The 62,022-nt window shown below is 42.2% G+C and overlaps 2 protein-coding genes across 3 annotated transcripts in view; both read right to left on the bottom strand.

Annotated features, from left to right (window-relative positions):
- Positions 1-4,322: 4,322 nt before the first annotated feature.
- On the bottom strand, positions 4,323-50,244 carry nalf1a (NALCN channel auxiliary factor 1a). Of its 2 annotated transcripts, XM_015952486.3 has the most exons (3): positions 48,774-50,215; positions 10,708-10,879; positions 4,323-7,983 (listed from the first exon to the last, which is right to left on the bottom strand). In XM_015952486.3, exons 1-3 carry the CDS (start codon positions 49,458-49,460, stop codon positions 7,685-7,687), a joined length of 1,158 nt encoding a protein of 385 aa, XP_015807972.1. In that variant the 5' UTR covers positions 49,461-50,215; the 3' UTR covers positions 4,323-7,684. The 2 variants fall into 2 exon arrangements, with proteins under 2 accessions (XP_015807972.1, XP_054599153.2); XM_054743178.2 differs by lacking the exons at positions 4,323-7,983; positions 10,708-10,879 and adding an exon at positions 47,375-48,255 and having other exon boundaries at positions 48,774-50,244.
- Positions 50,245-57,662: 7,418 nt separating this feature from the next.
- lig4 (ligase IV, DNA, ATP-dependent) overlaps positions 57,663-62,022 on the bottom strand; it is a 7,522-nt gene continuing 3,162 nt past the window's right edge. Inside the window, exons 2-3 of the mRNA XM_015952488.3 lie at positions 61,772-62,022; positions 57,663-59,127 (exon numbers count right to left, since the gene is read on the bottom strand). The exon at positions 61,772-62,022 is cut by the window's right edge and continues 1,820 nt beyond it. Of these exons, the coding sequence (XP_015807974.3) occupies positions 58,461-59,127; positions 61,772-62,022 (918 nt within the window). The 3' untranslated portion in view covers positions 57,663-58,460. The remainder of the gene's footprint in view (positions 59,128-61,771) is intronic.

Below are 62,022 nucleotides of genomic sequence, written 5' to 3'. Positions count from 1 at the left end.
ACACGCAGCTAATTAATTAAATAATTTGGTTCTGTACCTTTCTCTTCAGCACAGCCGACAAAGGTTTATGATGGGCCAGTCCTCCTGCATGCTCAGATCATTCCCTTCCCTTGCTTGAAAAATTGTTCCAAAATGAAAGTTGAACCCACATCTTTTTTATCTGTGAATTCAATGCCGTTCGGCGAGTCTCAAATAAAAATTTGGGCATCTTACTGTAAAAAAAATATACCATTAATGTAAAAAAGAACCTCTAAATGAACTATTTTCACATCCAGAATCAAACCCAGGTCTTCTGCATGAGAGTCAGACATCTTACAAGGTGAGCTACACTCTAGTAACATTCACAGTATCTGTAACTTTTATATCCTTGATGACAGCTGAAACAACGTCCAAAGAATGGTTCGAAGCGAAAATGGCTATTTTGTTGCTAATTTGCAGGAAATATCTAGAAGAAAGTTCTACATATGGGTCCTCAGAAATGTAGCTAGCTTTGTCACTAGGGGTTAGGAAGAGCGACAAAGTGGCACTGCCTCTCTCTCTGCTGCTAAAGCTACGGATAGCAAATGCTACGGGCGATGCCTGAGCGTGAACGTGCATGAAGCAGCCTGCTCGACCCGAGCATCTCTCTTTTTCTGTGATTTTACAGAAAAACAGGCAATCACAGTAAAAATGCCAGGGCTCATTCTACAGGACCAGGGCATTGCAGGAGAATGTATGAAGAAGACATTTATTATTTCTATACATGTTTTGGCTGTCAAACTTCCATAATGCCCCTTTAAATAAAGTTATTTTTTAGTTCTAAACTTCTAATATTATTACTAGTATGTTTTGCTAATAAATATTTTTCTATTTGCTCAGTGACACATGATCAACCATTCCTAAAACCCACTAAAATAACCACACCAGTTTGTTTTAAAATACGGTCATAATGTAAGTTTTAAAACATTACCAATGACTTTAGTTGTTTTACAACAGCAAACTAGCGACACCCAGTGTTAAAGATGGAGGATGAATTGATATTAAAATCAATTTTTAAAGCAAAAAGTCAAAACATTGTTTAAAAACTAAATATTATTTCAAGAGAAAAAAGCTTCATCATTTCAACATAAAAGTCAAAAATCCATCCATTCATCCATTTTCTATAACCCGCCTGTCCATGCAGGGTCATGAGGGGCTGGTGCCTGTCTCGTGCAGTCTCTGGGCAAACAGGCGGGGTACACCCTGCAGGGCAACACAGAAACACACAGGACTAACAATCAAGCACGCACACACACCTAAGGACAATTTAGAGGGACCAGTCAACCAGACAGTCATGTTTTTGGACTGTGGGAGGAAGCCGGGGTACCCGGTGGGAACCCACGCATGCACAGGGAGAACATGCAAACTCTATCCAGAAAGATCCCAGGCTGGGAGTTGAACCCAGGACCATCTTGCTGCAAGGCAACAGCTCTAACCACTGCGAAGCCCTCAGAAGTCTATTTCCAGGGAAAAGTCTAAAGCAGGGCTATTCACGTCCGGGCCTCGAGGGCCGGTATCAAGCACGTTTTGGTGGTTTCTGTGGTCCAGCACACTAGATTCAGTGGGCGTGGTCTGAGAAAGGTCTGTTCTGAGTGATGGTTCAGTTCAGGGCAGCAGTGGTTTGGGACCATATTCGGCGACATCGTTGGATGGGTTCATCAGAGGGGAACAGAGATGGTTGGTAGCCCAGAGAGATTTCAAACGGGGAAAGAGTTGTAGTTGAGGAGATGTGTGACTTGTGAACATCTACACATGGAGGGAACTGGCTCCAGTCAGAAGGAGAGGTGGATGTAAGACAATAAATGGAGGACTCCTGGTTCATGCGTTCCATCTGTTCATTAGTTTGTGGCTAGTTACCAGAAGTGAGGCTGCCCATGGTTGTAAAGGTGAGACAGAGCTGCTTCAATACTTGCAAGATCAAATGACGGCCATGGTCAAGCAGAATGTTCTGAGGGATGCCATGGAGATGGAACACATTTCACCAAGAGGCGGGAGGTCTGGAAGGCTGATGCTAGTTTTCTGAGGTGGTCTTTAGAGAAATGGTCAATGATGGTAAGTATTGTGGTCATTCCTTTGGTTGCGGGTAAGCTGGTGACGATGTGGGACCAGGGGACAGGGACAGGCAGGAGCAGACCATAAGAGGGTTTGTTCCTGGTTTTATTTTGAGCACAAACGTTAAACGCAAACATGTAACCTTTGCGAGTGGACGCCATCAGTATTATCTGGCAACTGGATGAGAATTCGGAGGCTGGAATTTTTTCACAGTCCTCAGGGAAGAAGTGGTGAGAGAGGGCGTTGGGTTTGGTATTCTTTGATCCTGGAGATAGAAAGCTCGACAGATTGAAATGGGAGAAAGACAGAGACCAGCTCGACTGCTGTAGGTTTAACCTTTTATCTGCTTGGATGTAGGCAAGATTTTTGTGACTAGTATAATCCAGTCTTAACAGCTCTGCACCCTCCAACTAGTGACACCACTCCTCTAGGGCGCATTCGATGGCAAGTAGCCATGGACGTAATTTTCACTTTAGAAGTGGGGGGGGGGGGGGGTATCTTTACAGTATGCTCTAATGTTAAACAGGCTTCAACACAAACGGTTGTTTTCCGCTTGGTCCTAGAGCTCAACCAGTGTCAATTTAATATAGCGTAATATTGTTTTGGATGGTAAAAAGTGCAGGGGTCAAAACTTGACTTTGGAAAAAGTGGGGGGGGACATGTCTCCCCTGTCCCCCCTCCAAAATAACGTCCATACAATTAGCTTCCATTGCCTCCTTTTTGTGAACATGCACCCCTATCTAGTCAACAGAGCTAAAATACCTTTTATAAAATCTCTCTCTCTCTCTCTCTCTCTCTCTCTCTCTCTCTCTCTCTCTCTCTCTGTGTGTGTGTGTATAAAGATCACAAAGAACTCAGAGTAAGCTAATTTTTTGAACAGGAAACATCTCATTTCTATTTCTACGTTTCTATTTAGGAGAACGGGGATGGGGGAGGGTTTGTTTAAATGATGCAGGATAGCTTATGAGGGGTTGTGGTGGTGTGCATCCCACGTGTTTTTAAGCCACTGTAGCTCCTACTATGAAACTAGGAATGATAACTCATTTAGTTTAAGAACACCACCATGTGGATGTTTATCAGATTGCACATGTGCACGCATTAGAGGTCAACAGAATAAGAGCAGTAGGATGCAGATTTAAACTTATTCTACAAGCTTCTCTCTAGAAAACAATTTGTCCCGTTTTTAAATTTAATAAACATCTAAGGAGTAATGAAAATAAAATATATATTTTACTCCATATGATGACCCTACAAAACTCTACAAAACAAAAATAAGCTAAAAATAATGAAATTATATTAAGAAGTTGTAACAGAATGAAATGACTGTTTTCCCTCTCCTCTGCATCAGGACTAGTCTGCATGAGATATGGTCTCAAGGTCTCATGCATTCCTTCTAACCTGCTTATTTTCAGCTCAACAGAAGAATGAAGAATGAACTCTTTTCTTTTAATTAATCAAAGAACTCTATTTCAATAAAGCTAATCCATCAAAGTGTTAGTCAATAAATAAGATGTGACCGATCTGTGAAATCAGAATATTAATTACTTTAATATAATCCTACAGAATATAAAGGTACTATGACTTTAAATGTTCCAACAGGACTCATTTCACGTAGCGTTAAAAGACGACACATTACTTTCACTGATCCAATCAGAATCTGACAGATCTGACGGAGGCGTGGTTCTGATGGTGTTTGGTAATTTTTCATTCGACAATAAACCATAACATCTGAAGTATAAAAGTATGCCACGTCATCTCTAACGCCAGTTCAAAGCGTTCTAGAGAAGTGTCGGAGTGGCCAATCCGTAACTTTCCTCTTTAACCAAAAGAACAACGACAAGCTGGAAAATTCATTGTTGTTCCAACTGCTGCAACAGTTCCTTTCAGAATAAAAGCTGAACCATCAAGACCCAGGCTCGAGTCTCACCAGACGCCAACAAATCGTCGTGACCTGGAAGTAACTCACAGACTGGTCTGGTCGGCACCGCTGCTTTTCCTACCGGCTCGGTTCCAGAGAAGGTCAAGCTGGACCTCGACATTTCTGATCTAAAGGGGACTTCCTGAAGGGTAGGTAGACCGGCAAATGGCGTCAAATGTGTTTATGAATCAGTTAGGATCATATTAGTAGTCCACTAATATGCGTATTAATTGGCAACTAATTAATGGTTAATTTGTGTTCCCTAAACTAAAGTGTTACCGAAAACTTTTGTCACATGTTCATAGATAGGGTGTTAAAAAAAAAACACAAGTAATGTTTAACATAATTTATATTTATTTTCTTTTGAACAAAATGTTAATAAATGTATTTGTTTCACGTCCAAAAAAGATCATGACTTGTGGGACGCATTTTATAAATAATTTCATCCAAGTCTTTTGTAGAAAAAAAAAAGAAAGTAAAATAGCAAACTAAAGCATCTCTAGAATGACAATATGACAACTTTATCATTGTTTTTTTCTCTATATTTGTACCCTTTTCTCAGTTCAAGCTTTGTATTTTATATATAGATATAGATATAAATATATTTTAAGACCTCTTTGTCATCTCTTTGAACATCCAACTTAGTCCTACTCATCAACTCACACCACGGCTTTAGACAACATAAAATGTGGCCGAAATTTCAAAAAGGACAGAAAACAAAGAAGGCAAACAAACAAAAAAAAAAAAACACAGTGAGATTGAAACAGGGGTTGGATTGGGGCAGAACAGGTTGATTGGGGGAAGGTTTAGGGGATCCCACACCCTCAGGACATATTTACAGCAGAAAGGACAAAAAGGGGGTAAAGGGTCGTGGTGGCGGCAACAGTGTCTTAGGAAATGTGACAGTTTGAGGCGGGGTTCATCTGCATAGATCCACAGGACTCAATCAGCGAAGAATCGAGGGAACGGAGCCAAAAGTGTGGGCCGAGCACATTTGATGCTGTCTGCAGGGGAACGTTGTTCTCATCATATTATTTTAGTTTAGAAACAAATGTGAGAAAGAAGCACTTGGTGCAGGATTATGGAAAACAAACGGGCAAAAAAATTGGGTTGGGAGCTAAAACTCTTCTTTTTATGTGACTTCAATGTAGGGAAAAAGCAAATTACCAGTTGTTATGGGAGTCGAGGCAAGGTCAACTGGGGAGTGGAAGGGCACTGGTACGATGTCATTTTTTTTTTTTACCACCACACACATCAGTCTGTTTTTAGCTCATCGTTAGAAAAAATAAAAAAAGGAAAGATTGAACTTAATCCTTTAACTCACTTTCAAGCTTCAGTCTAATATCTTTTTTGTCCTATCTCTTGAATAAAAAAGTAGCAATGACCCAACAGCAGGAACCATGAAAGAAAGTAAAAAAAAAAAAGAAAAGACGAAACTAATCTGATGGATAAGCCCTTAAAACTCCACACACTCCTCGCATGCTGACTCTTTGCTAGTCCTTTTAAGACAGCAATCGATCAGCTTGTTGGTGATTTAAGAGTTAGTGGTTTGATTGATTGATTGGTCACTTGCACCAACTCTGAGATACGAAAGAGCCAAGCCATTTAAGTGAACATGACGAAAAGCAGGAAACAACCCAGGATTGCCTTACTGGCCTCACTATTTTTACACAGTCAAGAGGCACTCAAAGACCCCAGGAATCTCATTCATCAAACAAAAAACTTTTTCATGACTAGCAACATTTGAGGTTCTTGTACTCAACAATAGCAAATGGTTCCAAACTAAATTCCAAGTTGATCTTAGTCTTACAGGGTATTTGAAGGAGTTTTGTGACCTTTTAGTACTGAAGCTTTCTGATTGGTTAAGTTACTTAACAAGCAAAAGGCAGTAGAGCTAAAGCCACCCAAAGATATTGGATTCTATAAATCAATGTCATCAAATTCAACAGGGAGTTTCACGAAGCTTTCACGGCCACTTTCCTTTCACTGGTTTGCTTCCCTTGGTAAGTTCACACATTTAGTCAATTTCCCTGAGATTTGGTTTGGTGTTAAGAGGCTAAAGACTTGTTAAGAACTTGTCCTCAAGGTTTTACCAAAGACAGTTGTGTCTTTTTAACAACCTTCATCACTAGGAAGAGTTGCAAGACCGGAGTAGATCAGCCTTTATGGGTAAATGTAACCGGCCACAGAAAATGGCATCTTGAATCCAGTACTTGTAAGAGACATTAAAATGTTCCTATGTTCTGCAACCACCGTTGAGACTTGTTGGTTCATTCAATTGTGGCCTACAAACCCTCTAAAGGAAAGGCTAAACAAGGCTTAAAACTAGTCCAACAAGGTTGCAGGCTCAGTTAGGATGTCTAGGAATGTCTAGGACATCTAGGAACTTGGATTTCTTTAGAAATACGTAAGGACTCCAAGGTGCACTCTACTAAAATGATTCACAGTTATTTCCATGGCATTAACAAAGACCAGTTAAAGACATTAACGTTTTGGCATACGAGACAAAATGGGTTTCCTCTTCTATTCTAGTTTGACTTCTACAAGTAAGATTGTACCCTGGAGCCTATTTGACCTTCTAGTTTACCTCTATTCTATCCAAGGAGCACCTCAACTAGACCCACGAAGCATCCAATAATTTACATAAACTTGGTAATCTGAATTCTTTGTGTGGAGACCAGATTACACACAGGTAATGAATGAGATCCCCAGTGATCTGTCTTTTTGCAACTCTGGCATTCCCGGGTTGTTCCTTCGGTCTTACATCCAAGTCCTTATATCTGCAGTGCTGTTAAGACGAGCCAAACCACCGTACGAGGTAAACCAAACGTTTTATAAACACCAGAAATTGCCTTTTCCCATCAAAGAGCACTGCACTGTGACTAAGCTTGGTATTGACTCCTGCAACACCCTGAAAGTGTTGATAGCTGAACTGTCACCACCTTTTCCACCTCACTCCCAACTTGCTCAATGGATGAACAAGGTGGAGTAGAGCACTTAAGGTCCTAAAATGCTTAGGCATGTACCGTCGTTAAGGGGTTCAGAAAAGGTCCAGTAGGAAAAAAAATCAAGCTGAACGTCAGGACACGGAAGAATCACACACATTTTGTTTTCAGAAAAGCAAGACCCACAACCAAGTGAAAGATGAGCTGATACTGTCAGGCCCTCAAGCAACATCACATACAACGTACTAAAGAAGACGCCTCTAAGGTGATGAAGAGTAGGATGTGGAACACAGTCGATATGTCAAAATATTCTGGCACCTGGAAAAAAGAAATTGCAGCAAAAATCTAAAGGTAATGACAAGTTGGCATGCACACGTCATCAATGTCCACTCTCTCTCTCTGACATGCCACCCATCCAGACTCTAAAAACAGGGAGGGGAAGGCTGGAGGAAGGGAAGGAAGGACGGGATGGAAAAGAAGGACGATATGCTAGAAAACATTGGATGGGGTGGAAACAATGAGCAGTTTTCAAGTGGCAAGAGGTCAGTTCTTTAATGAGGATGGTCCTAAAACATTGGTCGCGTAGTCCCAGCACCCTTAGCTCCCGCTCAAAACCTCCCACTTCCTGTGATGGGTGGTTAATTGGCAGCAGATTGTAGTGACATCTCCAGCGGATTATCCCAGCCAGCCATAACCATGCTTTGGTGCCGCCACTCTTGGTAAGCTCCAGCCTCAAATTCAACCCCGAGGTTCACTCTTCGTTTGACGTGCCCTCCTCTGGCGAGAAGATCGCAGCCACGTTCAGCAACGTAGAATTATGGGAGGCTGAAATGATGATGACAGTGTGTAAGAGGACAAGGGCGAGCAGGCAGATCTTCAGTCGCCCGCTGCACAGTCTCTGGGTGGCAGCGGAAGTAGCCGAAGCCCCCTCGGGCTGGCAGGAAGAAACAGTCTTTTTAAGTGTGCTGCCTGAAGGACTGTCCATTTTGGTGTCCCATCGGACGTCGCAGCACTCCGCCTCACTGTCTGATGGATGATCTCCCAAGAGCCCTAGGAAAGAGAGCACACTAGATAAAAATGTTGTTTTTCCCCAGCTGCGTCAACAACAAAACAAAGGGTTGTGTGTGCACTTTGATAAGAAACACCAAGGAAAGTACCTTCTTCAAGTCTAAAAATGTTTGGTCTTTTTAAGATTTGACCCCATTTTGACCAACTTTTTGTGGGTCTTTTGCATTAGGGCTAGTAATGGAAGAGCTCCCCCAAACCAGTAAAACCCAAAGAAATTTATTCCTTAATCAGTTGGTGACTGGCTTGTCAACTGGGCTGTCACCTCATCTATACAAGCGGGATCTGAACCCATCAATTAAGTTCTGTCCTTAAAAAGACAACACAACTTCTTTCATCTTTTTTAGCAACTGCTAAAGTGTAACAGTTCAGAAAGTATTAATAGTTCACGCTATATCTGCTAAGAGTTCCTGAATACTGGCATACTGCTAACTAGGCTTGAGCGGAATTACTGTATACAGCCGGTGTTATAGCAATGGTGCCAGTTCCAATGAGGATAGAAAAAATAAAAGCCAAAATAAATAAAAGAAATAAATACAAGTAATATCAAGTAAAAAAAACAGAAGCATGGTTGAATTTGAATGCTCACTCCGTCGGAACCGCAGAGGAGCGAGCCTTACCTAAAACAGCACTTTTCTGTCTGGAGCCTGTTTTAACGAAACAACGCGCTTTTCTGGTAAAAAATAAGCAGCCAGCCTTCCCCAGACGCTGCGACTAGCCCAAAAGTCCCCATGTGTTGGTGCCACAAGCTCATCGAAGCAGATTTTCAGCAGTCGGAATTTGGTTAACGTTCTGGTTTTTCTGGCGGAAAATGTTTTTAAACAGCAATTTTTAACAGTTGTTAATATTATAGGAGTTACGCTGTTATTGTTTTAGTTATAGTGTTTGTTATTCCGTTTCTGAAGGGTGAAAGTCCAAACCAACAGGTTGGTAGTCCCACTTGAGGCATACATCATCATTTTTAAATTAGTCCCGGTAATACCGTACACCGTGGTAAAACGTGGAGGAAGCTAGGCGGCATTAAAAATTGGATACAGCTCAAGCTAACCTGACATACAATGCTGAGAATATGTATCTTCTTTTGTTTTTGGTCACTTAAACCTTTCAGATCTGCATTTCAATATTAGACAAAACAGCCTAAGAAAATATAAAATGCAGATTTCTAATTATTGAATTTATTAAGAAAAAAAGCTATGCCAACAAACCTGGCCGTAAACAAAATGGTAATTGTCCCTTTGGTTGAGTCATCTCCACACAAGTTTGATCACTACTAAGCTAGAAGATCTACTAAGATTAGAAGATCATGCCTTGTTCTAAAGAGGAAACTGCAGAACACGGACGTAATTTTCACTTTAGAAGTGTGTGTGTGTGTGTGTGTGTGGGGGGGGGGGGGGGCACGGGGGGTATCTTTACAGTATGCTCTAATGGGAAACAGGCTTCATCACAAACGGTTGTTTTCTGCTTGGTCCTAGAGCTCAACCAGTGTCAATTTAATATAGCATATTATTGTTTTCGGATGGTTAAAAAGTGCAGGGGTCAAAACTTAACTTTGGAAAAAGTGGTGGTGGTGGGGGGGGGGGGGCATGCCCCCCTGTCCCCCCCCCAAAAATTACATTCATGCTGCAGAACATTCTGGAAGGTGTGTGTTCCGTCCCATTTGGAGTCAAACTAACACTAAAACATCGTGCAAATAATTAACCATGGTGGTGGTAGTTTGATGGTCTGGGGCTGCTACTATTTTGCTTCAGGACCTGGTCCTGTAGCTGTAAGTGATGGAACCATGAATTCTGCTCTTCAGCAGAAAATCATTGAGAAGAAACTCTGACCTTTGAACATTAAAATGGTTTTGTAAAGAATGGAACAAATTTCCCCCACAGAGAAAGACTCATCACCAGCCACCACAAACACCAAGAGTGTTACGGTCCATTATTAAGCTCAAGGAGGCAAGATTGTACCAATCTCTATTCTTAAGCGGGACTAGATAATAGATAATTAACCATAAATAAATACATGTATAATTCAACAACATCTAAATGTCACCTCAGAATGAAAGTTGTTGCTTGTGTCTGAAGTGAACTATCTATTCACAAATGAACCATAATGTGAGAAACAAAACAAAATGAGGTTAAATAAAAGTAAAATGTCACATGAATGAAACAACCAGTAACAAAGATAAAAATTAAAAAACAACAAAAGTGGGATATTCTCTGGAATACAAATTCCAAATTTTGTTCAAAGAAAAATTCTAATCTGTAATCTGAGACTTGTGCTGTGAAGATTAATGCCTACAAAAATAAATGATGCCATAAAGAAACAAACATCATCTAATATCTGAGGTTTATTCCCTGCTGTTTACAGCTGACTAAAAGTGCAGTTAATATTAAAGAAACACGACAAATCCAGTTTGATGTTTAGCACATCCTTGTGTTTTTGTGTGTTGTAGTGCACACATCAACCACTAGATGTCATCGGACAGCCTTCAGAAACACAAGCTTGTTTTTCTGGAGGGATACCATCCATTAGATGGATGAATTAATTTTATGCATCCTTTCATGAAGTGTTATTCACTATTAGAAAATTAAATTAGTTTTTTTTTTCATGAAGGGAACACAAGGCCACCAAAACGCCCACACGTGCAAACATGCAGCCCGCCTTCATCTGCCGGAGAGCGGAAGCAGCAGCAGCGCCAGGCGGCGGGCCGGTATTAACCTGTGCAGATGAAGCTGGGGTTCCCGCCGTGGATCAGGTCATCGTTGTCGGGCAGGATGAACGGGCAGCTCTGCTGGACCTCCAGGCAGTACTGGTGGCATGGTCTCTTTCTCTGACACGACTGCTGAATGCTGGGAAAATACTGAGCACAGAGCCAGGGCTTGTAGGCCATCTAAGGAGGAGGATGAGGAGAGAGAGAGAGAGAAATGACATAAATAGATGCAGATTCATGATCCACTTGAGGACTGGTGGAAGTTCTATGGCTCTGCTGGGTCTTAGGCATACTCCATTCATACAAATGCCAATCTGTTTTTACATAATAAATTATGATCAACTGTTTATTTACAAAAGCAAGAATTCAAATAAATCACTAAAATGAACACCCACTGTTTGATACACTGAAAGGTAAAGAGATATAGCATGGCTAGCCGCCAACTAATGGTTGGCTGAATTACATTTGAACCATTCAAGTCCAGGAGGCTAATGAGATTATAAATATGGGATTATTTACTGAATTGGGTGAAAAGTCCCGTGGACATTGCTTGTGGTGTCCCCCAGGGCTCATTATTAGTTTCAAAATTATTCATCCTGAACATTTAGGTAATGTTTAAAACATAATGATGGATTAGGCACTTAATTCAAAGATGATGGATTATTTGTTATAAACTACATGGTAATTTAGGGTAGTCTGACAGAGGTGAAGCTGCCATTTTCAGCCACCTGACATCCACTAACACAGACAAGTTGGACGAGGAGCATGGCCCAAGACACAACAGCACAATAACACAACACCATAGCAACTAAGGCCTAGTCCACACGTAGCCGGGTTTTTAAAAAAACGAATGTCCGCCCCTCCAAAAACTTGCATACACACCACCTCGTTTTAAAAAAAAAAACTCTGTCCACACGTACCCGGATAAATACGTTGTTAAGGACATGCCAGACCTGTAGGCGGCAGTACTTCCCCCGTTCTTAACCTCGTCCTTTGCCTGTGGTCTTCCGCAAGGAGCAGTAATCCCGCTTGCAAAAACAAACAAGCAAAAAGCGCTTGGACAATTGATAAAGCGAGCGCAGCTCCGAAGGCTTCCATGATGCCGGCTAGTGTAAACACAGGTCGCACACGTGATGTCAGCATTTTTTTGTAGCGGAAAGTGACGTTGCGGACCTTAAAACTCTGGTTTTGTCTGTCCACACGCAGACACCCAAAACGGAGAAAACGCAGATCTTCACTTTGGCCGGAGTTTTTAAAAAGATCCGTTTTCGTGTGGAAAAAACTCCGTTTTCGTGTGGATGACAGGCCAAAACGTAGAAAAATATCTACGTTTTGGCAGATCCCCGGCTACGTGTGGACAGGGCCAAAATTTCACATTGATGAAAAATATATGAATATAAATTTAACTGGTTGGATTAATATTCGTCCGTCCATTTTCACCCGCTTATCTGAGTTTGTATCAGGGGGTTAGCAGCTCTGACAGAAAGGCCCAAACCTCCCTTTCCTCAGAAAACTCCATCAGAACCGCCAGGCAGGATCAACAGGTGTTCCCTGGCCAACGTGGCGATATAATCCCAATCCAACGGGTCGTGGGCCTTCTGCCAGCAGGACATGCCTGAGACACCTCCCTTGGGAGGCATCCAGAGGGAATTCTCACCAAATATCCAAACAACTTCAGCTGGCTCCTCTTGACATGAAGGAGCAATGGTTCTACTCCGAGTCCCTCCCAAATGTCCAAACTCTTCCCCCTAGCTCTAAGGCTGAACCAGACCACCTGACGAAGGAAACACGTTTTTTCTGTGGAGTTCTTATTCTTTCTGTCATTACCCAGAGCTCGTGATCATAGTTGAGGGCCGGGATGAAGATTCAGAGCTTGGCATTCTGTTTTAGCTCCCTCTTCATCACAACCGCACCACGACAGATGCTGCCTCGATGTGCCTGCCAATCTCCTGCTCCCTCCTTCCTTCCTCCCTTAGATACTTCTCCAGGACCTCTGCCGTGGCCTGGAGTTGGCAGACCATGGACTTGGATGTGCCTATCATCATCTAAGCGACTTCATACTTGGTTGCAAACCTGCCACCAAACTCGACACCCTCTACCCCCCAAACTGTCCACAAATGCAATAAACAGAACCGGTGAAAAAGGGCGGCCCGTGTGGAGCCCAACCCTCGTAGAGAACAGGTCTGACTTAATACGGACCACCAGACTCACACTCTCTGTATAGACTGAACGTTATGTAGTTTACATATTTAAAATCAAACTTCCAACATTCTTAAATCTCTTTTTCTATGATATAAAGTAGCTAATCTTTCATAATTTATAATTTCCCTGAGTCCGACCCCTGGCCTCTACAGCAAAACGCAACCCTAGAGCGCTGACCAATAGATTTCTGTATCCACAAGAGAGAGCTGGCAATCAACCAGAGTACACACATGCTCTACATGGTGACACGACTGACTGCATGTATAAAATGTTTGAACCCTCTGTGCCATCACCCATGGGTTTTTGAATTGAAGCCCAATGGGCGGTTCCCACCACCGCCATTTTGGTTGTGTCACATGTCTCATCACTCCTGGAAAATACAAACATGGAGCCGAGAGTGGTGCTGTGAAGGTGTGGGCAGATGATTTACGGCCATCAAACTCTTGAGTCGATGTAGCTGTGAGCTAACTGAAGCTAACAATGATCGGCAGGCTCTTTTAGTCAGAAAACCGTGGTTGAGCGACTTCGCCACCCTCTGCCTTCTAGGCTGTAACACTTTTAGCATAAGATCGAGGACCTCCCTGAAGCAAGCGGGAGGTAAATTATTCATGATCTCATGCTTTAATTACATTTAAATGGATAAGTTAAAAAAAAGCAGAGCTGTCATGAAGGTACCCCCCCTACCTAAATCTTACCCCACTTACATTTCAAGTTTGAAAAATATTGCCGTTAAACCGGATAACCGATATTTACCAATATTACACTAACACTGGTAGGGATGGAAAAAATAAATAATTTAAAGGATGAATATGGAACACGAACACCAAAGCGACATCTGGTGTGTGGAGGTTGTAGTTGCAACAATAGAACAAGGTTTCCAGCCGTTGGGATAACGGGTTCGCTGCTGATACGTGACATTTCTTATTTGGGTCCTTCTGTTGTAGGCGTTTTAGATCTGTTATGGTCGCTCTGACATAACTCTCTGAGAAAGTTAACATCTTCTGGGCTCAGAGGAAGCTGCCTAACTTGCCGAGTTTGAAGTTTTCCACAGTACCGCTCTTGCTGTACCGTATTTGGCAACCAACAATGGTGCCCTCTATTGGCTGGTAGATGTAAAATGGTAAATGGCCTGTATTTGATATAGCGCCTTCTAGGGTCCTGGAACCCCCCAAGGCACTTTACAACACAATCAGTCATTCACCCATTCACACACACATTCACACACTGGTGGTGATGAGCTACGATGTAGCCACAGCTGCCCTGGGGAGCAATGACAGAGGCGAGGCTGCCGAGCACTGGCGCCGCCGGTCCCTCCGACCACCACCAGCAGGCAACGTGGGTTAAGTGTCTTGCCCAAGGACACAACGACAGCGACAGACTGAGTGGGGCTTGAACCTGCAACCTTCCAATTACGAGGCGAGGACTTAACTCCTTTGCCACCGTCGCCCAACAATAATGTAAACATAAACCCAGTACTGTGCTCGTCAAAATAAATGTTTGGCAAAATTTAGAATTAAAATATAGCTTTTAAAGGAAATATACCTTCATTCTGCACACCTGTAAACGCCCCATTGACCTCTTTAAAAAAATGTGTAGCTTTTTATTAAATTGTTGCACATTCAACCAATAAAAATTGTGATATTTCAAGCTCTGATACTGAATTAATATTTAAAATCAGTGTATACATATTCTGTTGAGGATTTGCATGTAAATCTTTACTGTATTTGTATGGTGCAATTATAACTACGCCTTCATTCTGACAGAACAATTAAAGTGACAGTGTGTATTTTTCTGGCGATCGGAGGCAGTAGATACCTAAATCGTTGCAAGCAAGCAGTGTTTTTGTGTTGGATGGAGTAAGACCTTTCCTATGGATGCTCATTAGGGTCAAAAAGCCCTGGAGACTGCAAAGTTTAGCAAAATAACAGCACATCAGACTCCCTTTCATCACTGGCAACAAGTGAAGTGAAGTGAATGACAAAAGTTTAGTAACCATTTGTTATTAATCATTAAATGCATTTTGTCCTCGTGGGCTCCTGTAGAAGGAAGCATGGCGTCTAATATGGCGTCGCCCGGAGACTTAGACCCGCTCCCATGTATTTTAGACCTGATTTTTAAGGTTATATGTTACAAAGCCACTAATATTTTTCAACAACTGGGCATCATTTAATTCATTTTCAACATTTTGATGGATATTTCCAGCAATGAATGGTTAAAACTACACATTGTCTCTTTATGTCTGGCTTTTAGTATCACAAAATATCGTCACACCTGTAATGTTATAAATGTCGTATCACCAGATTCTTGCCAATACGCACACCTAAGTGTAGTTTTTGTCTGACGAGCAAACAAATATGATGTGTGTATCCTGACTTGACTATACACGGTTATGTTTTTTCCATTATTCAAATATCCCTTTGTTTTGGCTAAATTGTGACAAAAAACTGCAAGACCACCATGAAAACTGAACTATTTGCAATCAAATCTTGTGTCACAAACGTCTTGTGCATCAACATAGCGTGAAACCAACAGAAAATGTGTGTATTTTCTTACGAATGTGGATTCCTAACTGGGACCAAAATTTGGCCCTGGCATTTTTACGAATCGTCGGCCATCCCAATTGGGAGAGCGGTGCGGGTGGGGTGTATTGCCGCCCGCGGACTCATCCCAAGGCTGAATGTGAGATCTAATATGGACTGGGACTGTTAAATTACAAACAGCGCCAGACCACAGCGACCGGGAGCCCTGGCCTTCCAGATCAGCTCATTCTCCACGGGCGGAGATCAGCGGGACATTAGCTACATGCTAACACGGTGAAACACCTCCTACGCTCTACTGCGTTTTTCTTGGTAAAAACACCTGGAAAAACTCTGTTAGCTTCGGGTTACCATGTAGCTAATGTTCTGCAGATCACCAGCTGTGGAGTAGTGTCGGCCCAAGCTGGGCAAGCAGCCCACTTGGCTAAGCGGCCCACCGGGACAGTGCCAGAATGCCAGATAGGCCAGTCCACCCCTGCCCACGACACACTGGTTTTAGCATGATTTATGATGGTTTCCAAAAGAAACACGAACGCACCATGTTACTTGTTATTTAACAGCCTCTATGATTTAACAGTGGGAAATTCACACTTGTTAAAGTCTTCTTGTGTTTTGGATGTTTGGATAAATTACATCCAGGTACAAATGTTCAGCTCTTCCACCAAGCTCCCATGTGGGATTCTGATATGTTTCCTGTTTACGCCAACAAACAAAGATAACAAACGCTGCACAGACAGCTATAACAATTAGAGTAATCTGATTAGGGTGATGGTGATGAGAATGATAATGGGAGGGCAGCTTGCTTTGCACAATCAAATATATTCCTGACATGCTGGACTTTGTCTTTACACTGCATGTGGTTTTAATGTTTCAGACTGGAAAGGAATAAAAGAACATGGAAGTGTCGGATGAATCACGCTGGATAAATCCCCATGATCCTCTGTTTTTGGCAGCTGTGTTCTTGTTGTAGAGTTGCTCAACAGCTGAATGCACAAAGGAGGAACAGGCTCAAGGCCAACACGAAACACTCGGATCAGCGACTCCCCTTTTAGGAGACTTGGGGCGTTTTATACAAGTCTGGGGAGTTAAATGTGTGGCTGAGAATTTTGCTTAATTTCAGATGATATTGCATAAATTCTCACAGTGGTGAGACAATCCACCCAGGGATGCCGCAGCTATCAAAACAGAGCCAAAACAGTACGACCACAGTGAGACAGGAAATCTGGGTCCTCCTGAAGATGTGTGCCGGCAGTTGCCAAGGTAACGGCTTTTCCTGCTTTTCATTAAAGCTCAATGGGTGCTGCCCTGCTCGCTGTTGGGTTTGTCTCTTTGTGCGCGTTTCAAAGTGCACCCAGGTCCGTGTGTGTGTAAACGTGTGTGCATGTGCTCGGCGTGAAAGGGGAAGCGTGCGAGAGCAAATCGAGTTAGTCAGGAAGCAGGGCTGAAGTCTGATTCGATCAGTCTAATGTGTGATCAGTGTGAACGGGAACCTGGCACTCAGAAAGCCTCTGTCGCCATGCAGCTTAAGGCTGCTTCAAACAATGCACCGGAGCTCGTGGACACAGCCGAGGAAAGACCAGGGCTTCCTGAAGCCGAGTCCAGCCCCAACCAGCTCATTAGTACAGTCCAGTGTTCTACTCGCCTTCATCTTCAACGTCACCTTTGTTTGTAAAGCTCCCATTCAGCCGCCAAACCACCCTGTTCTTACAAGAGACAATTGAAATGCCTGAAAACGAAGACTAAAAATTAGGATTCAGACAGAATCTTTGGCAGATAACAGACCTGGCATCTGAATTCTTCCACAGGGATCTCTATTATATAAGAAGCAACAGGTGATCCATGGCAGGAGGGTTTTCCTCTTACTCGATGTCTGATGCAACAAAAGCCAGCACAAACTGTTCTGGACTTTAGTTAAATAGTTAAACACGCTTTAATGCAGCTTTTATAGCCATCCCTTTCTTTGAGTGTGCCTGTATTCAAATCTAGTTGTCTTAACGGTTGTTTTGGTTTTGACTTCAGTGATGTGAAAAGATAATTGCCCCCCCACCATTAAAGCACGAGTTGACTTATCAACTACAAAAGCTGCGTTCAGCACAAGTATAGAACGGATGTCGTCTGGACTCTAAACGGCTTCCGCAAAGATCAAAATCACACCGGCTGGAGTCTGGATCCGGATGCAAAGCTACAGAAAGTTTCTGCACAGTCTACTTCTTTTACGGACGCCACATGTGGGTTTTCTTCGTCGTCGTCTTCCTCCGCTTATCTGGGTCCGGGTCGCGGGGGCAGCATCCCAACTAGGGAGCTCCAGACCGTCCTCTCCCCGGCCACCTCCACCAGCTCCTCCGGCAGGACCCCAAAGCGTTCCCGGACCAGATTGGAGATGTAACCTCTCCAACGTGTCCTGGGTCGACCCGGGGGCCTCCTGCCGGCAGGACATGCCCAAAACACCTCCCCAGGGAGGCGTCCAGGAGGCATCCTGACCAGATGCCCAAACCACCTCAACTGGCTCCTTTCGATCCGGAGGAGCAGCGGTTCTACTCCGAGTCCCTCCCGAATGTCCGAGCTCCTCACCTATCTCTAAGGCTGAGCCCGGCCACCCTACGGAGGAAACTCATTTCGGCCGCTTGTATCCGCGATCTCGTTCTTTCGGTCATTACCCAAAGCTCATGACCATAGGTGAGGATTGGGACGTAGATCGACCGGTAAATCGAGAGCCTGGCTTTCTGGCTCAGCTCCCTCTTCACCACGACAGATCGGCTCAGCGTCCGCATCACTGCAGACGCCGAACCAATCCGCCTGTCGGGTTTTCTTCAAACTGAAAAAATGTTATGAGCCAGACAGGAAGTAAGACATGAGCCGATGAGGCGCATCCGGTATATTTAAAACTGCCAGGCAGCAGATGAGCATGTTTTTTTCAGAAACAGGCTAGGTCTTTCAGGCCTAGTGGTATGTGTCCACCCTGAAACTGGGAGATCGTGGGTTTAAATCCAGGGTCGGGTCGGGTCTTACCAAAGACTTCAAAAATGGGACCTAATGTTTCCCCACTTGACACTCAGAATTAAGGGGTTTGATTGGCTGGTTAAAGCACCAAATGGTTCCCAAGTGTGGCTGTGTTGGCAGCTCCCCCAGGAGATGGGTCAAATGAGGGGAAAATTTTTCACCAGCGTGTGACGACTAGCAAGATAGACTAATCAGCTACATCTATACTGGACAGACTCAGTTCAGGCTAATTAGAATTTTTGAATGCCAGCTGCTAATACTTTGAACGAAAACCAAAAAAATCTTTTTAAGCTACGAGAGTGAACTTGAACTAATCATGAACTAAAGGTGAACTATTACTGAACTAATGGTGAACTGTTGTGAACTAATCTTGAGCTAATGGTGAACTATTCAGGAACTTTAGGCGAACTATTCGTGCACTAAAGGTGAACAAATCATGAAGAAATGTTGAACTGTTATGACCTAAAGGTGAATTAGTCATTAATGAAAGGTGAATCAATCTTGAACTAATGGTGAGCTAATAATGAACTATTAATGAACTAATAGTAAACTGTTATGAACTAAAAGTGAACTAAATAATCATGAACTAATCATAAACTATTGGTGATCCAAATATTAACTTAAGAAAAAATAATGGTCAATAAATTATTAACGAAAATTTAATGGTGAACTTTCGTTCTCTACCCATCAACAGTGTTGCCAACTGTTTTTGACTGAAAGTAGCTGAAGTTCCCCCCAAAAGTCGCTAGATGTAGCCAGATGATGTCACATGCTAATTTACATATTGATGACGTCATCACGCCACTTTGGCGTTCATTTCCCCATAGCATCTAAAAGATATATTGGACTAAAGGGGAGGAAAATAAAAACTGTTACGTGTTAAAAGTTATTAATTAGTATGATTAAAATGGCCCAAATTGCTTTGATGTGTACAATAAATTCCAAAACTATCAATAAAGTGGCATTAAGACAGATATGGTGTGGTGATCCAAACAGTTCTGTTGTAGGATATAACTCAGACCTCCTGCTCTCCTCATTCTCTCAGACATTTTCCTAAAAAGCTGGTTTTTTGTACACCTCATAGTTTCTCAACTTCTCTGTTGTGTGTTCTCTCCATCGTGATATTAACGGCGCACCGAGCAACAGGGAGCGGGTGTCTCATAGTATAACCATCCCTGTGTCACTGACGGAAATTCAGATGAGCCACAGAGCTGCGTGTGCAAACGGGACGGTAGTTGAAACTCCCGTTGACTTTATTTGCCAAATGCAGGAAAAGCCAAAGTGTCTGACGGCTGCAGAACCAGAGATCGCAGGTTGATGTCTGCGCCGTCTCTAGTAGAAGTGTGAGCCTGCAGCAGCAGCAGGCATAAATCGGCGGTCTCCAGCTCTGCAACTGTACCTTTGTCTTTGGCGAATCAGCCCGGCAGAAAAAGGTTTATGATTGGTCAGTCCTCGTGCACATGTGCAGATTATTGTTCTTTCCTTACTCCCGGAGGAACGGTTCAGAGTGCAAATGGTTTCTTTGTTGCTAATCTGTAGGGGAATATCTGCAAGAAAGTTCTACAGAAAGTAGGAATGGGTCCTGAGAAATGTCGCTAGGTTTGTTGCTAGGCGCTTTTTGGAAAAAAAGTCATTGAGGGGGGTCAAAAAGTCGTTAGGAACAGCGACAATGTCGCTGAGTTGGCAACACTGCCCATCAATGAGCCTTTCCAAAGGATGAGGCTTATTATCTGTCTTATTATAAAGTTTTATCTAATTAATCGATGGTATTAATTGTAGTAATGTGTACTGGCAAAATTCTGCAGATACAATACGTATCATGATACGATACGATATATCACGACATTTTGTGACATATTCGGCCAGATGATATTAGTGATTATTTTAATCTAAAATTATTGTGGGAAAAATAAACAGTCCAAACTGATAGGTAGCATGTTTAACATGAGGAATCTGAATAGAGGGGTTTACATTTCAGTGGTGGAAACAAAACCTATTAAACATTGCTGCCAACTAGCGGTCGGTGTTTGAATTGCACGAAAAGAAAAGAAAATACGCAAATGTTTGCATGTAAATTCCTCCAAAAATGATATACACGCCTTTTGAATAAACATAATATCGCAGGAAAAACTATTGCGGTATACTGCCAAATCAATATTTTCTTACATGACTAATAATTGAATGTTTTTTTGAATTTTTGTTTTGTTCAGAATACTTTTAAGAAGACTATCTAAACTCGATAGTCTGCTAACTTCACATGACCTAACCATTTGTGTTACACGTTGGAACATACCAACATTTTAGGGAACATCTGCTTGTCATATTAGCCTACTAGCTTGGCCTCATTTTGTCATTTTACCTACAAAATTAGTTAGGACAGGTATGAATGGAAATAAACACAGAGAAAAAAAATATCACCAAGCAATTTATTCAAACCGCAAACAGCGAAAACAGGCTAAACCGATTCAAAGAGTGAACTGGATATTTCACCCTGATGAGTTTTCCAACCTGTTTTGGGACTGAGTGGATAGATATCCCCTAAAACTAAAGTAAGTTTATGCTGTCCCTGGATGCAAGATACGCTAATTAAAGGGCCTTCTACACCCAGCCAGGAATGTGCCATTGGGAACGCCAAAAGCGCTGGAGAACGTCTGTCTCTTCTCATTTCCAGCTGATTCAACACATCCAACTGGAAAGTCATTGGCTGTTCAATTAAGTCATTTAAAACTCATTACAAAGAACATGGAGGGACCAGATCTGAATGGCATAAAAACACACAAAGCTACTTATTGAGAAAGATTTTATTAGAAATATGAACTACTGCTGCCTTCTGTTAGTCAAGACACCAGATAAGGTCATTTTCTTTTATTAGATGCTCTTTTTTTCTTTTCTTTTGCAAAACGTGTGAAAGTGGTGCTCGAGATCCTTAAGGTGCTTATTAAATATAATAACACGAAAATATTTAGTATTCCAATGCTATACACTTAAAACCCTAGTTGGAATTATTGAAACCCTTTTGGGTTAGGGTTAGGTTCTAAAGCCGGGTGAACAAAAATCTTTATCCTGCGAATCTATTTTATGGAATAAACTAGATTTTTTTACTCCAGATGAAGTAGTCCCACTTCAGCAGATCAATGCCTGATCCTTTGATCTGGTTGGCCGGCCTTAAACATAAGAATAGAGGAGAAAGGCAATCTGAGGGACCACGACATGTGGCACTGCTGCTGGTTCCAGACAGGTGTACTTTTATATTCATTCTGAAAATGCTTTTATCCAAAGCAACTTAAAAGTTAGTCAGACATGTGTAATGATAGATTTTAATTACATTTAATTAAGGACCATAAGACACTAAATTCATATCGAGTATGAAATCCATCTTATGGACACTGGGTTATTTAAATCAGATGATTGGATCTTTTTATTACAGGGATTTTAAAAAAACAATTTGCATTAACCGAGAGACAAGAGAAGAGAGAGAGACTTTCAAACGTTTAAGGAAATTTATTACTAAATGATTTTAAACAATTTAACAAGACTATCTCTCTAATGATGGATGTTCTGTTTGAATGAAGTGTGAGGTGAATGGTGTGTGTGAATGATGTCGAATTCAGAACCTTCGCATCCGGAGAAGCAAAGTCTGAGTGGGAGATGATGTTTTGCTCCTAACTGATCAAAGTTTGAGACTCGTAGTCATAAACACATGAGACGCCATTTGTGTCGTATCCACATACCCTCAGTGAGATCTCTGTACAGATCCGGATGCCAGGTCCACGACCCTCCCTCTGGTACTGGAGCCGATGGTACAGCGTTGGCAGTACGACAAACCGGCCTTTGGATAGTCTCCAGGTAAAAAGTGACAGGTGTTTCACAGCGTCAAAAAGAGACCCTCCTTGGGTCAGCAAGTTCAGCTTTTATTCTGAAAGGCACCGTTGCTTGGTTGGTAACAGCGACAGATTTTTCCCAGCTTGAATGGTTCTCAGCTTAAAAGAGAAGTATAGATGGCCTGTCCATACTTCACTTAACATGCGGTGAACTTCATGGGATCTTGAGAACGAGATCTTGAGAACTGAACTTAAGATGGCGTTGGAAATGTTTTATTAATCCGGATGTTTTTGATTCTGGACGAATCAAAGCTGACAGATTTAATAAACACCACAGAGACTCTGCCACGCTTCAGACTAGGAAGGTTCTGATTGGATCAGTACAGCAACGTGTCATGTGATTGTTTACCTTAGTGTATCAGTGTGTCTAGTGAACTAGATTAAGTCATATTACTTATTAAAAACATATTAATCATAATATTGTGATTTCACAGATCGGTCACATTGTATTATTGACTAACAGTTGTTTTGATTAGCTTTATTGAAAATAGAGTTCTTTGATTTAATGAAAAAAGAAAAGAGTCTCTTCATCTTCTATCTTCATTGCTGGAAAGTAAACAGTTTAGAAGCGAATGCATGACCTTGAGGCTGTTTCATGCACTCTGGCGCTGTGTCAAAGGGAACTGTAGAAAAGATTAAATAACCTTGGAGGAATAGCTCCTTCATCACGTTACACATGCATGTTTTGGTCTGTGGGAAAAACTGAAACACCTGGAGAAAACCCATACTTCCATGGGATTGCTAACTCCTACTAGGCAGGCCGTGCCTGGCAAACATTCGGACATTTAGTGACTGTTGAAACAACGTCAAACCGAGACGTTCTGTTATGGTTGAAAAATAGTTCCAAAAGGAAAGTTGAACCGACGCCTTTTCTGGCTGTGTGATAAACGTCTCTTTTGGATGCTTAGTAATAAAAAAGTAGGCTTCTCATTACTATATTACTGTTAAAAATATATATATCAAAAATGTAAAAATAATATAATTACTGTGATAAAAAAAACCACTTCCATATACCATCTGAGTTGAAATCTCATACGACCCAGCCTGGATTCTAACTCAGGTCCTCAACGTGTAAGGTGGATGACTTACCAGTTGAGCTATCTCTTTGACATGTACAAAATGTCACCTAGTGGATGTACACTTACAACTAGTACACAACATGCTATATGTTGAACTACACATTATAGATTGCCAAAATACGTAACCCCAGATAACTGTAAATATGTACAAATGCATCTGAATGGATTTTTAGGAAGTGTTCAGTTACATATTTTTTACCAATTTAAGCCATCCTACCGCGACAGTTTTTGGCCGTGGACATGACGTTGCCATTGGACCACTGTTTGCTGGGATGCTATATGTTGAACTACATTTAACTAATTGTCAAAATAACAAGTATACATGTAACTGTAGACGTGCAAATGTAACTGAATGGATTTTTAGGGAATTTTCTCTTACATATGTTTTAACAAATTTACGACGTCTGACCGCGACCATTTTTTGACCGTGGACACCACGAGCTTGCTGGGGTAAAAGCAACTCTTTCCCTACATCCTAAAATGTCAACTTTAACTCTATGAAAGTGGAAAACAAGAAGAGGGACAAGTGGTAAACAGGCCTATGCTAATGTCGTCTACATAATCACACATTTTCATTAGTTTTACGTAAAAAGTTCAAGCATTGTTTATTGTTGCTGAGGGATAATCGTTTTGTGCAGCCAGCAACAGACAACCAACTAATCACTAATATGTTACCCATAATGCATCACTTTTGAGAATCCTCAATTAAGAAAAATAGACTTAATGCTCAACAGGACTGCTGAGCGGTTCTAAAATGTCTCTAAAATATAACAGCAGTTCATGTGATGTTATATAAATCTTTACGCAGCTGTTAATTTAACACTTCAGCAGAAGACATCCTACGACTTTATTCCTGGATGCAACAAGAGTGATACATTCTTCTGCTGGTGACATTTTTTTTAGGAAAAACACTGAGAATTCCATGAAACTTCGCCTGTGATGAGAAATCGAGATGAGTAAACATGCACAAAACAAGGGTTGATGAGATTTAAGCTGTTTTCATACACTTTCACTTTGGTCTTGGTTGAACTCAAACTCTTCTTTCTTGTTGAATGTGAACTACTTTTTCAAACTGAGGTCTGGAAAGGTATCTGCAGCAGATAAGATGGTAATAATTAATTACTCCTACACTGAAATAGACTTCAAAATGGCTGAAATATCCCAGCTGCACTAATATTAGAACAAAGAAACAGTAATACTATGATGTTTATATTGTTCTTCTCAAAGTCAAAGTGGAATCTCAAGTTTGTAGTGGGCAAGTCCAACTCAAGTAAATGGATGATTCCAAGTCTGTTCATAAACTTAAGAGAATAAGTCCAATTAAGGTCAAGTCAGAATTTGAGAGGGAAAGTTCAAGGCAAGTTTCAAAACTTAAAGCGACAATGTGCATTTTCCCTGACTATAGGGGGCAATACATACCTAAATCATTGCAAGCAAGCACTATTTTTGTGTACGAGTAAGACCTTACCAACGGATGGCCATTAGGGTCAAAAATCCCTGGGAGCACAGCCTTCAGCAAACTAACAAGCACATCACCTGACCAGATGACCTGAATGGCATTAAATTACATTAATCTCCGAGAACAAAGTAAGGAACCTTGGTGTTGTCTTCGACCAGGACATGTTTTCCTCTGCCGTGTGCTCGTTGGCCAACGCGCGCACGCAGGTTTGTCACTTGTGCACATCCTTGTGCGCTCACAGACACAGTTTGCTCCCTCTCAGTGTACAAATGACCTCCTCGCCATGTATATCTTCACTCGTGGAGGTTCTAACTTCTACGCGCGAGTCCCGTTCGCACGCGCGATGTGAACAGTACGCATGCACGAGATATGGCGGAATTCTGAAGCCATAGTCCAAGTCCAAGTCATGCATTAAGCCTCAATTTCTTGTCCCTGAATGCTGAAATATTTCAATAGTCAACCTTGGCTGCACAGTCAGTAACCACTGGAGACAAAACTACAGAAGGCTCCCTCAAATCCTTTGTCTCTGATACGCCGCTGGTCAAAAATACTGACTTGTACCACTTGTAAAGAGTCATGACTCTCACTTGATCGTGTTTGTCTGCTCAGAAGGAATGCGACAACTGAGTAATTGTGTAACTTCAAGATGGATAAAGCACCTCTTGTATTTTGTTGTTGGCTATTCCACCAGCATCCAGTTGTTGACAGGAAGCAGCTGTCAAAGGCTGACAGCTCCGGTGAATCTCACACACAAAGCAACTCATCCACCATCCTGCTTCGCTACAGGGCAGGGCTTTCCCTCGCCTTTCCCATTCACACGTCTGCCATTTAAAACAGAGAGGACCATTGGGCAGAGGGCCTCTCCACACGACGTGACGGTACGTCGTTTTCTACTGTAGATGCATGCACTGTGGCTGACTGGTTATGGAGGTTTGTTACGCAAAGGTAAAGATGTATTTAGTGAATACAGACAATACTTACCAAGTCTTGTAGCACAAATGTGAAAAAGTAAATCGAGTGTGTAGGATAATGGAAAGGTAAATCAAAGCCACAGTATTGTGGTTGGAACCAGTGGGAGAGCATTCGTGTTTCTATACCGCGCAAATCAAGTGCCAAGCGAACCGTACGTGTTGGCTTAAGCTCCCCTGGTTTGTAAAAACTTTACCAGACAGCATGCTGTGAAGTATCAACACTCCGTTTCCCTCCCAGTAGGATGGTCTTACACACACACACACACACACACACACACACACACACGCACGCACACACACACACACACACACACACACACACACACAGACGGCTGTTATGAAGTGGAATGACAAGAGAGATGGCTATAAAAAGCATATGAGTCAGCTGCAGAGTGAGATCCCAGTTAGAAGCTGAATGACACAGATCATTACCACTCAAACAAATCACGGCTCTGTTAGAACAGGAAGCGGCACTCCTGAGCTATTTCCAGAGGTGTTTCTTTGTCTGATGATGGGCTCTTTCTTTTTCCCCTTTTCAGCGCCATAATGTACTGAGTGTGCTAAATGCTAGAGTGGAAAGCCTGACACGGAAAAGTCACATTAGGGCATTTTTGAAGAGGGAATCAAGAGGGGTCACTTGACCTATTTCGGCCGACTGCCTGGTCTAGAAGTGAAAGAACATTTTCATATACCACACGACCGACGACAAAAGAGACACAACTAACCCTGACGATGTGTCGGTGACAGGGCTTTGATGCTCTTACAACACAATCCTGGTGTCTGCCGTGGGTCGCTGATGCAACGGTCGGATAATCCGCCAGAACAAGGCAAACGTACGGACGGGCGTCTGCCAGCATTGATGTCCAAATGTGTTACATCTCATCCCTTGGTGATGTAATGCACTACATTCAGATGCTCTTTTGCTATGATTTCAACGAAGCTCTTGTTTGTACTTTATCTTGAAAAACAGGGTCAAAGAGGATTCAATTCAATGGTGCTCAAATCTGGTCGAATAAGTTTTTAGTGCTTTACATCAGACTAAATCAAGATCAAATTCTTGGCCTTCTTTTTTCTAGTAAGCCAAACAATCATCTTATTCCATTGTTTTAAAAAATGCGTACTTGTGTGTGAATGTAAAGGGGCGTGTGGAGTTCTTAGAAGCAAACCGAACTATTTTAATGGTAAAATCAGTAGACGGGGGCCTTGATTAGGCATCCATCAATCTTATCGACGGGCTCTAAGAAACAGTTTAAGAGGAAAAGCCCTGTAGAGCACACATCCTTATAGGGTGTCAAAGCATCACGTCTGATTTGACTTTCTCTCATATACGAGTGTCAACTCGTGATAAGCAGACCCAATCATTGCATCCTTTTCCCTGAAATGTGCATTCTATGCATTCTGGGAATACATGAATGTGCATAGGTGGATTTGTTGCGGACTGTGAGTCAGCTTCTTATATGAAGCAGGTCGTTCTAGACGACTGGCGTACAGCAGGTGCAAACATCTACCCTGCTTTTGTTCCTAGGTACATCATTGTTTCCCAGGTTTGGTTTTCAGCTGATTAAACTCTGCTCTAAGTGAGCTGAGAACCACCTCTGCAGGTTTAAAGATTTCACTTACAGCTGGATTAGAGCTCCGGGAGGCTGCTGAAGAGGTCATCGTGGCTGTTCTTTCGTTATTGATGCAGAGCCTGTTGACTGCAGGATGTTCGGCCAAAGCAAAGGGACATATCGACTGGACCGGCCCACCCTTGAGATATACTGTAGTTCCATAATGAAACACCACAGAATAAATTCTGAGTCGGTGGCCCTTGTCATTTTCCCACACTGAATCAGAAATAGAATGGCTTAAACCTGGCTGCACGGTTCAGGTTTCGTTTGTTTCCAAGTGCGGAGACGTGTAAGAAGGTATAAATATCTGCAGAGGTGTGACTCTTCACTAGTCTCACGATTCGATTTGATATCTCAATGCATCACGATGATGACTGATTTGTTTTCGATAAAAACAAGATGTCAGATAAATATATTTCTTTAATTAAAAAAAACGTTTTAGACATCCTCCAGAAGCTCTTCGATCACAACAGTCCTTAGGACGATGTAAAAGTCATTTTAAACATTTAAGAAGAGTTAACCAAGTAAAGAAATAAATCTTAAGTCTATGGGAAACACATGCTCCGCAAATGCTAAAAAATTCTTCAAAATATTGAAAACCTACAGGACATGTCCAATTCTTGCCTTTAATGTAGGTCATAAAATCCAAAATGGGTCCATATATTAGTTTTTAATGTCTTAAAGCAGCTTTAGAGTCAAAAATTTATGTTGCGGTTCAAGGACACAATAAATTCACTCTATCATGTCCCATAGTTAAAAGCTAGAGATCCATGTCTCAAATGTCCTGCATTAACTTTTATTTATTATTATACTTATAATTAATGTACAATAACTTAAATTCTATCTAGAGGTGGCTCATATCCCATCATTCACAATATTACCAGTAATTATTTCTTGTACAGAGAAAAAAATAATGATCATGTTTTATGTTTGCATCCACCACCAGAGAATTACACTCCCGGTATTTTGGCCTTGCTGCTCTACGTAGCTGTTTCCTGACTACACAGAGGAGGAGTTTGGCTCATCTCTACACACAAACAGGATAAACCGAACTCTGGTCGGCAGCCATGGTGAAAAGGCACTGAAACACGATAGAATGTCCCCAAAACTACGACGGCAAATGCAAAGTTTAAAGCAGAACGTTGACCCAGAGCGTAATGACCGCTTAAAGACGGAGAAAGCTAGCGTCTAGCCACTAGCATTATAATCGATTATAAATTTAAAGTACCATTAGTTATCATCACACACTTGATCTCCATATTTGACTCATCCCTGTGAAGAGCGGTGGGCTGCAGCAGCACTCCGGAACTATTTGTCCCCCAAGAGAAGGGTGGACAATTAAAACCCCAAAAATTCAAACTCCAAGCATTAATTCTGAAGAAAGAGAATCTGACCATTTGCATGCACTTTGCTTGGTTTTGAGGTCTTCAGAGCTTTAAGCCATAGAGGTTGAAAGAAAGACCTTTCAAAATCTTTGGAATCTACAAAACGCTAATTACAGAGTACAAGATGGATCAGGACATTCGTAATGTACCACTTTACTATATATATATATATATATATATATATATATATATATATATATATATATATATATATATATAGTCCTGCATAGCATTAGTTACTTCGTTGGAATAATAAGTTTCTCTAAAAGAAGAAAAGCCATTCATACTGTCAAAAATGCTGACTCAGTAAAATGAAATGAGTTCCATCCATTATTCACATAAAAATGTGATGTGGATTAAAAAACAAAAGAAAAGACAAAGGTCATCAAAGTCGGCAGAGTCCTCTGTCGAGATCATGAATGTTTGGACCTAATTTAAAGATTACTGATCTAGTTATGGAAATATTTAACCCCATCAAAAGTGGTTAAGCAATAAACTCACAGACTGACATAATCATGTACATAATGGCTAATAATGGACTGGTCAAAGATAACTGAATAATGCAATATCATGCAAAATCCACTTCTTGGAGATTTTGAGCATGCTAGATTGTTATTTCCTCATAAAGGTTTTTGGCGTCAAACATGCATTTTAGCTGCAAATGCTAACTGGTGTGCCCAGCAGGCTGCAGACAACTGGATGAGGTTGTTGATACATCACAATGGCCCTCTCCTCCCCTTCTAGGTCCTTTTGAATCTGGGTCCCTCCTCCCTTGGACTGTAAACACTAATACCAAGTGTCTCCATGTAGCTAACAGGGAGGTTAATCTCCAGAGTTGTGAAAAAGTGCTTTTCTTCCTATATATTCTGCACTTTAAATGATACCTAGAACACCAAAATGGGTCGTTGTCCGTAAGAGATACAGGATACCTGACCAATCTTCTTAAAGAAGAGTTTAATTGTTAGATTCTGTCTTCAGGAGCTCAAAAACTGAGCTAGAATGTTACCGTTATTACACAGACTTCTTGTTACCTTGTTAACCACCGCCAGCACTGGAGTGGATTTTCAGACGGATTACTTCTTCAAACTGGTGCCATTCCAACATTAAAACTGCCTGATGGAAAACCAGAGCTGTGAGTGCAACCAAAATGCTAACAGCTAGCTGAACTGTTATAAAGTTATGTGGGTGAGCGTCACATTTGTGTTTTTACATAACAATGCCATCAATTTGCGGCAATGCCGTGGCGGCATCAGGGAGCCTTTAAAAAAGGGGTCAGACCATGGCAGTAATGTGGCACAATCATGTTCTTTTTATCAAAGATTAGGCAATGGTGGCATCAGTGGAGTATGGGATTGGTCCCTGCGCTGCCGTGGACTTCCGTTTATCTTGGACACAACTTGCTTTTTATTGCGATCAAAGCCAAACTCATTACGTTTTTTTTAACAAGCCGCTCCTAAAGCTGTCTGTCCTCCACAGTGTCTGAGCAGTCTCTGGTGATCTGACCTCCAGCTCTAATAGAGAAAAGCTCCTGGAGTGATGCAGCACTTCAGTTTGAGGTTTAGGTTGATTTTGTTCAAAAAGCTAAACTAACGGCTAGTGTTTACATTCATTTTCAATGTAGTTGCCAGCCGAAGCTCGGCAGTTACTCCCCATGTGATTATGATACCTCCTTCTGTTGCGCCAAGGCACAATCGACATTCATAAGACATGTAATTACCGCAATAAGACCAAGTGACCGAGTGAGGTGGAAGGAATGCTGTAAAATTAGCACAACGGCGTGCCGGCATGGCTCGTTTATAAGACACACTGTTGCTGTAATATTACGCTAACTTGCCGGCACGGTGTGTCTTCATGGCTTTAATCCTGGCAGGATTTTATTCAGTATATGATGTTTAGGATGAGAGAATGTCCTAAAAATGTCACATTTATTGCTGTAATAGAGCTGAACACCACTGAAGAGATGGAAGAGGGATCTCCATGCTCCAGAGGAGCTCTCAACTCAGGTGGCCACTTGGCGGATCCAATGAAGAGCAGGTCACATAGGACGATCACAGGGATGGTTGGTGGCTCCAGTAAATGGTTTGACATTAAACCTGTACATAATAAATGGAGCATCTCTAACAGATGATTGTGACAGTGTTGGGACACCTACATGTGTAAAACTCACAGCACCTATATTTCAGGTGCATCTGTTACAATGCCGCTGGATAGTTTCTCTGTATACTGAGCCAAGAAATCTAGACAAACCGTTGCAACAGCAGAAAGACTTTGCTCTGCATATCGGTCTAGCCACACTCCATAGTAGTCTCAGCAGCTCTACCATTGGCCAGAACAGCTTTCACAGGACTCTACATTTGTTGGGAGGGTTCATCACTAGAGCTGTGACAAAGAAAAACTACAAAGATGACATCGGCTCAGGAATGGGGCTTGCTTGGAACATATTTGGCATCAACTTGGGCTTTCCTTTTAGACATGATAAGGTAGAGGTACTTAAGGCATTTATTTAGAAAAAGGATGTATTTGATTCTTCATCGACGACGGTTGTGGACTGCCCAGTTGACTGGTTGCCTTAAGCCTGGTTTATGCTTCTCCATCAGCTCCGCAAGGGACAGACACGCACGGATTGACGGAAGCGTTTTGCTCTTTTACTTCTCCGTCTTCTGGAGAGTGTTGCAAAGCAATTGCCCGGCAGGACAACAGAGGGCGTAGCGCTGTTCTGTGGTATCCTGTCATGTATCGGTCCAAGATTGTGTGTTTATATTGTTTTTTGTGTATATAAGAGACTTTTAACACGGACATATTTGTCTCTCATTCTCCCACCGCTTCATGCGCTCCCCACCTCTAAACCCACGTTTCCTGTCATTTCCGTCCACAAATAAACGCTTGCTGCGCATCTTTTCACTCCTCCAGTCACGGGAGAATTAAACGTTCATATTTTTACAGTTTTTTTCGCGAGGTATTCTTCAAGCTTCTCCGTGTCTGCCGCTAGTTAAACTCGGCTCTCTTTGCAATGGCGGCGCTGTAAACAACAGCGGCGTCCTGACCAATCACAAGCTTGCGTAATCCGTCTCGTTCGACGGATGTTTAAAAGAGTGGGCTCGACTCCGTACATACTTGCGTGCCCTACGCAAGGACGGATAATGGCGTTGCGTGTCTCCGCACTGGCGCAGACGGAGAAGCATAAATCAGGCTTTAGCAATGAATAAGTCATGTTGTCCGTTGCTGCGATTGGTCTTAATGTTTTCCAGTTGCCTGAAGAGATGGTTTCAAAGACAACCATAGATTCTGCCCCATGACTTGGTTATTTCAATGGTTTTTGGCCAGAGTATATATTTGCACATAGCCAGGATGGCTTGCCAGGCTACTGTATACCCCCTTTGGTATTTGTGAATGATTTCGACCTGAAATTTAAATATTTGGTAACACTTCTTAATAAGGGTCCCTTAATTAACCTTAATTAGTGCATTATTAAGCATAAACAAAGGATCCCTTATTAACATTCTTGATATTGATATCTATTAAGTGTTCTTAAGGTGAGGACAAAGGGCCGGGTTGTGTGTGTGATATTAATTAACATTAATATTAGGAAGTTAATACCTTATTTAACAATTTATTAATGCTTAATAATTGTAACGTTAATAAAGGGACTCTTATCGTAAAGTGTTACCAAATATTTTTGCTGAAACTAAGACTGAAGACTCACTAGCATCATTCGTGTTAGCCACATGATGGTAGCCATCGCGATATGAAGATTTCTAGGCTAGGCTTAGAGGCCATGTGCGCACAATCTACTGAGACACCAACCGAAAAAGGGCCAATATAGAAACTTTCACTTTTCTTTTCTAGTCCTTCTCTTCTACAAATCAGGAGAGAAGATGAATGAATGATGAAATCAAACAACAGCAAAATTCTCTGAAGGGGAAAGTGCTATTACATCACCAGAGACAGGAACTAGACACATGCATTTCAACACTCAGAACAGTAAACAATCCTACCTAAAAGCTACTTCTTATGGAGGAAAGCAGGGGGAATATTGAAAGAAACTGAACCTTAGGGAGCTTTTTGAGAAAACATCCCACAACAATACATAAAAACAACAACAACATGACATGAGTGGTGCTTCATTTAACAGGACAAACACCATCCTCAATCATCCTAATGGGCGACACGGAGCTTAGGAGAGCGTCAACCTTTTACCTAGTGCTCCAACTATACATCCAGACCTGGTTTGATCGGGTTTTGAAGGGAGCACTGACGGGAAGAAAAACAGAAAAAGAGGAGAAAAAGACCTCGTCTACAGCCCCATCTTCACCAAGCACCTTTAACAGCTAATGCAATAGAGATGAGAAATAGCAATGGGAGATATTCATGTTTATGTCTGCCTTTTACAAAATAATCCACTTAAAGACACGTGCAGACACTAGGACGGTTACACTAATGGTCGCCATGCACTAAATGAAGGTTTTAGTCTCACCCTTTTCATCGAGCCGCTCAAAAATCATCTTCCTTTTCTCACAGTTATGAAGACAACTAATGAATGTTTTTACTATAATTAAATTTCGGTCGTTCCATTATTGCCTTAACAGAAGAACAGCTTGGCAACTAAATGCAACTCATCTCCAGGGAGGGGTTCTGAAAGAATTAGTCACCAAGACGCATCTGTCTGTTTTCCCCAGGACAACATACAGTTATTTAAAGAAAACAAGGCCGTATAGTCCGAATCTCAATTATGGCTTCTTAAAAATGCCAAATTTTTTAAATATTTAAAAAATATAAAAAATGCTGATGTTCTTTATTTAGTAGTAACCAAATCTTGTGTACATTATAATCATTTATTATCACTTTCTACCAACCCAGTGTCGGAGGGACCGGTGGCGCCACTGCTCGGCAGCCTCGCCTCAGTCAGTGCGCCCCAGGGCAGCTGTGGCTACATCGTAGCTCATCCCCACCAGCGTGTGAATGTGTGTGTGAATGGGTGAATGACTGGTTGTGTTGTAAAGTGCCTTGGGGGGTTCCAGGACTCTAGAAGGTGCTATATCAAATACAGGCCATTTACAAGCCATTTACCATACCTGGATCACATACAAATTCTGCTACACCGCCTTTCATATGTAAAGGTATAGTTCACTGAAAACCCATTTATTACTGATTTTTCCTGATTAAAATTGGTCATTTTGAGTTTTTCATGCAGTTTGAATATGAAAATAGTCTCCTACACCTATCGCCTGCATTAGCTTCTGACAGAAAATAGATAGTGGAACTCTAGGAACAGAAAAGCCTGACAGATCTACGTCACACTGTCATTCATGGACTCCCCAATTTTGACTCACGACGGAGAAGGATGTTGCTTTAGCGTTCAACATCAGCAAACGTCCCGACTCGTTTAAGCTAACAATTAGCATTAGCAACTGCACCACATGGCAGAAGCTCCTCTAGAGTTTTATTTGTGGAGATAAAACATCTGTGTTGCAAAGCAGTGGTAGAGTAGCACTGCTGTTATCCAATCCGAGGCTCAGCTGTGATGTGGGTCACTGCTAGTTTCTGGAAATAGTGCACTGGTGTATCATCTAAGTTAAACCTAGCATTGGCATTTTATCCTCAACTACCACTGGTTGAAGTACAAAAGAATAGCTAATAATGACAATGCAGCCATTCATCACCATTATATCTAATTCATTTAAACTTTTGTGGTAAAAGCATTTTATTCATTCATTGAGGATCATCCTGGGACCGTATAGTTGGTGTTTCAGGAATTAGATTGAGGTCAGCAACGCATCACTGGAAAATGGTTGTAAAACTAAAGCAAAGCAAACGAGGGGTAGGGAAAATGTGGCTTTATCACAACCATGCTTGTATATTATTATGGAGAACTGTTAGACAAGTTTGGAAAAAGAAAGAAAAAAAAAACGCCAATTTTGTCATGTTTTAATGAGAACATTTGCTTGGAAGTCCCATCTACAGTAGAAAAGCACTAATTTGAGCGAGATACAAACAAAAAGAAGAATAATCACATTTCCTGGCATCTCATTAAAATGAATTTAAACCAGAAGAACGGTGCAACGGAAACATCTTGTGATTTTTCACACTTCTAGAAACTGCTGTGCTAAACAGGTGTAGCAAGAGAGCTAATGGCTCATTAGATAACTGGTGCAGTATATTTACGACAGTGTAACAGAAGCATAGAAACATCTCCCTACCCTAATTGAACCAGTCCTGTTGCAGTTAAGCAGTGGTTCCCATTAGTCTCCTGTCTTGGTTGACAGCATTAGTCTAGGTTGGGGAGATGACTCATCTGCGAGTGAAATGCCACTGAAGCAAATGAGGCCCGCTAACAAGGTTACCCATGTTAACCCCATTTATTTTTGCTTCATTTGCCGCCGCTTGAGTTTTCCCCTCTCTACGATCTGACCTGCTCCCCGGACCGCATTTCACCGCTCCGACAATATGGAAGCTGTGCACTGCAGCAGCGGCCTGCCTGCTCTCCAGCTTCATTAGCATTCTGCTCAGGCCTCTGTCCATTCATAAATGTGACTGTTGTGGGGGTGAGGCAGGCACCGCGAGGGGAAAAAAACCCTCTCCAAGGTCAGCTTCCCCAACCGTTGCAGGAAGGAATAGTGGAACTCCTACATGAGGGCAAGGCCATTTGACTTTTGTAAACCCAGACAGGTGAGCTGCAACAGTCCGTCATTCATTAATGCGCAGAAGGCTCTGAGAAGACCAGACAGGTACCGTCCACTGATGACATTTAGGTCTAAGAATGTAGCAGTTTTACAGATTTGATATCATAATGTCCTCAAAGATTACCAGAAAGAGAAAGCGTGTGTATCTGTGCTTTTATGTCTTGTTGTCAAGCGGGAAGAGCACAAGAGCAAATCAAAGCTGCGGCGCCCGCATGTGGACCTCCTTCACTCCTGGTTTGATGTACAAACAAATAAATAAACCACTGCAACACAAAGAAAACATCAGCGGACCAGATCCAAAGTGAAAAGCACAACACACCGACGTCCAACTGAGGCAACCACAGAGCAATTCCTGCACCTGCAGAGACGAGAGCGTTTTAGACCGGTGGGCTTCGAGTTCAAGGGTAAAACCAAGTTACGACCTGCAGTAGCCACGTCTCATCTTTAGTCAGCAGAGGTTGGGCAACAAATCTTACAGACTCAGATACTTGACATGAAAATTACTTATAATGTTACACAAAATAATTAAAAAAGGCAGTCGGTCCCAAATGGTTTTAAAAAAAAAGACTCATTTACAAACACTGGCATATCCATTAGCAGGCATTAGCCGTCGCTTTCCACAGACCAGCATTAGTATTCCTTTGATAAAACTAAATGAAATACTCAATTTAGCTTTCAGCAAAAGCAGCAGTCTCAGTCTGTCTGCTAAATGCTCCATTACGTCCCCAAGCTAGTCAGGAGCTTAGTGCTGGTTGGTATGAAGGTTGCCAGAAGAAGAGAGGACCGTCGCTGCTAAAAATTACACCAATAAAAGCTTCGGGCGCAACAGAGAAGACGAACAACGGGCTAAAAGTTACCGGAAAGCTCTGAATAGAAACTAAATTTCTTGGAGTTCTTATTGATGAAGACTTGACATGGAAATTCCATTTTAGTTACATAAAAGGTAAAATTGCCAAATCCTTGGGAGTATAACATAAAGTAAAGTTTTTACCGACTAATTCTGGTTTGTTGGCATTGTACAATTCACTGATTGTTCCGTACTTGACTTATTGTGTAGAAATCTGGGGAGCAACATACAAAAACTACACACAACCCTTATTTATTTTACAGAAAAGAGCTCTGAGAATCATCAATTATAGTGGCTGTAGAGATCCATCAAACCCGTTGTTTATTAAATATAAATTACTGAAATTTCATGATTTAAAAGACTGGAAAATCATACAAACATGTATAAAGCCAATTTAGGTACTCTGCCAGCAAACATTCAGGGGATAATTGAAAAGAGAACTAGTAATTACATGCTGAAAGAAACTGATGTGTTTACAAAACCTAGATTTAGAACTAAAATTAAGGAGTGGAATATATCTGTAAATGGTGTTTAGTTATGGAATAACCTTAAAAGGGAAATTTAAAAAAACTGTCATTTAATACAGGGATTCCCAAAGTGTGGTGCGTGCACCCCTGGGGGTGCGCGAGCTGCCGCTAGGTGGTGCGCGAGGTGAAAAGTGTAATGGCTGCGGAGCTCAGAGAAGTCTGTCACCATTAGCGTAGCCAGAAACTCATTTGTGGGTGGGCCAAAGAAAAAGTAAGTGGGCCCAATAAATGTAATTGAAAACAAGTATATTTTTGCGCGCGTGTGTCCTCCACATGTGCCCTAGCTTCATAATAACAATGCGCCGAGCTTCAGCACTCTGGCCTGCGCACGCCGATATGTTCCGTATTTGATCATTTTTAACGATGTTGGAGAAATCTGAAGGTGGCGAGTCATTCTGGCAGATTGTAATTAACACCTGTCTCATGCAGGTGTTCTGACGTTGTAAACCTCACACACAGAACATTGTGGATGAAACAAAATAACAAGAAATGATTCCCATTCAGGCTATAAGCAGTGCGCTGAAGATCTGAAGTTCAGAGTGCGTCTGTCAGAGGTCAGACGTGTTCCGGCTGAACCACGGCTCACGGGTGCACATGTGAGCACATCTGGGCTGGGCAGAAGTCATTTTACAACACTGGTTTAAATAGCGCCAATAACGAGACGCGGTGACTTGAGCGGCTGTGCCGCGCGCGCACACACACACAGATTCAATAAGCGCGCACGCTGCTTTAACTCCGGCGCGCCGTCAGACTGAAGGCAGAAATGAACGCTGCCTCCACCGTGATAAAAACTTTTAAGAGGTTATTTTTCATTCAAGGTCAAATTAAGATATTAGCTTCTGGGATGAGTCGGGTCCGCTCCAGCCAGTGACTCCTCATGAACCTGACCACAAGTCCTGTTACTGCTGCATTTGTTATTCCAGTCCGCGTGGCAGCGGATCGCAGATTCAGCCACACCATAAAACAGCAATAAGTCGGTCTGAGGTAAAAGTGAACATCATGGCTATATCTTGTCCCCTATAGACATTTGATTACGCACAAGTAGGTGATCAGCTCAGGTTTACGCAGAGCAGAAGGAAGGAGAGCGCTCTGGCCGCACAGGTTAAACGTTCCTACTTTAAGAAAACCGTTAAATTGCATTGTTTATGTGCTACCTGGGCACTCTAAATATTTATTTAATATTAAATCAAAGGAAATTGTAATGGTATCGAATGTTTATTAATTACTATTTAAAAAATGAAAGTGATGGGGAATTTTTTTTTACCCTGTCTGTTTAGCTTGACATCTGATATATATATATATATATGCCATGCCCTGATGCCCCCCCCAGCCATGCCCTGATGTGTGTGTGTGTGTGTGGGGGGGGGGTGCGTCAACATGGTCGGGACATAGAAGGGGGTGCGCGGCTAAATAAGTTTGGGAACCACTGTTCTAATTGATGGCTGTTTGGTTTAATTTCTGCGCTGGAGACCCAAGGAAATTCTGTGAACCTGGTTGTGATTGCTATGAATTCATTTCCTCTGTCAGAGCAAAGTGTGCTAGAGGAGGCTTCAGAATGTCTTGCAAATTAAAGTTGGCTCACTAGACAGTTTGAAGGTTGACTGAAAACTAAACAGACCTTAAAAATAGAAAGCAATACAAATAACCATAACCAGCACGTAACAGAATGGTGTTACTTCACTATGAACGTGTCAAGTTTCCAAGAATGGAATTAAATGGTCTCTTAGACAAGAAAATCCTTTTAAGCTATCCAATGTTATTTGTCCGTTTACAGTATTAGCATGGACATATTAACCATGCTTTTAGCTTAAAGATCCAATAAATTGGCTGCATGGTGGTGCAGTAGTTAGCACTGTTGCCTCGCAGGACGAAGGTTGCAGGTTCGAAACTCGGCTGCGGCCTTTCTGCGTGGAGTTGCGTGTTCTCCCCATGCATGCATGGGTTTCCTCCGGGTACTCCGGTTTCCCCCACAGATCACAACACGCCCTATAGGTTATACATTGTAAGTCGCTTTGGATAAAAGCGTCTGCTAAATGAATAAACATAAACATAAATAACTAGATCAGAATGCAGCAGCAGATCACGCCTGCACCAAAATCCCTGCTGGTGAAGAACCTCAGTCATCCAGGTCATGGTTATTCAAAAGAGTTCAAATGAAGGCAACTAGACTTCTCTGGTTTCTTGAAGATGTTTCACTTCTCATCCAAGGACCTTTGTCAATTCTGACTAGAATATGGGAGTCAAGCTCATAAGCTATAGTTTAAGCAACAACAGACAGCTACAGTTTATAAGCTTGACAAAAAAAAAAAAAACTCACGAGTGACCGATTATAGTCAGTAATAAGATTTAAAAAAGGTTTTTTGCCATGAACTATGCCTTTTAAACATAAAATGGTACAAAACCAACATGAAGTTTCCATCCATCCATTTTCATCCAATTATCCAGAGTCGGGTTGCGGTGGCAGCAGCCTAAGGCGAGAGGCCCAGACTTCCCTCTCCACAGCCACTTGGGCCAGCTCTTCCGGGGGAATCCCAAGGCGTTCCCTGGCCAGGTGAGAGACATAGTCCCTCCAACGTTTCCTAGGTCTCCCTTTATGCCTCCTCCCAGGTGGACGTGTCTGGAAAATCTCACCAGGGAGGCGTCCAGGAGGCATCCTGGACTTCACCAAGTTTGAAAAAGATAATCCTTTTCTTCACACACTGCAAATTTGAGCTAAAGTGTCAAGTAAAAAAAAAACAGGTCACTAGTGACAAGTTTAACAGCCCACAAAGTCAACATGCCAGCTGCTCAAGCAAAGTGTTTTTTAATTTAAAGTCTAAAAGTGGATTTTATCAAACCACGGGGAACCTAAAGACGTCGACCCCCATGCGATGTTTGACATATACGTGAACGATTAGTTCATTAGACTGTTCAGCCACCGACTTGTGAACGCCACAGTTGTGCACTAGATTTGCACATGCACATGATTCTTATTCCACACGCTGACCGACCAGAAAGAAAACGAGTCTTTTTGTACCAAATCAGTATTAAAATTCCTGTTTTACTTGCTTGTTTCAAAGGTGTTTTGTTTTTTTATTTAAGGACATATGAGACTGTTCCTGAGCCTTGGGCCAGATGTTCAGCAGTAACACAAACAAAACCGTTTTCATCTTCGCTTGAGAACCTTGTTATGATACTTAAACTGCTTTCCTGTCCACGGGCTGCTCCGTTACACATCGGAATAGTAAAATCCTTAAAACATTCCAGGAAACTCGGAACATAAAACAACTTGGTACCAACCACCTCTTCCAGCGCTCTCCCACTCTGCTGCAAGTGACTTTGTGGTGCTGGATTTTATTTTTTTGTGAAATACTTCCAGCTAAAACATACTTGGCTTTAAAACCAGGATGAAGCTTAACGCCAACAGAGGTGAATAACCTGCCGTTAGGGCTGGGGGTAAACGATTATTCTGACGATTATTTTATCGAATAGTCGACTATTCTAATGATTATTTAGACAATTAATCTAGTGTTTATTTTTCTATTGCACAGTTAATAAAAACCAAAAAATCTAATAAATTCCTCAGAAAAATGGATACATTGTTGCTGTAAGAGAATAAACACTACAGGCCTTCCATTTTGTATAACACTGCTTTTATTGTGTTGGTTGGTTATGTTCTGGTGACGTGTAGAACTTGGGAGAGCAGGCTGCTGCCTGAGAGGTGGTTGGAGACGGAGTGTCTCCATGCTGCTTTATTTTGGTCACTTATGTGCGTGAGGCGAGCGGTGTTACGACCCTTCCTGGGGAGTTTGGCTCGTGTGCAAAAAGGAAGGGACAATAACGGGATTTAAAAGTTAAAATGATGATCAGGTTTATTTACAACAACAAAAAAACATAAATCTTTCCATCCACAGGTTGGGAATAATAAAACTAATTCTGCCTGTTGGGAATTAAAACAAAAGTACAAATAAGTAGGGATGTCCCACTGGGCAAAGATTACAGGGTTCTGGACCAAAATAGGGATCTCCAAAGGTCCAAACTCTAAACTGGATGGTTAAACCAAACTCAAGGTGATATTTTAAACTAAACCGAAAACCCACAACACTCTAAATGTAATAAAAGGGAGATCTGCACCACAAAAAAGATGAACTCTAAACCAAAACGTAACAGCTTATCCAAACGCAAGAAGCTGTTAGCGAAAATGCTAACAGTAGCTTTACCAATGTTAAGTTCAAGTTACCAAGTTTAAATAAACCAAAAACACCCAGCAGCAAACAGACCAGCACGGAGGAGAGACTGCTACCACCAAAACAGCTCTCCTAATGTCTGAAAGAAGCTCCTTAATGAAGGGAGAAACGCTCCCGGTGATTTTCTACATCTGCGGTAGACGAAGCAGCGCATCTGACCCCGGAAGTTGTTGTCCGTTGCCGGGAGACGAAGGCGGGCAAAACAGGAAAGGAACCTAGTAGCGGACGGACATTGTTCCGGGTCTTCGGTATTTGGCGGAGATGTTAGTGAAGGCGGAGAAGAGGGCGAACTAGAGGAAAACAGGCAGATTCCTCCTCTATTTACAAACTCCTGGGGATGCAACAAGTGGGCGTGGTGCGTCGACTACCGGATCTGACGTCGACAAATTTTTAGAATCGAGCCGTCGACGTCATCGAGGCTTCGCTACAGCCCTACCTGCCTTTAGGTGTAAATACCAACTGATTCTGGCCACCAATCAAAGGCTCTTATTAGCAGGTAGGTGGGAACTTCAGATGGCCAATCGGTACGTAGTGGGTGTGTTGCGTCGGCTTGGCACCAAGCTGACCGCCGATGAGTAAGGCCGAAAAAAATGCACGGGTACCCCGATGTGAACACTATTACCCTACCAGAGCCGGACCGAGCCGACCCAGATGTCAACTGCACTCTACTACAACTACAGTGACGTGAGCTGTGTTAACCCACGCTGCACCGAGCCGTTGGCTGAGTAATGCTGTAGGAAACAGGGTTTTAACCATGAGTGGCGGTGTTTCAGTGTCAGATGACGGAGCATGCTGTTGAGAGGAACAGCACTCTGGCAGTGTTTAGCGTGTGAAGCTCCACCCGGGGCTGGAGGAAATCAAAGCACCACCTGCGGACCGCCGGACACACTCAACAAACGCTGCTCCCAGTCAAACACTACAAATGTCAGAGGCCGTCCCCTGGCTGATACTTCCTGTGAATGACACAGTAACACAAAAAAAACTCCTTCTTTAATGTTTTCACACTTTGTGGCTCTGTAATCTAACACACACACACATCACTACGGAACAGCTTAACCCTCTTCAAGGCAGGTAGCCATTAACTCCATCAGCGCTCCACATTATGGGTTGAGTCATGCAGCTCTTTCGATAACGCATAATGGCTACTGTAAAACCTATAATCAAGAAGGTGAAGGAGAATGGTCACTGTTAAAGAAAGTAGCAGCATGACTAAATGACTGTTTTGCCTACAAATGCCAAGAGGTGAGCACAGAATGGGCTGAAGGCAAACGGAGGATAGAAACATTAAATCATGAGCAGGGACTCTAATCAGAGATCATGTCACAGCGAGGGGGGAGTAGCGAACTAGGAATGTACATGGACAACACTTAAGGTGCACCCTTAACCGGTAGGGTGCTTTTTTTTTAGTACACCACAAATAACTACATTGACTTTAAACAGAACATCGTGTTTTTTTTATTGTAAAACTTTACTTTTAATCTTTCAGAACTTTCCAATTGTTGGTATTACAGAAAACGTTTGTTAAAGGGGAAATCTTCGCATGGTTCGATTTAGCTTTCTAAACCCTAACTCCTAAGAACTGGGTTTCTAAAAGTCAGCATCACTATCTCGGCCAAGTTCAATAAGAAACTAAAACCTCAACAGCTAGAAGTTGAATCTGAAACTAAAATAGTGCCTCCTAGTGGCTGGTTTCAGTATACATTTTAAACCCCGCCCCTTAATGCAAATAACTACTTCTTGCAGTTTAAAAGAAAATAACCACTAAGGTCAACAAACAGTGTATTAAATTTTAAAAATTATTTAAAAACTATAAACTTAATGCCTTTATTGTGACATTTCCAGAAAAAGGGAAATTTAATTAGGAAGAGCTGTAGCAAACAGTAAATGCTGACCATTTAAAGTGTGAGTTATACCAATTTTTTTTTTTGCATTATCTTGGCAATGCCTCAAAATGTTAATTTGCTTTCACATTATCAAAATAAAAGCATTGTTGCCTTAAAGTTGGAGTAACACCATGGGTGGAGACTTATTTGAACCAGAAATCCTGTTGGAAAACTACCTGGAAAAAAGGCGTTGACTGGATGTCCGAGAAAAAAGCACTCGCCTCAAACCCCCCCCCCCACCCCCCCCCACCCCCCCCACACACACACACACACACATGTTTCTCAGTCGGAAATAAGAGTCATCAACATGCGTGCACACCAAGGGGGAACCCTAGGCTTCCAGACCTGAAGCCAACGCGGAACTGGCAAAAAATGCAGTTCCTCCCTCGTCCACTAGGGACTGCAACCGGAAGTGAGCAGATCCTCATTGATTCCCATGTTAAAAACGCCAATTTCTCAGGAGAAATAAACATGTTTACGGCCTGGTTCAAAAAAGGGCTGCAGCTATCAAATATTTTAGTATTCGAGTACTCTATCGAATCTTCCATCGATTAATCGAGAATTCTATTTGACGATGTTTCAAGTGAAACAAGATTGTGGTATGCTGCTAAAAATATGAAAATAAAAATGATAAAAGGCTCAATAGTATATATTATATTGGTGTTGTCTAGTTTCCTCTTTCCCAGCTGATATTTATAGTTAATAGATATTTTATGGAATGTTTTATGCTAACATTTAATTTCTACTTGTAACAATGTACTTGTGGTATATTTACATAAATCTAGTCTAAATTGTATTGAAATATAAAAGTGTTAATTATATGCTACAACGTCTTGCCAGAGTTTCTGTGGTGGATGGAGCAGACTTAGCAACAACCAGACGGTAGCTGCAGAGGCTCTGCCCCACACTGCTGCAGAGATCCATAAATAAATGGGATGATGGGATTTATCTACCGCTTTTAGCCGTTCACAACCGTCACGGTTTTTCTGAATCACACTTGCTCGTGAGAATGCTACCCGCTAGCTTAGCATTAGCAGCTCTGCTCGAATTTTAACTCTTGATCTCAAACTTTGGACCGTGTCTGCCTTTTTCAACGGTTTCTGTCTTTGCTGGTTTCTCTATTGTCCTCCACAGTGCTTAGATTACCACATGGTGCTCCAGTAAAATGTGTTCAGACGGTGGAGCGCACATTTAACAAAGCTTTGAATCAGTACAAAATTAATCGAGGAATTTAATCGAATCATTCAATGATTAATTTCAGCCCTAGTGTTATGTAATTTAATGGTTGATAAGTTCCTGTGGCTTACATCCTCACTGTGAGGAGCATCTTAGTAGCTGGTCGCTAACTTGCTAGCATCACTATACAGAAATGGGGGCTTCAGTAGGTGCAGTACATGAAGAGTACCCAGTTTTATGACCGTGCCTAAGCGTTGGAACAGTATTACAGAAACAACTAGCCGAGACGGCAACAGGTGTCGGGACTGTTTACAGGTGCTGCCAACAAGGAGCTATTCAATTCGTATCCAGCACGTTTAGGTTTAAACCCTGCTTCAACACACCCGATTTCAATTAGTAGGTGATTAACAGGCTTCTGCAGAGCCTGATGAGCTGCAGCACAGGTGATTCAACCACTGAATCTAGTGTGTTGGAGCAGAGGAACCACTAAAACGTGTTGGATACCGGCCCTCCAGGACCGGAATTGAATATCCCTTTAATAAAGTCTCGTCAGATCGCTTGGATCACAGCTGTAAGGAGACCAAACCAAACATCACCTTTCAGAGTATTTTCAACCACAACATGCACACAACACACACACAGGCAACACACACACACACCGGTAAGCTAATACAACACAACGTCTTCTGCTAGAGTTCTATAGGATGGCAATTTTGATTGTTTCACTAGAAAAACCAGCAAATGAAATATTCACCTCTCATCCAGGCATTTACGTCCGCTCACACCACAAACAAGAAAGCCAAAAATGTCCGTTACGCAGAACTACGATGGCAACAAGTTGTCGTCGGTGCTCCAGTCTTGGGTCTTTCATATGGACCAAAACCATGATCACATATTTAACGAATCCCGGTATATTCTGCATCCTTTTTGGGATTTTAACATGTTTAACACTTTCTTTCACCCAGATCCGCTTCTTCTCTGCGACTTACTGTTAGTTTTCACAGTTTGTTTACACTCGTAAGGTCACCAACATGTCTACGCACATCCCATAATGCTATGTGTAATCACGTGTGATCTCAAGCCCTATACCGTTTAAACCTCCAATGAAGACCGAAGAAGCTTTAGCCCGGTGACCACCATCCCCATCAATGAGTCCAACAGGACACGATTACCACATATAAAACTGTTTATTGTAATATTTTAAATTATAAATGACATACGATGTGTTTTTCAAGTTTACATGTAAGGTACTTTCATCTCAATTAAATATTTATTAGAAAAACACCTGAATATGTGAGATTTAATCTTTGTTAGATTATTAACCACCTGAAACTGTTATGTAATCGTATAAAACTCGACATTAATTAAGAGTTAGTTATATACATTTTTTAAGTGTTGACAAGATTTTATCTACCGTATTAAAAATGGATGTAACAGGTGTAGCGTAGGCAAATCGATGATTTTTATTTGTTATAACCAGGAAGATGTAACATTCTATGTAAATATAAAATATTAACCTGCTAGGTGCTTTATTGTAATTAATCAGAAGATTCTAGGTTCTTTGCTTTTTCAGTGATCAACCACACTTCGTGTTACTTCAAGAAAGTCAAGTTTATAAAAGTAAGAATTTATTTTACAAACAATTTAAAACACGACTAAGGCCTAGTCCACACGTAGCCGGGGTTTTTTGAAAACGAATATCCGCCCCTCCAAAAACTTGCATCCACACCACCTCGTTTTAAAAACAAACTCTGTCCACACGTGCCCGGATAAATACGTTGTTAAGGACATGCCAGACCTGTAGGCGGCAGTACTTCCCCCGTTCCTAACCTCGTCCTTCGTCTGTGGTCTTCCGCAAGGAGCAGTAATTCCGCTTGCAAAAACAAACAAGCAGAAAGCGCTTGGACAATTGATGGATCGGGTAGTGACAGAGCGCAGCTCTGAGGGCATCCATGATGCCGGCTAGTGTAAACACAGGTCGCACACGTGATGTCAGCATTTTTTTGTCGCGGAAAGTGACGTTGCGGACCTTAAAACTCCGGTTTTGTCCGTCCACACGCAGACACCCAAAACGGAGAAAACGCAGATCTTCACTTTGGACGGAGTTTTTAAAAAGATCCGTTTTCGTGTGAAAAAACTCCGTTTTCGTGTGGATGACAGGCCAAAACGTAGAAAAATATCTACGTTTTGGCAGATCCCCGGCTACGTGTGGACAGGGCCTAACTAAGCATTTACTGTGAGTGGATGTAACTAAACGTGATGTCAGTCAGAGCTTCCTTATCAAAGTAAGTTCTGGTGAAAAGAATTTGGTTTGCTCTAAGCTATAAAGTTGTTATCATCAGAAGAACATCAGACGCTATCTGTCATGTCTACTTCACCCGTTTTGGAGAGACCCTCTTGGTGGATCCGAAAGTCACAGGGGTCGGCTGACCTCTGGCACTGGAGGGCTGTAGAATACCATGGTACCGACTCTTCAGTCCAGGGATGTCTCGGGTCATAACAGCCGGATGGAACCGTGCGTCTGGCGGGTTCTTAAGGAGTCTAACAATACCAGCTTTGTTTCTGCAGGAACTGTTTGCTCATCAGCTTTGCAGGTGCAAAAAGGTTTCGACGACGTGTCAAAATCTTTGATGGTTAAAGAGGTTTTGCTACAGATGGCCGGTCTGAGCGATTCTCTAGAACTGTCAAATCTCTCAGGATGATCCAGTTTTAAGATGTTGATGTTATGATTTGCAAGCCAATCAGAGGCTGACAGCTTGGGAGATGTTACCAAGGCAACTCAGAAACACGCCTTCTTGATACAGGATGTTCTGACTGGTTTAAAAGTCTCCATATGTTGGGAGTTTAACTTAACCGTACTTGTTATGGTGTGAATGCAGGTGTGAGGACCTCGTCGTATAAACATGAACACATGGCAGTCTCAGTAGACATAACATAACAATTATTGAACACAGATTAATGAAGCAGTTCATTACAATATAATAATTGTAAGTAGCAATAAACAAATGTTTATTTAATGATTATCTAGATGATGAGTCATGGAAGAAGTTCATATTGATTTATTAAATCATTCTTGATTTTAGCAACTGATTCGAGCTGGAGTTGTTCCTTCTGTGGAGGCAGACAGATGGGACCTTGGGAAAGAAAGTTATTGTTTATCTTTCAGACTTGCAGAGTCTGTGAGCTGGTATGAAGGCTCATTTAAAGGGAACACATGCAGTGTTGTGTCTCCTTTCTGACCAGATGATGAATAGATGTTGAAAGGTCAGACTGCACCTAAACTGACCATTGCTGGACATTACACAGGTGAAGTATAGGAAATAAATTATTCAGAAAAATTAAAAAAGGGTTTAAGGAAATTTAAATGAATACATTTTTAAAACTACTCCAAGGTCTTGTGGACTAGGTTTTACACAGATCCCAGCTAAGAAACGAGAACATCATCCCATATCTTCCCTTTATAACCCAGCTGGAACTGAATCTGGACAGAATCTGAAATTATTCACCTGATTTTGTGGTAAAATTCCAAAAGCGCCAAACAGCATCTTAGCCGTTCAGTGAGAGTGGCCGGTTACACTTGAGGTTCAACCGTTTAAAACAATAAGAAAAATTATTCTTCCTGTGAGTTCAAAGCTCTCAGAGACTAGGTAGATGGTCTAGTTAGATATCCCCCCACCCCCCACCCCAATGCAGAACCCGCCTCTGCTAGACTGAATGGAGGCCATCTGGGATTGGCCAGAGCTTCTGTGAATGGAGCTGGGTGAAAACCATTCAGCGGAGTGGAGGAGCTCTCCGTGGTGCTGAAATCAGCTCCGCTCACAAGCTCCATCACGAGCCGATCAGACAGGCGAGCACGAGGCCTGGACCAGGCTAGGACTGCGTGCACCATTTGGTGATGTGAGTGAGTGAGAGAGTGAGTGAGAGAGTGAGAGAGTGAGAGAGAGAGAGAGAGAGAGAGAGAGAGAGAGAGAGAGAGAGAGAGAGAGAGAGAGAGAGAGAGAGAAACTGACTTCCGGCACATTAAGCAGGGAAACCACCTCTTGAATTTAATGAAACTGCTCTCAATGTGCAGCAGAGTGGACACGGTGAACACCTGTTGGCAACACACACACACACACACACACACACACACACACACACACACACACACACACACACACACACACACACACACACACACGGCTCCAGTAGTTGTTTGCACAAGCCATCAGGGTCATTGAGGTAGTGTCATAAAGAAGAAAATAAAATCGACTGGGGCAATTCCATGAGCCTTACTGGGGCAATCGATGGGCTATAAAAGGGTGTCTCACACACACACACACACACACACACACACACACACACACACACACACACACACACACACACACACACACACACACACACACACACACACAATCGGGGCTTCCATCTACACATTAGCATGGGGCCTAAACACAATGAGGAGATGAATGAACATGAGGCCCGGAGCCGGGAGTCTCCTTGGATCTGTCATGCGTCTCCATGGCGACAGGAGCAGGAGGACCAAAACTGGCATCCATCCGGGCCCAAATCAACAGATGGCCACCACACCACACACCACACACCACCCTCCCTTCCGCTGTAGCCTACCTTGCACTGCTCCATGCACGTCCTCACTGAATATTCCCCCGGCTCGTATTTGAGAGTCAGGAGCTCAAAGTCTTCGTATTTCTCCTGCGCGTGCTGGTCGTAGCGCTGGTACGCCTGGACGCACTCGCTGCATCGGCTCGCGTCGCCCTCCGAGAGCGCGTCGAGGCTGCAGTTCAAATTGTCCGGACTCGTGGAGCCGCGGAACAAATCCAGCAGGGAGTAGGAGTTACAAAAGGACAGGTACAAATCGCTCATGTTCACGGCCCGCGTCCCGTCTCGGTCCGAGAGGCCCCGGCAAAGCTCGTCCGCATCCGCCAACGTGAAGCAGTCGCCGGACAAAGTGTCCTGCTGGCAAGTTTCGAGTCGCCACAAATGTTTGGTAGAGTTTCCTAGAAAAATAGCGCGTGGGTTTCCTCTGAGGCTGCTGTGTGCTGAGGGGGTCTGAGGGGAGCGGAGGTGGGAGGACGCGAACTTGTCCGGGGTCCGGGCCAGCTTGGCCTCGGCGCAGAACCACAGGTGATCAGAGAGGAGGATGGTTAAGAACAAGAGGGATGCCAAGGACAGTCGCCATCTCTGCGCCCTCTCTGAGTCGGTGAATGGCTTTTGGTTGTTGCGGGGGGGCTCTAGCCAGATTTGGAAGCCGTCGTCGTCATCTTGCTGCCAACACGTCCCAGCACCCCTGGTCATATTTTGGGAACCGGCCGACTCCACCGTGGGGGCTCCTCTGCCGCAACAGTCATTGACGTCGGGAGTCGATTGCGTTTTCCTCCCCTCAAGAGTCGAGCTTGTCCCGGCGTGCCTTCGCAATCAGCGGTAATTCCCATCAACGGGAGCGTGGGCCGGCTGGGAAATCAGACGCAGGCGACCACGGGCCGCATTCTGCATGGCTGTCCTCCCCGTCCGCCCTGAGCTTCCTGCGCGGCGCCGCTCCGCTCAGCTCCGCTCCTCTGCGTAGCCTCGACTCCGTTTTTAGAAACACTCACCGACCGACGCGCTTACGTTTTCCCCGGCCTCGGTCGCGCGCGGACAAGGGCGCTATCGTCTTCCAACATGGCGAAAAGAGTCCGTCTATTGTGTTGGCGGATGGGCCTTCAGCCTGTAACAGACGTCTTGTTCTTTTCGCCGAGCCCTCACCGTCTTCACATCGCGGCCGTGGTCAAGTTGCCGCCATGTTCACAGGAGACGGTGTGTGTTTGTTGGAACGTGCGTCAAGTCCGTGGTGACACCTCGCGAGATTTCCGGTTTTGAATTTCAAAATAAACTCTAACTAGCCGCAATTGAAAAAACATCTTATGTGACACTACTGACTAAATATTCATAACTAAAAATGTAAAGATAAATTTAAATGCTGAAAAGTCAATATAACTGTAGCAATCTTAACCTACATGTTTATCTTAAAGTGCTATTCAGTTTCTTTAAAACGAAGTGGTCTTTCAAAATAAAAGAGTGAAGAGCTTCACTTATTTACCAAATTTTGCTTCATATTTTATCATTACTGAAAGTTTTAGATCAAAAATGTCCTAAATGTATATACATATTGAAACATTGTTTAATCAATCAATTATTGAAAAACTTTTATGTCAAATAATTTTTGATCATTTGTTTTTTTATCTATATATTTAAACTACTGTTTAAAAAAAATCACTGTTGTTATTGTGATTTTGTTTTGGATTTAAGAAAATTATTATTATTATTAATCTACACATATAGTTGAACCAAATTTTTTAGAAACATTATCTATAAGCACAAAGTTTAATAGAAAAACAAATCTGGATGTGTAAAATTAAATTATCTTATTGAGTTTAAATATAAATGTATCACTTTTAAACTGAATATTGGAGTTACATTTAAAGCCCCATTAGTCATCACACAGTAGTGAAATTAATCTCCGCATTTCACCCATCCCTGTGGGGATCGGTTAACTGCAGCTGTGGCCATGCTTGGGAACTATTTGTTGGTTTAACCCATTGACATATAAAAATATGGACTTAGCCCGCTCATTGTTCCGCAGACGGCAGGTTGAAGCCAAAAATGGGAGGTTCTCACCATTGATTTTTTTTTGGACCATGTCACACGTCTCGTCACGTCCAGACAATCCCAAAATGGGAAAAGAAGTGGAACTGAGGGTGGGGCTGTTACGTTTGGAATAAATGAAACAATATAGCCACTTAGTTAACCCAAGAAGCTAGGAAGGGCTCCGGGGACTGGGGTAGCCCACTCGCACGGCCGACTGGCTCCCGTGTGTGGCTGTAGTCATGCTTGTTAAAATACAAGCAAAACCTCAGACAGCTGTAATCGTGGCTGTGCGCCGTGACCTTTTACATCAGCTTGTGGTCCATGGTCAGAGATCAGCAGGACATTAGCTACATGCTAACCCGAAGCTAACAGAGTTTCCTGGGCATTTTTAGCAAGAAAAATGTGGTGGAGCGACACCAAAGTGAGGGCACCTCCGGGCTGCTTAGTATAAAAATCAGAACTAGGTAAGCTAACCGACGATATCGGGTTTTGCTGGATCGACCGCAAGCCCGCCATTGTCTGCGGAGCTGGGAGCCGAATGACGAAGCGTTATGGTAAACTCATAGAATTTTCCCCCATTCAACCAGCAAAGTATTAGCGAGAAAATTGCAGTTGAGCGACTCAAAGGTGAAGCAGCGTCAACAAAAAGAGCTGTGGTGTTCCTGTGATCTCCCTCAGAGATCCACAAGTGACTAGCATGACTACACTCGCATCGGAGGGGTCTTAGAGTCCTGGCTGCCCTGGGAAATGGGTGGAACTGCAGTTTTTTGTCACTTCCACGTTGGCTTCATTTTCACCCCAGAATTATGGGGCCCTGGTTTATCCCCCCAATCCAACTCCTTAAAGCTGAGTGTCAAGCAGGGAGGCACTGGATCTCATTTGTTGATCTACGTTCCTACCCTCACCTATGGTCACGAGCTTTGGGTAGTGACAGAAAGAATGAGATTGCAGACACAAGTGGCCAAAATAAGTTTACTCTGCAGGGTGGCTGGGCTCTCCCTTAGAGATAGTGTGAGAAGCTCGGTCATCTGGGAGGGGCTCAGAGTAGATCCGCTGCTCCACATCAAGAGGAGCCAGATGAGGTGGCTCGGGCATCTGATTAGGATGCCTTCTGGATGCCTCCCTGGTGAGGCTTTTCAGACACGTTCAGGGAACGTCTTGGGATTCCCCAGGAAGAGCTGTCTCAAGTGGCTGCAAGAGGGAAGTCTGGGCCTCTGGACTTAGACTGTTGCTCCCGCTACTCGACTCCTGATAAGAAAATGGATGGATGGCATGACCCCACCAGGATTTGAACCCCGATCTACCATGGCAGTAACAGGGCAGACACTCTAACACTAGGCCACTGAGTTGGTGGCTAGCTAATATTTTCAATTTGGGATGAAAACTAGAAACGAGCCAGCGACATAAAAGCTGAAGTAATCCACTATAAGATAGGCTACATATTTTCTGATGAGATTAGAATTTATTCATGTTCCTGTTTAGTTTCTCCTTGCACAGATAAAGGCTTCCTGACTAAATTTATGTTAGATAAGAGATCTTGTCACTCTGCTTTTATTTTGGTAAGGTACTTCTGTTTTACAGCAGATAGAATGTACATTTTTCAGTTTGAATCTAGTTTCTTAAATAAATATTTTGTTTAAAAGTGTTCCATTAGTATTCAGACTTCAACAGATAATTCAGCTGTATATATGTATGTATGTGTTTTTGGTCCAATTTTATTTAATTACTTAATAACTAACCAATTTAATAAACATTTGTACCATTTGTGCTTCTGTCATTACTCTTTTAATTTCAATTATTCACATCTAATCCTATAAATTAAGCAAAATAGAAAACTCATCAAACGAAATGTATGTATTTTTCTAGAGTTCCAAAATTCTGAATTAGGTCACATATGAAATGCTGGTTTTGTGCACGTTAAATGTGTTAAATTCCACTTAATAACTTACAGGAAAAAAACTGCGTTTTTGTGGTTCTAAGAATGTTTTTAATTATATTAGACTTGTGACTGTTTTGCTTGCGTTTACAAGTTTAACCCCTTAAGTCGGATTTATTCTAAGTACTGCTGTATAATCTAATCAAAAAGCAAAATGGAAAATCTCAAAATAACAATTTGAGTAAAACGTAAATCCCGTTTGAGATTTTTTTGTCTTTATAAAAGAAAATCAAATGTGCTTTTATTTTGTAGGTCAAACTGCCGAACATCCGGTTTGTTACTCTGTGGTGGGTTTTTTTTACTTGGGGTTTTGCCAGCTCTGACGTTGTGCGCGCGCACCGCAGTCACCGCATCCAGTTTGTTCAAGGGCGCATCAAGTGAGGGCATGAGCTAAACCAGGAGGAACTCCAGGGTTTATCTGTCAGAATAAAAGCGTAACAACATTTTAACATGAAAAAATACTCACCATTATCATTTTAAAGAATAAACGAAGAAAATGTGTTTATAAACACAAAATTTTGCTGAAAATACAACAGAAAAACATGCCAACTTACTTTGTGGAGCCCCTGACAGGGCTTTTATTTTGTAATGCTCTGTCATTGAGCTCAGTATAGCAGGGTCTTGACACAGTCACACATGTTCACATTTTTTCCCTATAGATCCTACTTTAAAATTATTTTACAATTCCAAAACTCATTCAAATTTGCCCAAAAAACGGAAACGAGGAGAACACTAATCGTCTTATTTAATTAAATGACTGATTTTTAAAAATGTCAACAGTTCAGTGGCATTTAATCCCAACTTCAAAATAAAATCGGTCTTATGGCTTTCCCCTTTCAATAACCCACTGTTAAATAAACATGTTTTTTTCAGCCTTACTTTAAAAGTTAACTTTGGCCTGATTCAGCTATAGCACCCCCTAGCCCCCCCCCCCCCCCCCCCCCCCCCCCCCCCCCGGCAGCGCCACTGCTTCAGGAGTTCATTGATTTTACCTGTACTTACCCACTGGGTTGTCTGGGGGTTGCTGCCAAACTTTTTGTGTGTACACATATCCGGTGGTTCGCTCTCCAACAGCTACAGCTAGCCTAATTGAAGCATTTAATCCCATTAGGGTATGATATTTCTGCAATGCAGGATTTCAATCTCCACTTTCTCAGAACTGATGATCTGCACTTTCAGAGGGCCAACGGTTGGACTTGTCAAGACCGCTAAACACCATCGGCAGGGATAAGCACTGGTTGAGTACTTCTAATTAAAGCCTGTCACTCAAACGCTCACTCTGCATCACCTAGAAATAGTCCAGAGTGGGCGATGGGTTGCCGAGTGCTTACTAGCGCACATGACATAAGCACTGATTTTCTTTCACACAAACTTTATTATTGCAAGTTAATCCTGAAAATGCCTCAAAAACAGCAAAAGCAGCCCAACCCCCACAGAGAAGTTATCATTATTCACACAATGTGATTACAACCAGGTACCTCATCACTTTCACTTCGACAACGTCTTCATGCGGCATTTGTAGCACAACAATATCCAGGGTGCCACAGGCAGCTACCTACACCCAAGAAACGACCGTGATGAAGGTTAGGACGTATAACTCAGTCCCAAGACACGCTGGCAACATTTGTGAAGACAGGGAAACGTGAATGCATCTTCGAAGGAAGACCTCCAGCTTAACCAATTTTAATATATTCCTGTGGTGTCTGTAGGCCACTTTCTGTGAGCTCAAGCCAACTCTTTTGTGATGTAAAGGGTTAATTTTACATCTATTTAACGAACCATAAGACAAAAGATTCCATAATAAATATGAAATCAATCTTATGGATCTTTGGGTACTTTGAACCAGAAGACTGGAACTTTTTATTGCAGGGATTATGTAACAACTTCGTATTAACTCAGAGACAACAGAAGAGAGTCAAGTTTTAAAAGTTTAAAGATTTCTTACTAAACAAATCAAAACTAGACTAACTTTAAACACTAAATGTACGGTGTAACTAAGGTGACGTGAGACGGAGAATGGTGTAATGTGGAATGTTGTTCAGAACCAGCAAATCCGGAGAAACAATTAGTTCCTACGGGAGTGGAGGTGATGTCTTCGCGCTAAGCTTTGATTTGGAGACTCATAAACACATAAGACGCCATTCTGTCGGTCTACGTACCCTTTCGGAAGTCCCTGTCTAGATCAGGAGGTGTAGAGGTCCAGCTTGGACCTTTCTGGAGCCGAAGCCTGTAGAACAGCCGCGGCCGCCGACCAGTCCAGTGTTTGAGATACTTCCAGGTCACGACAGTTTGTTGGCATCTAGCAAGACCCAAAATGGGGTTGTGATGGTTCAGCTTTTATTCTGAAAGGAACCGTTGCAGCAGTTGGAACAGCAACAGATTTTATCCAGCTTGTCTTCTTTCGGCTGAAGAGGAAAGTTACGGATTGGCCACTCCGACAACTTCTCTAGAACGCTTTGAACTGGCGTTAAAGATGACGTGGGCATAGTTTTATACTTCGGATGTTTTGGTTTATGGTCGAATGAAAAGATGACAGATTTACCAAACACCACCAAAACCACACCTCCGTCAGATCTGGCAGGTTCTGACTGGATCAGTAAAAGCAATGTGTCATGTCTTAACACTACGTGTGATCAGTCTCTAGTGGAAACATTTAAAGTTATATTACTTATCATATTTTATAGGATTATAATAAAGTAATTAATATTTTCATCTCACAAATTGGTTCACATTTTATTACTGACTAACACTTTGTTTGATTAGCTTATTAAAAATAGACTTCTTTGATTTATTAAAAAGAAAGAGTCCTTTGTCTTCATTCTTCTCTTGGGCTGGAAAGGAAGCAGTTTAGAAGCGAATGCATGACCTTGAGACAGTCTCATGCAGATTAGTTCTGTGTCAGAGACATCTGAGGAAAGAGGGTAAATCTTCGGTGGAATCGCTCCTTCATCACATTACAGTGATGTAGTTTCCTAATTTTAACAAAATTGATTGTAATGCTGGTTCAATGATTTGAAACAAATATTAGTAATTTGATATAAAAGTGTGGGATAAATATCTTCGTAAAACTACATGGCACCATGACAAAGCTGAGTCATAAAACAGAACAATAATGGCGCATTTACACTTTGGTCAGGCCAACGTGGGCCTGGTGGGGACAGCCCACGCATGGCCAGGTTCTTACACAGCCTTCTCAGGAACACGGGTGTGATCAAATACGTTTGTGGTGTCATTCTGAACCGCCACAGATTCATAAACAAAGTGAGTGTGAGTAGTTGCTTTTTGAGACTCTCAAATTAAGCACTCAGCTTCCTGCTCTTCTCACCGAGCAGCTCGGTCTGGGCCGGGTGGGGTCATTGCATCTACATTTGCACCGTCTGTGCGGAGCCGACCGCATGAGCGATTCATTGGCAATCTGTAGGAGGTAGGGTAAACATTTTCTGCCTGCAGCTCGAACCGGGTGGAGCTGCCGCAGTAGCAGCACGAGGGTGGACCTCTGCCGTGAGCTAGGCCTGGGCAGTGTGGCAAAAATGTCATATCACGGTATTTTTTAAAATTATATTGGTTTTACGGTATTTTTCACAAGGCCGTGATTACTCAGATTATTTTAAGAAAATAATTGCTGCACTAGATTGGCCTTAAATAGCCCGTTTTACCTTTGTGTGCAGAATACCAGTTTTTCCATGTCCAGTCACAGGTAGGTAAATGCAGAAACCCCCTCAAAGTATCCTTGTCAAAAGAAAGCAGTTAAGAAAAAACAACTAGAAAGATAAAATATTGCAGTCAAAATAAATTATTTTTATTTAACACATTTTGCATATAATATGTGCAGTTAACCGTCTTTAGGATTTCACATCCAACGTTATTGCGTTGGTTATCTCGACCCACCGCTTGCTTTATATACAGTCCCTTTAGCGAACGCATCTTTAATGGACGTCTGACTCTGACTGCTACTAGCCGTTTTAGCCTTGGAGGTGGAGGGTGCAGATCGAAGCTCGAGACATGCTTGGTAATCCAAGACGTGTTTTCGGCTGAGGTGATGAAGCAAGTTGCCGGTATTACCCCCGCCGGCTACCACCGTTGCTCGACAGCATTAGCATATAAAAGTTGTTTGCTCCACGTCCGAACTTTTAAACCCGAAAAACCTCCAAACAACAGACGTGGCTCCTCTTTTTGGAATAAGTTCTTCTGCATTCGAAGTTTTGATGTCACCGTGATAGCTCCCGCCAGTCTTGGTTTCACCACGCTATGATGTTTGTGTGTAGCAGTGAAATGAGTCCCCGCTGAAACACTTCCCTACTACGAACGTTCTGTACGTTGTCTAGGCCATTCACCGGTATAGCGGTATGTGAAAAATTAATATCATCACCAAAATAAATACCGGTTTTTAGTATGAACCGGTATACCGCCCAAGACTACCAAGAGCAGTCTTGGATGAGAGGAGCCCACGTCAGCGCAGCTGCTCAATAAGAAGATTAGGAAGCTGTGTGCTTCATGTCAGAGTCTCCAAAAGCAGCACTGCTCGTGTCTGCTTGTGTTTGTCTGACTTGTGACACTTAGGAAAGACGCTACTGAATTCTCTGCGCCACTTGAGCAAAGCCCACCTATGTCCTTGCCCACATCCTCGTTAGGCTGTGTAAACAAAACCTGGATGCACGAGGGCGGGCTGTCCCCACCCGGCCCAGGTCGACTTGACCCAAGTGTAACGAACCGCTAGAGCCAAAACAGCAAAACATTGGTCCCAATCGGGCTGCACAAATCCAGCCACAACAATACAGATACTTAGCTACCGCGACCACAATCTCTTGCAAGAGAAAAAAGTATAAAATATTGTGTTTTTCAGTATTGATATTTGGCTTCCCGAAACTTCAACGGATAATAGATCTGAGAAAAGTAGGTAAAAGATCAAATGATGTTCTGTTTCAGGACTATAAACCTCAAATTCAAAAACCTTTATTAATTAAATCTGCCGTTTACGAATTACCTGACCTTCCTGAATTACAATACTCGCACATACAACCTTTTACAAAGGACACAATATTACAGTGGACAATTTCGTCACTGCTTAAAGCTTCTTTCCAGAGCATTTCTCTTATCCGATGGCACCATCTAGTGGCCGACAAGCGTATCACACAAAAACTCTGTTGCTCTGTTCGTTTAAGATAACGACTTCACGTTTCTGTTTATAAATGTGCTTTTGTAGCCGACAAACAGAGCTAAAACACGTTGTTTTATGAGTATTATTCTCATGTCATGGGCAGGCGGCGTGCTTAGTAAAAAATAAATAAATAAAAGACATATCGCTTACATTTTATCACAGTACATGATGATACAATCACGTTCACGGATTTCTGAAAAATCATACATCGTTTCTGAAAGGGGAAAACTCCAGAAAGCAACTTTAATTATTAACACAGATTAAAAATATTATGTTTCTGATGGAGAGGCTAATTGTGTTCAATTATAATTCCTTGTTTAAAGTCAGAAGGCAAGATGGTCTAAACATGTCACACGACAGATCAAATAAAAGGCAAAAAAGCAACTACGGTCAAATCATTTTTATTGATTATTCAAACTTTTAAACCTGATTTCTTTGAGAGTGGAAAAGAGAAAGCCCAAAGAGAAACCTCGAGCATTTAAAATAATTTTCTATTTAAAAATCCAATAACTATGAATTAAAACACTGAAACTACTTTCTACAGTGTCATCTAAAACTGTGTGCTTTCCAGGAAGTTTCAAACCAAGTAGTCAGTATCGTCTACCAGATGCCCTGCTGTGACTGAATCAGTCACCCACTTGTCTCTCACGATTTTAAACTTCTTCTTAAAAGAGCGCCGCAGGGTCCTCAGATCCAGAAGTCTCTCCTCTCCTTCCACAATCACATGTGAAACTCCTTCTTCTAACTTCTGTACCACCGTACCTCCATGGTAGCGAACCTCCAGTGCTCTGATGTCTAGACTGGTGACGGGTACGGTGCTTTTTGGATCGCCGATGTTGGCGAGAACATCCAGGTAGACTGTGAATGGTCTGAACATGCTCGTGGGAAGGTCATCCCAACCATAACGCTCCTCTACCTGAGCTGCGTTCACCCCTGCCGCATTGACGTTGCTTATTCGGCCGAACACCTCACGCAGCTGTTGTTCATCAGTATCCACGAAGTAGCTGTCACCATAGATGTCATACTCCTTGGCAAAGTGTTCCCGTGTTGAGGGTGACATGTGAATCATGTGGCGAGGTTGCCATGGCACCACTTCCTTCTGGTCAAGGCACTCCACCAGCCAAGAGGCCCAAACGACATCATGCTGGTTGGATGAAATCAGATTCTTCACGCGCATGTTCTCCACGCCGGCAATCACGCAGTAGGTGTCCCGTCCTGGGTTTTGAACCACGAAACCGCCACACCTCAGAGAAAGCAATGATAGCACGATTAATTTTTATTAGTTGGTCTACGTCTTTTAAAATGTCTTAATGTTTAAAATATTTTTACATTTTAGCGTGGCATTTATGGATTCTTGTGTGATTAAAGTAGCTTGGCCTCAACTAAACAACACAATCCTTGGTTTCTGTAGTCTCTTTAAAATATGAACTCTGGATATTTTATGGTGCATTCATATCTGGTAGGTTAGATTTGTTCACATCTGGGTTATCTGAGCGCTTTGCTCAGTAGAAAGTTTTTTTCAGACCTGCTCCTCAGTCGTAAGCTTCGGACGGACTGATTGGCCGGCTAAAGTTCACACCTACCTACTACTGGGAGCTAGGGTTGCAACGATTATAAATTTTGGTGGGATGATTATAGTCTGAGAAATAATGACGGTTTCACCATTATTGTACATGAATTGATTTCCCATCTGTATTAACATATAGAAATCACACACACATCCTATCAATTATTGAGAAAAGGCATGATTACATTCTATAAAGGTTTTGATCCCTTGAATTAGGACTGGGCGATATGGCCTAAAATCAATATCATGATAAATTGAGGATTTCACCTCGATAACAATAAATGGACGATAACTACGGGTATGCGCCGAAACAAAAGTTGTCCACTAGATGGGGCTGTCACGTTGAGTCACATTTTTCCATGACTCAAGGTGGTACAGCTTCTTAAAGGGACGTAGATGTTGCCAACCTACATATCTTTTCATTTTTTTTAAATCAAATTTATTGACATGAGAAAAATTTTCTCGATAAGAGATAACAATAAATTTTCGATTTATTGCCCGGCCCTACCCTGAATTATCTATTGTTCCTTTTCAAAGATTTGCTTAGAAAAATTCACTCTACTACTGATTAGCAACGTCGATGTTTTATCTCCACAAATAACACAAGCCTGGTAGAGTTGCTAATGCTAACAGTTAGTTTCTAGTAAAGGATGTTCTCTGCTGTTTCCTGGAAGCTAAACAACAGCCTTCCCCGTCGTGAGTCAAGATGGGTGAGTCCATGAATGTTAGTGACACTGTGACGTAGATCTGTCAGGCTTTTCTAATCCTAGAGTTTCAACGTCTATTTTCTATCAGAAGCTAATGCAGGTGTAGGTGTAGGAGACTATTTTCATGTTCAGCCTGCATGAAAATCTCAAGAGTAACCGATTATCTGAAATAATCATTAAAAACGGTTTTTCAGTGAACCACACCTTTAAATATATTTGTCTAACGGCCTTTTTTGAGTTTCTGTAAAAAGACAAAAAGGTTAAACTGACAGCTGGTCAGGGTTAGCACTGAAGGATGGAGACGCCGTAATGAATTAAGATGCTAAGTTCCTACTAGTGCAGTTGTAATCATGAATATTACTCATTACTTAAATGTAATTTCTATTTGTTCATATCTTTTAAAATTTCATCAGTAAGATTTTTATTTGGACAAGGATACATTATATTATTCTTATGTAGAACAGGAATTACAGAAAGGTGTTGTTGATTAAATATTATAATGGCTTGCCGTACAGGCTTGTTGTAGACATATACAGGGGGAAATGTCGTTAACTGGATTGTTCTAATATTATTGTTAAATCCGTTCAGATCCGTTGGAGCTACTTTGTCTGTGTGATGATCTCAGAGATAATAAATTGGGAGCAACACAACTTTTTTTTCTGTCGGCTCTGCAGATGAACGAGACACCGTTCTGAATTTCTTTTTTAGCAGCTTTGGGAGTCTAAAATATCCCCTCACGGGAGACTTGAAGCGCTTCCTAAGTGGAAATGGAGCAGTCCCAGTGGTTGTTGACGCTGGTTCTGCTGCGTGCGTTCGTTCATTTTCACTTTCGCTGTGGTCCGCAAATCTTTTATTTATCATTTTCGGTGTTGGGAGACGTCTGCGATGGGTTAACCGCAGCGTTTCACACAATGGTTATTAGTCAAACCGGTTAATCCTTGCAACCCTAGTGGGAGCCTCTGATTGGTGGGTGGAATAAGCTAGTGGTTTCCCACAAGCGTGATCAGTGGGGTTAGGTTTAGGGTAAACATCTTCTTTGCCTGCAGCTTGGACCCGCCACAGCAGTGCGAGGACAGCGCAACTTCACTGCTCAGTGAGACAGCAGGAAGCTGTGTGCTTCATGTTAGAGTATCCAAAAACAACACGGCCGCTTTTGTTTACTAACTTAAGGAGGACACCACAGATTCCTCTGCATGTCATTTGCTCCGCCCACATGCTCAGAGACAACTGTGCTTCTGAGAAGGCTGTGTGAACCACAGACATTGTGATGTGAGCAAAACCTGGCGAAAGCTGAAGCGGGCCAGAGGTGAAAAGGCCATTTGTTTTCAGCGGTGGAGAAACTAATTTGAATTAAACTTTCCACGTTTGGATTATTCTTGTCTTGTCTTTACAACCACTATTCTGAGGGCCATAATGTAGCCTACTCACAGAACAAGCTATGTTATAAACTATCCATGCCTCTCAGGGGGTAGCCTTCAGGCAATGATGGCATCATTTAACACTTTTCAGCTTTCTAGGTTGTTCTTTTTTTTCGGTCTGCAATTTTTGACTAAATTCCTGGGCCTACATTCCCAATTTGGCCTAAATTTAAAAAACAATTATATGTTGTTTTACCTGGCTACGCCTTTTTCCAGTTCAGACTTCGGATGATCTTCAGAGCCGTTCAGGATGCAGAATTCTACATCTTCAAACATATCGGTCTCCTTGGAAACCCCGGTCAGGTCTTGGGGCTTGAAGTGGTCAATTACACCAACCACCTTCTTGGTTTTGGCTGGCAGCTTCCTCTTCTTTTTTTGTGGTTCATTATAGTCAATGTTAAGGTGCCGTGAGGCCAGTTTCCCAGACGCCTTGCTACGGAACTGATC

The sequence above is a fragment of the Nothobranchius furzeri genome, chromosome 14, assembly GCF_043380555.1.
Source record: "Nothobranchius furzeri strain GRZ-AD chromosome 14, NfurGRZ-RIMD1, whole genome shotgun sequence".
Taxonomy (NCBI): Eukaryota; Metazoa; Chordata; class Actinopteri; order Cyprinodontiformes; family Nothobranchiidae; genus Nothobranchius; species Nothobranchius furzeri.
The sequence above is the reverse complement of the archived record's forward strand: the minus strand, read 5'-3'. Positions and strand labels throughout refer to the sequence as shown.

Excerpts from the sequence above, each read along its gene's own strand:
- nalf1a (XM_015952486.3), bottom strand. The coding sequence starts at position 49,460 with ATGACCAGGGGTGCTGGGACGTGTTGGCAGCAAGATGACGACGACGGC. Across the intron at positions 10,880-48,773 it reads CGTGCATGGAGCAGTGCAAG|ATGGCCTACAAGCCCTGGCT; the intron begins GTAGGCTACAGC and ends CCTCCTCCTTAG. Across the intron at positions 7,984-10,707 it reads CCCCAGCTTCATCTGCACAG|GGCTCTTGGGAGATCATCCA; the intron begins GTTAATACCGGC and ends TCTCTTTCCTAG.